Source organism: Mercurialis annua, linkage group LG2 (assembly GCF_937616625.2).
Source record: "Mercurialis annua linkage group LG2, ddMerAnnu1.2, whole genome shotgun sequence".
NCBI lineage: Eukaryota > Viridiplantae > Streptophyta > Magnoliopsida > Malpighiales > Euphorbiaceae > Mercurialis > Mercurialis annua.
The window spans coordinates 31,774,941-31,847,029 of record NC_065571.1 but is presented as its reverse complement, the minus strand read 5'-3'; the positions used below and the strand labels follow the sequence as shown (position 1 = coordinate 31,847,029).

The 72,089-nt window shown below is 34.3% G+C and overlaps 2 protein-coding genes and 1 long non-coding RNA gene across 3 annotated transcripts in view; 1 reads left to right on the top strand and 2 right to left on the bottom strand.

The window, feature by feature from the left end:
• Positions 1-7,287, bottom strand: part of LOC126668422 (disease resistance protein RPP2A-like) — a 7,488-nt gene extending 201 nt beyond the window's left edge. The window contains exons 1-2 of the mRNA XM_050361625.1: positions 6,110-7,287; positions 5,762-5,982 (exon numbers count right to left, since the gene is read on the bottom strand). Coding sequence (XP_050217582.1) covers positions 5,762-5,982; positions 6,110-6,682 — 794 coding nt within the window. The 5' untranslated portion in view covers positions 6,683-7,287. The remainder of the gene's footprint in view (positions 1-5,761; positions 5,983-6,109) is intronic.
• Positions 7,288-26,145: 18,858 nt separating this feature from the next.
• LOC126666909 (uncharacterized) lies at positions 26,146-26,906 on the top strand. The gene is made up of 2 exons (XR_007638010.1): positions 26,146-26,317; positions 26,782-26,906. It is a non-coding gene; the product is annotated as an uncharacterized LOC126666909 (long non-coding RNA).
• A 30,322-nt stretch (positions 26,907-57,228) lies between these two features.
• LOC126668421 (TMV resistance protein N-like) lies at positions 57,229-64,760 on the bottom strand. The gene is made up of 6 exons (XM_056104649.1): positions 64,408-64,760; positions 64,246-64,304; positions 64,069-64,125; positions 63,224-63,984; positions 62,876-63,096; positions 57,229-57,265 (listed from the first exon to the last, which is right to left on the bottom strand). The coding sequence occupies exons 1-6, from the start codon at positions 64,758-64,760 to the stop codon at positions 57,229-57,231; spliced, it is 1,488 nt and encodes a 495-aa protein (XP_055960624.1).
• Positions 64,761-72,089: the final 7,329 nt, after the last annotated feature.

Genomic DNA, 72,089 nt, shown 5'->3' with positions numbered 1-72,089 from the left:
CACATGACATCCTCATATTAACTTGAATAAAATACAATTAGGTGCCTACTAATTTATAACTCTTACAAATTAGTCCGTAATTGTATTTGTTTTTTCATCTTAGATTAATTTCCGAGATATGCTAGTATCTATATGGAATCGATCTCTCGTAAACTCAATCGGTTGACACCCTATTGTGTGTGACAAACTAGGTTCACATCTATATGGCAACGAGAGTTATAAGAAACGCCTTTCTTATATTAAATAATTGAATCCCATTAATTATTAATTCTCGTAGATCGTGAGTGACGTCTAGCAACATATCACGACCCCCAAATAGATATGTATGTTTCAATGCATTCTTTATGAACCAATGTTCATAATTACCGTATACTCAAAATTCCCTTCATCTAAGATTCCGATCTCGACTAGTGTCACGGTTAAGTCAAACACTGTTTATCTTGATGATATGACCTCATCTCAGTTCTTATTCTTGATAAGTATGACTTCCACTAGAAACAACTTTCTAAGTAAGTCATATACACACCTGCGCAGGTTTTATCATCCATCAAGAACAAATTGAGATAGCATATTAATCCTCTCTTGGTTAAACCCCTGTCTCCATATACAACTAACTAGAGCTAACACATCCCGCGACCCTAGCTCATGAAAGATCTAGGGATTAGGAGTATCAAACTCTAATCACCTATATACAAGATAGTGTCGCCGCAAGTCAAAGAACATATGTACAATCATGAAATAGATGACATTAAATTGACTTTGATGAAATACCCTGTATAAGTCATCTAGCGTCACTTGTTCGACTCACTCAAACCCTTTGAGTATCCATATGTTTATTCTGATCCCCATCAGGTAGTATGAGACTCACTGCTTCCTATAATTAGTAACTCTTTACTAATCAGAAGAATAAACAGAGGTGACAATCTTTCTGGAATAATGTGATGCCCTTATTCGTAGGACCCCATCGATTGTGAACGGTTATTTAAATCACTTGTATAATAGAATTTTGTCACTCATATTCTCAACACCTTAAGAATAGATTCTATCACAATGTGATAAGGACAATATGCAATAAATAAACACTTAGTTGATGAGGCACTTAGTTCAAATAAAACATATATATCATTGAAAATGGGATTTGTTTATACAAGTATAAATACAAAATGGCCCTACGGCACATACTACTAACAAAACGTTTACAAACATTACGAAACAAATCCAAACTTTTCACCTTTTTAGCGATTTAAGCCAAACGTTTACAAACGTTACGAAACAAAACCAAACGTTTAAAACGTTACGAAACAAATCCAAATGTTTCAAATTTTTAGCAATTTAAGCCAAACGTTTACAATCTACGAAACAAATCCAAACGTTTCCCCTTTCTAGCGATTTAAGCCAAATGTTTACAAACGTTACGAAACAAATTTAAACGTTTCATCTTTTAAGCGATTTAAGCCAAACGTGTACAAACGCTACGAAACAAATCCAAACGTCTCACCTTTATAGCGATTTAAGCCAAATGTTTATATAGGTTAAGAAAGAAATCCAAATGTTTCATCTTTTTAGTGATTTAAGCCGAACGTTTACAAACGTTACGAAACAAAACCAAACATTTCACCTTTTTAGCAATTTAAGTTAAACGTTTACAAACATTACGAAACAAATCCAAAGGTTTCCCCATTTTAGCGACTCAAGCCAAACGATTAAAATGTTACGAAACAAATCCAAACATTTCACCTTTTTAGCGATTTATGCAAAACGTTTACAAATGTTATGAAAAAAATTCAAACGTTTCACCGTTTTAGCGATTTAAGCCAAACGTTTACAAACATTGCGAAACAAATCCAAACGTTTCGCCTTTCTATCGATTTAAGCCAAAAGTTTATAAACATTACAAAACAAATCCAAATGTTTCACCTTTTTAGCGATTTAAGCCAAACGTTTACAAACGTTACAAAATCAAACCAAACGTTTAAAATGTTACGAAATAAATCCAAACGTTTCACATTTTTAGCGATTTAAGCCAAAAGTGTACAAACGTTATGAAACAAATCCAAGCGTTTCACCTTTTTTCAATTTAAGCCAAAAGTTTACAAACTTTACAAAACAAATCCAAGCGTTTCACTTTTGTAGCAATTTAAGCCAAATGTTTACAAACGTTACAAAACAAATCCAAACGTTCCACCTTTCTAGCGATTTAAGCAAAACATGTACAAACTTTACGAAATAAATCCAAACGTCTCACCTTTTTAGCAATATAAGCCAAATGTACACAAACATTTCGAAACAAATCCAAATGTTTCTCCTTTTTAGAATTTTAAGCCAAACATTTACAAACGTTACGAAATAAATCCAAGTGTTGCAACTTTTTAGCAATTTAAGCCAAACGTTTACAAATGTTACGAAACAAATCCAAACGTCTCACCTTTTTAGCACTTTAAGCCAAAAGTTAACAAACGTTTCGAAACAAATCCAAATGTTTCTTCTTTTTTGAATTTTAAGACAAACATTTACAAACGTTACGAAACAAATCCAAGCGTTTAACCTTTTTAGCAATTTAAGCCAAACCTTAGCAAACGTTACAAAACAAATCCAAACGTTTCTCCTTTTTAGCGATTTAAGCCAAACATTTACAAACATTACGAAACAAAACCAAACGTTTAAAATATTACGAAATAAATCCAAACGTTTCACATTTTTAGCAATTTAAGCCAAACGTTTACAAACATTACGAAACAAATCAAAATGTTTCACCTTTTTAGCAATTTAAGCCAGACGTTACGAAACAAATCCAAACGTTTCACCTTTTTGGCGATTTAAGTCAAATGTTTAACAACGTTACGAAACAAATCCAAACGTTTCACCTTTTTAGCGATATAAGCCAAACGTTTACAAACGTTACAAAACAAAACCAAACGTCTCACCTTTTTAGCAATTTAAGCCAAACGTTTATAAACATTGCGAAACAAATCCAAACTTTTCGCATTTCTATCGATTAAAGCCAAACGTTTATAAACATTACGAAACAAATCAAAATGTTTCATCTTTTTAGCGATTGAAGCGAAACGTTTACAAACGTTACAAAACAAAACCAAACGTTTAAAATGTTACGAAATAAATCCAAACGTTTCACATTTTCAGCGATTTAAGCCACACGTTTACAAACGTTATGAAACAAATCCAAGCGTTTCACCTTTTTTGCAATTTAACCCAAAAATTTACAAACGTTACGAAACAAATCCAAGCGTTTCACCTTTGTAGCAATTTAAGCCAAATGTTTACAAACGTTACAAAAGAAATCCAAAAATTTCACCTTTCTAGCGATTTAAGCAAAACGTGTACAAACGTTATGAAATAAATCCAAACGTCTCACCTTTTTAGCAATATAAGCCAAAAGTATACAAATATTTCGAAACAAATCCAAATGTTTCTCCTTTTTAGAATTTTAAGCCAAACATTTACAAACGTTACGAAACAAATCCAAGTGTTTCACCTTTTTAGCAATTTAAGCCAAACATTTACAAACGTTACGAAACAAATCCAAACGTCTCACCTTTTTAGCGATTTAAGCCAAAAGTTTACAAACGTTTCGAAACAAATCCAAATGTTTCTTCTTTTTTAGAATTTTAAGACAAACATTTACAAACGTTACGAAACAAATCCCAGCGTTTCACCTTTTTAGCAATTTAAGCCAAATGTTTACAAACGTTACAAAACAAATCCAAACGTGTCCCCATTTTAGCGATTTAAGCCAAACGTTCAAAAGGTTACTAAAGAAATCCAAACATTTCACCTTTTTTGTTATTCATGCAAAACGTTTACAAACGTTACGAAACAAATCCAAACACTTCCCCTTTTTATCCGAATCATATATTTCAATTCAAAATTGGAATTCCAACAATTCGGATCTAGAAATTGATCATATCAATAACAAATGGATCGTCGTATCATCTAGTAATTAAAGCACGCATCTAGAAACCGTAAGAAGAATACCTATGTCGATTCTCCAACGATTCTTGTAGTCCTGATAGTACGGCGACCTCAAGCTCGTCCACACGAGTATGCGTCCGATTGAATCCTCACCTTGAAGTAATCTGCAAGAGTTTCTCTTGCTGAGCAACCCTAGGCTCAAACGCTCGCCTTGATTACGTCTTTGCTGGGATGTATGAAAAACTTTCTCCAAGCTTTTCTGTGATTGATGACTACTTGAACTCCTTCAAATATGGTCTCTTAAGTGTGGTGTGGTTAGAATGAGCAAAGGCAACCTCTATTTATAGGGTAGAGCTTTGCTTAAGAATGCAACACCTCACATGCTAGGTGTCACACACCAAGCATAGGTGTTGCCACCATCTGACACATCACATGCTAGGTGTCACACATCAAGCATAGGTGTTGCCACCTTCTGACACGTCGGATACTAGGTGTCACACACAGAGACATACATGACATCATCACGTGACATCATCACATGACATCATCGTGACATCATCACATGACATCATCGTGACATTATCACATGACATCATCGTGACATCATCACATGACATCATCGTGACATCATCACATTAACTTGGATAAAATACAATTAGGTGCCTACTAATTTATAACTCTTACAAATTAGTCCCTAATTTATACTTGTTTTTCATCTTAGATTAATTTCCGAGATATGCTAGTATCTATATGAAATCGATCTCTCGTAAACTCAATCGGTTGCACACCCTATTGTGTGTGACAAACTAGGTTCACATCTATATGGCAACGAGAGTCATAAGAAACGCCTTTCTTATATTAAATAATTAAATCCCATTAATTATTAATTCTCGTAGATCGTGAGTGACGTCTAGCAACATATCACGACCCCCAAATAGATATGAATGTTTCGATGCATTCTTTATGAACCAATGTTCATAATTACCGTACACTCAAAATTCCCTTCATCTAAGATTCCGATCTCGACTAGCGTCACGGTTAAGTCAAACACTGTTTGTCTTAATCATATGACCTCATCTCAGTTATTATTCTTGATAAATATGACTTCCACTAGAAACAACTTTCTAAGTAAGTCATATACACCCGCGCAGGTTTTATCATCCATCAAGAATAATTTGAGATAGCATAGAATCTTTTCTCCGTTCATCCGGAGTGATAAATCCTCTCTTGGTTAAACCCCTATCTCCATATACAACTAACTAGAGCCAACACATTCCGCGACCCTAGCTCATGAAAGATCTAGGGATAAGGAGTATCAAACTCTAATCACCTATATACAAGATAGTGTCACCGCAAGTCAAAGGACATATGTACAATTATGAATTAGATGACATTAAATTGACTTTAATGAAATACCATGTATAAGTCATCTAGCGTCACTTGTTCGACCCACTCAACATCTTGAGTGTCCACATGTTTATCCTGATCTCCATCAAGTAGTATGAGACTCACTACTTCCTATAATTAGTAACTCCTTACTAATCAGGAGAATAAACAGAGGTGACAATCTTTCCGGGATAATACGATGCCCTTATTCGTAGGACCCCATCGATCATGAACTGTTATTTAGATCACATGTATAATAAAATCTGTAACTCATATTCTTAACACCTTAAGAATAGATTCTATCACAACGTGATAAGGACAATACGTTATAAATGAACACTTAGTTGATGAGACACTTAGTTCAATTGGAACATATATATCTTTGCCATTGGGATTAGTTCTACAAATATACATGATCAAATGGCCTAGGGCACATACTACTAACAAGAGTTTCCAACGGGTATCCGTGCTAGTACAAATATCGCAGCTCGTTGGGGAAGCTTTGCAGGCCTTGAGAAAGTGCACCTTATCACCTGTTTCTGTTTCAGACCCATAGAAAAATGACAGTAATTTTAGATGAGGTATTTCCTTAAAAACATCTGGATTTAAGTCAATAGCTTTAATTTTGGACAAGTCCAGGAATATTGCTTCAATTGCATCAGTTCCCTGCGAACGGAAAACATGCATAACGGAATGTCATATCATATTATTTAACATTTTGATAGTAATACTTCAACCAAATTTCAAAATGAATAATACTGTAAAGAATAGTTAAAATGCGCTTAAACCTTACTTGATTATTTGTGAGCACACTAACAATTTCTTCATGATCCCATAATCTACTCCTTTTGCATGGCTCTCTAGATTCTTGGAGAAAAATTTCCTTTCCCATTTCTTGCAGCAATTCATACATTTCTATCTTACCAGAAACAGCTATAAGAGATTTATCCATGAGAACACATAATCCAATATCTACATTCAAGCCGCAACAATTAAGAATTCTTGTCACCTCTTTTCTACTATGTCCTCTAAAAAAACAGGCAATGTAGAGAAAGATATCCTTTTCGTCGTCGTCGAAGCTATCAAAACTAATTTTCAAGACATCCTGAACACCTCTAATAGGAAGCCTTTCCAGGTCATCCAGAACACGTTTCCATTCTCTTTGGTTCTTGTCAGATAAAAAGGAGCCTAAGACTTTTAGAGCCAAGGGATTGTTTTTAGCAAATTTAAGAAACCGAGATAATAGATGCCGATAATCTTCTATTGGAGAGGTTTTCTTAAAGACATTCTGCCTTAAAAGTGTTCGGGCCTCAAAGAAATATAATTCATTAACTTCGTATATGTCATCGACATTGCTCAAAATCATCTGTTTGTCTCTAGTGGTTACAACGATTCTGCTTCCTTTGCCAAAGAAACAACGATTGTTTTCAAAAAATTTAAATTGTTGTGTTCTATTCACATCATCCACAACAATTAGAACCTTTTTATTGATCTTTCTTTTGACAGCAGGAGAGCGCAGAATATTAGAAAGGCTGATGCCAACACCTTTTTCCCCTGAAATTTGAGAAAGAAATTCCTTTAATATTTAATAATCGCCATCTCTTTGATAAGCATCCTTGACATTTTCAAGAAACCAACAGCTTTCAAATCGACATGCTATCCTCTTGAAAACAGCTTTGGCAAGGGTTGTTTTACCTATGCCACACATTCCCCAAATTCACAAAATGCGGACATATTTTGACTCATTGGACAATAGTTTTATGATTTCATCAATGCGAGAATTCATTCCCACCAAGCACTCTGAATCATATGGACACTGGCTCAGTTTTTTTATAATATCTTCTACAATATCATCAACAAGCCATAACTCTGACCTGCCGAATATAAGAGTAAGCACCCTTTAAAGCATGTATAATGCAGATAATCAACTTTCAATAACATGTATAGATAATGAACCAACAGGAAATTGTAATTCACAAGCCAAAATTTAAAAAGGAATTCACAAATACCGGCACGACTATCTGTCCATAAGTTTCACTACATTCAATTATCTTAACCACTTCATCCAAGCGTAATGTTGAAGAAGCAAAGTCTTTCGAGAAAACAATTACAACAATCTTTGACTCTTTAATCACTTCCAAATGCTCTAATGTTATCTCTTCTCCTCCTCCGTAAAGTTTGTCATCACCATAGGTATTTATCCATTTACAACGCAAAGAAGAATAAAGATGGCTGGTAAAATAATCGCTAGCGCCTTTACTTCTGAAGGTCAAGAAAACTTCATACTTCCATTGCTTGGCAGAGCGAGACGCAGAGGAAGAAGAAGCCATATGACTATAATTTAAGGCTGCTTGAAACAAAAATAGAAATGAATAAGTAAGACGAGGATATTAACTAGTTCATTTTCCAACTAAGTTTCATCCTTTACTTCCATCAAGAAATTGTTTTTAATAGGAAGAACATACATCTTTAAACTCCCGAAATCATCAACCGAGAAAAGGAGAAAACGATAAGAAAATATTAACAAGACATATTAAACTCCCAGATAAGATATAAACAAGAACTAGATAATCCAAACATTTCAGTTACTTGAAACAAGTACTGGAAAATGACCCCAATATTCAAATGATCAAAAACTATATATACAATGATTGCCCAATGTTGCCTAACATCTTTGCATCTCAAGATTTTTCTTACATTGACAAAGCCTCGTCAAGGTAGTAGCCAAACAAATGACGTTGAAATCTCCACTTACTTGTTTCCAATAACTTGTTTAGCCTGCTAAAACACAAGCATGAGAGTTGAATCCTGCCAACCGAGAAGATCATAAAGGAAGATAATGATGATGATGTTGCAGCAGTAACTAGCTGATCTTTACAATCACAAATGTTGCCTTACATCCTTATGTAATCTTTGTAATCACGCAACCGACTATTATTTACGATTACTCTTTATCCAAAGAACTGAAAGAAATATTTTTCAAGATTACTCCTACTAACAACAGAGATGGTTAAATTTAACCAAAAATGAAGGATATTGAGTCTAAAGAAGGGTGCTACTTTCATCAAAACCGGAATCCATCATGGTCAAACAAGCTTTATATCAAACATGGTGGCTACATTGGTATATGATATATCAATGACATAATTCTTTCTAGGTGTTTGTCATTTTCCTTTTAAAGAGACTCAAAAACACCAAAACAAAATAAATAAACTAACACAATCCTACCATTCAACAACACCATGACAAAAAGAGTTGAACTTTAACATCATAACAAAAAGAATGACCTTTAACAATGCAGTGAGGGCCTAGCCTCGGGCTAAGACGTCTCCAAGTGCATCATGAGATCGTCGATTCAAACCCCACTTCAATAACTAACATCTAACAAAATAATTGAGACTTTAGCAGTATGCAAATTCAGATAATTGCATTTCTTAGCTCATTCATTCGTTACGCTAACTAAAAGTCAACTAATACGAAATTGTACTCACACAATTGATACTAGTTCATACATAATTATTCTAATTTGACTAAATCACGCCTTCATTATTATAAATTAGGATTCTAGTTCTAATTTATATGGTTTTCTATTCTCTACAGCGGATCAAAATTATCTTTAATGGTTTGACAAGAGTTTTATTTTCATTGACAAAACTTTGATAAGTGAATATAAAAATTTAAACCACAGCATCACCACAAAATATATTTGTCAAAACAGTACCGTTTTCCACGTCAACTTTTGCATTGTTTGTACTTTGGCCATTGAAGATGCTGCTTGGGTTTAGAGATATTCCATTTCTTGATTTTCACAGAAGTTATCAGAGACGAAGTAATTGAAGATACCACTGAAGATGAGACTGGTATTCAGAACCCTGCTATACCCCAAGATGAGAGAAGCAGAAACACAAAGCCAAAGAGAAAACTAGTGAAGTAATCCAAAAAACAAGAGATAAATGAGGAGGTAATTTCAATAACTATTCTTTTAATATGAAAAAATTACGATAAGTTCCCCGAGGTATACCATAATTAACAGTTTGGTATTCATTCTTTCAAAAGTCCACTTAATGGTCCCTCAGTTTTAATTCTGTTAACTATTAGATCCCTCCGTTAATTTCGACACTTATTTTCAAACGATTTGGTACCCCACCTTTACTTTTAATTTTATTAAACGATTTGGTCCTTCACTTCTGAACGATTTAGTATCCGAGTTTCAATCTGTTAAACGATTTAGTCCCTCAAATTAATAGAAGGATCTTTCAGTTAACGGATTTAAAACTGAGGTACCATTAAGTAGACTTTTTAAACTAGGAGTACCAAACTGTTAATTATGCTATACCTCAGGGACCTCTAAATAATTTGCTCTTTTAATATTGATAAGATTCCTACTAAGAGGATGATAAAGCCTCTGATAAGAGGAAAATGATTTCTCTTAGCTGGAATATAAGGGGGCTGAATGACCCCTTAAAACAAGCAGAGGAGTATAAACTGCTTGGTAGTAAGAAGAAGAACAAATTACTTAGAGGCCTCTGAGGTATAGCATAATTAACAGTTTGGTACCTCTTGTTTTAAAAGTCTAATTAATGGTCCCTCATTTTTAATTTTGTTAACTGAGAGATCCTTCTGTTAATTTGAGAGTGCAAATCGTTTAACGGATTGAAACTCAGGTACTAAATCGTTTAAAAGTGAGGGACGAAATCGTTTAATAAAATTAAAAGGGACCGAATCGTTCACAAAACTAAAGGTGGGGTACCAAATCGTTTGAAAATAAGTGTCGAGATTAGGGACCTAATGGTTAATGAAATTAAAATTGAGGGACCATTAAGTAGACTTTTGAAACAAGGTATATCATACTGGTAATTATGATATAACTCAGGGATCTTAGAGTAATTTACTCTAAGAAGATTATAGTTGTTGGATTACTTGAGACTAGGATTAGAGCTTGCAATAAACATAAAGTCTAAAAAAATTTAAAGTTATATGGTTGGAGGTTAATTGATACCTACAATTATAGTGATAATGGTAGGATGTGGATTGTTCATAATGATGAAAAGGTGAAAGTTCATATTATTGATATTATGGACCAATTAATTCATTGTAGAATTGAGATGGGTGAGATTAATATGTCGTGGACTCTGATTTATGGAGCTAATGACATAAATGATAGAGTTAGGTTGTGGAATAAATTGATTGAGCTATTTAGAACAGTTGATAAACATTGGTTTATTCAAGGAGATTTTAATGTCATTATGAAGAATGAAGATAGAGTTGGGGGAAATTTGCTGGATGCTGATCATGCTGGAGAAGTGGTCAATTGTCTTTCTACCATTGGGATATCTGAAATGAGAAGTATAGGGTGTCTGTACACTTGGAACAACCATCAGATGGATAATAACAGAAAATGGAGTAGATTGGATAGAGTTTGTTAAGTGGAAAGTTTAATGACCATTTCCAGAATTCTTACTTTGAAGCTTTACCTTGTGGGATATCTGATCACAATCTCATTGTGATGTATATGCAAAATAGAAGAAATACTAGGAGGAAGACCTTTATGTTTTTCAACCTTTGGACGAAACATCCTGAATTTAGAGAAATTGTTGAGGAAGAATGGAGGAAAGATTATGAGGGATATGCTATGTACAAAATTATTAGAAAGTTGCAAGCCATAAAATTTAGGCTCAATGAGCTGAATAAGAAATGCTTTTCTGACATTTTCCTTAGAGTTTCAAATCAGAGAGATACAGCGGAAAAGCTTCAAAAAAATCTGCAGTTGGATCCTCTAAACCACTATTTAATCAGTGAGGAAAAAGCCATGACCATCCACCTGAGATTCCTGCTTAATAGTGAAGAGAGTTTCTTCAAGCAAAAGTCTAGAATTGACTGGATGGAATTGGGAGATTCTAATACTAGATATTTCTATAATTCTGTCAAGTAGAGGAGAGCTAATAACATTATAGCTGTTCTGAGACTGGAGAATGGAGAGCTAATAAACACTGAAGAGGAAATCCACAAAGAAATTACCAAATACATCAGTCACTTGTTCAACGACAATGAGGGGCAGAGAAAGCATATTAACTATGTGGTGTTAAGCAGGGGGATAATTTAACCAGGATTTTTACTGAAGAAGAAGTGAAAGAAGCAGTTTTTTCCATTGGCTTTGATAAATCTGCAGGACCAGATGGCTACAACAGTTTCTTCTTCAAAAGTACTTGAAGTGCCATTAAAAGTGACATTACAAAAGCCACCTAGGAGGCTTCTGCTAGTAAGATTCTTAAACAGACAAATGCTACTTCTACTACTATAGTGCCAAAAAAGATGAATGTTGATAGCCTTGTAGATTTTAGGCCTATAGCGTGTTGCAATGTGCTTTACAAGATAGCAACTAAGTTGATTTCTTCCAGATTTAGTCTTATTCTTATGCACTTGATTCCTACTAACCAGTCAGCCTTTGTCCCTAAAAGGTCTATTGCCCACAACATCATGCTAGGTCATGAATTTGTGAAAATTATCATAGTGTAATATCCCGTAATTTTAAATTATATTTTTTTCATTTATTTTAATTATAATTTTTGCATTCCGTCAAATTTTAGGTAATTTATTATTATTATTATTATTATTATTATTATATTTTTTATTTAAATTTATTTTAATCGCTCGTTGATTCATAATGATGAGCGATTTAAGCCAAACATTTACAAAGGTTACGAAACAAAACAAAACGTTTCACATTTTTAGCGATTTAAGCCAAACGTTTACAAAGATTACGAAGAAAATCCCAACGTTTCCCTTTTTTAGCAATTTAAGCCAAATGTTTACAAACGTTACGAAACTAATCCAAACGTTTCACCTTTTTAATGATTTAAGCAAAACATTTTCCTTTTTTAGCAATTTAAGCCAAACGGTTTAAAAACGTTACGATACAAATACAAACGTTTCACAATTTTAGCGATTTAAGCCGAACGTTTAAAAGGTTACGAAAGAAAATCAAACTTTTAAAATTATACGAAGCAAATCCAAACGTTTCACCTTTTTAGCGATCTAAGCCAAACGTTTACAAACGTTATGAAATCTCAAACGTTTCACCTTTTTAGCGAAACGTTTACAAATGTTACAAAACAAATCCAAACCTTTTACCTTTTTATCGATTTAAGCCAAACGTTTACAAACGTTACGAAACAAATCCAAACATTGTCACCTTTTTAGCAAATTAAGCAAAAAGTTTACAAACGTTACGAAACGGATCTAAACGTTTCACCTTTTTAGCGATTTAAGCCCAGCTTTTACAAAGGTTATTAAACAAAACGAAACATTTTACCTTTTTAGCGACTTCCGCGAAACTTCTACAAAGGTTAGGAAACAAATCCAAATGTGTCAGTTTTTTTAGCAATTTAAGCCAAACGTTTCAAAACAAATCCAAAAGTTGAAAATATTACGAAACAAATTCAAACGTTTCACCTTTTTAACGATTTAAGCCGAACGTTTACAAACGTTACGAAACAAAATCAAACGTTTAAAACGTTACGAAACAAATCAAACGTTTCACCTTTTTAGCAATTTAAGCTAAACATTTACAAACGTTACGAAACAAATCCAAGCGTTTCACCTTTTTAGCGATTTAAACCAAACGTTTACAAACTTACGAAAATTTAAACGTTTCACCTTTTTAGTGATATCAGCCAAACGTTTACAAACATTACGAAACAAATGCAAATGTTTCACCTTTTTAGCGATTTAAGCCAAACGTTTACAAACGTTACGAAACAAATCTAAACGTTTCACCTTTTTAGCGATTTAAGGCAAACGTTTACAAAAGTTACAAAACAAATCTAAATGTTTCGCCTTTTTAGCAATTTAAGCCAAACGTATACAAACGTTACGAAACAAATCCAAGCGCTTCACCTTTTTAGCAATTTAAGGCAAACGTTTACTAATGTTCCGAAACAAATTCAAGCGTTTCACCTTTTTAGTAATTGAAGCCAAACATTTACAAACGTTACGAAACAAATCCAAGCGTTTAACCTTTTTAGCAATTTAAGTCAAACGTTTACAAACGTTACGAAACAAATCCAACTGTTTCATCTTTTTAGCGATTTAAGCCGAACGTTTACAAACGTTACGAAACAAAACCAAACATTTCACCTTTTTAGAAAATTAAGCCAAACGTTTACAAATATTACGAAGCAAATCCAAGTGTTTCACCTTTTTAGCGATTTAAGCCAAACGTTTACAAACATTACAAATCAAAACCAAACGTTTCACCTTTTTAGCTATTTAAGCCAAACGTTTACAAACATTACGAAAAAAATTCAAACGTTTCACCTTTTTAGCGAATAAGCCAAACGATACAAAACAACACCAACCGTTTAAAATGTTGCGAAACAAACATTTCACATTTTTAGCGATTTAAGCAACACCCTTACAAACGTTTAGAAACAAAACCAAGCGTTTCACCTTTTTAGCAATTTAAGCTAAACATTTACAAACGTTACGAAACAAATCCAAGCGTTTCACCTTTTTAGCAATTTAAGGCAAACGTTAACTAATGTTCAGAAACAAATTCAAGCATTTCCCCTTTTTATTAATTTAAGCCAAACGTTTTCAAATGTTACGAAACAAATCCAAGAGTTTCACCTTTTTAGTAATTTAAGCCAAACATTTACAAACGTTACGAAACAAATCCAAACGTTTCATCTTTTTAGCGATATACGCCGAACGTTTACAAACTTTACAAAACAAAACCAAACATTTCACCTTTTTAGCAAATTAAACCAAACGTTTACAAGCATTTCCCCATTTTAGCCATTTAAGCCAAATGTATAAAACTTTACGAAACAAATCCAAACATTTAACCTTTTTAGCAAATTAAGCCAAACGTTTACAAACGTTTCCCCATTTTAGCGATTTAATCCGAACGTTTAAAACTTTACAAAACAAATCCAAACATTTCACTTTTTTATCGATTGAAGCCAAACGTTTTCAAACGTTACGAAAAAAATCCAATTTTTTTCACCTTTTTAGCAATTTAAGCAGAACTTGTACAACCTTTACGAAACAAATCCAAATGTTTCACCTTTTTCACATTTTAAACCAAATGTTTACAAAGGTTACGAAACAAATCCAAACATTTCACCTTTTTAGCGATTTAAGCCAAACGTTTACAAACATTACGAAACAAATCCAAAGGTCTAACCTTTTTAGCGATTTTAGCCAAACGTGTACAAAATGTTACGAAACAAATCCAAACGTTTCTCCTTTTTAGCAATTTAAGCAAAATGTTTACAAGCGTTACATAATTAATCCAAACGTTTCACCTTTTTAGCGATTTAAGCCAAACGTTTACAAACGTTACGAAATAAAACCAAACAATTAAAACATTACGAAACAAATCTAAACGTTTCACATTTTTAGCGATTTAAGCCAAACCTTTACAAGCGTTACAAAACAAAACCAAGTGTTTCACCTTTTTAGCAATTTATGCCAAACCTTTATAAACGTTAAGAAAGAAATCCAAGCGTTTCACCTTTTTAGCAATTTAAGCCAAACATTTATAAACATTACGAAACAAATCCAAATGTTTCATCTTTTTAGCGATTTAAGCTGAACGTTTACGAACATTACGAAACAAATTCAAATCTTTCCCTATTTTAGCAATTTAAGGCAAACGTTTAAAAACGTTACGAAATAAATCCCGACGTTTTGCCATTTTAGCAATTGAAACCAAACGATTACAAACGTTATGGAAAAAATCCAAACGTTTCATCTTTTTACCGATTTAAGCCAAATGTGTTCAAACGTTACGAAACAAATCCAAACGTTTTATCTTTTTAGCGATTTAAGCCAAACGTAACAAAGGATATGAAAAAAATCCAAATGTTTCACCTTTTTAACTATTTAAGCGAAACGTTTACAAAAATTACGAAACAAATCCAAGCGTTTCACCTTTATAGCCAAAAGTTTACAAACGTTACGAAACAAATCCAAGTGTTTCACCTTTTTAGCAATTTAAGCCGAACGTTTACAAACGTTACGAAACAAATCCAAACGCTTCACCTTTTTAGCGGTTTTAGCCAAACGTTTACAAACGTTACGAAACAAATCCAAACGTTTCACCTTATTATCGATTGAAGCCAAACGTTTACAAACGATACAAAAAAAATCCAAATGTTTCACCTTTTTAGAGATTTAAGCAAAACGTGTACAAACGTCACGAAACAAATCCAAATGTTTCACCTTTTTAGCTATTTAAGCCAAATGGTTACAAAGGTTATGAAATAAATCCAAACGTTTCACCTTTTTAGTAATTTAAGCCAAACGTTACGATACAAATCCAAGTGTTTCACCTTTTTAGCAATTTAAGCCAAACGTTTACAAACGTTACGAAACATATCCAAGCGTTTTAACTTTTTAGCAATTTAAGCCAAAAGTTTACAAACGTTACGAAACAAATCCAAACGTTTCACTTTTTTTAGCGATTTAAGCCAAATATTTACAAACGTTACAAAACATATTCAAACGTTTCACTTTTTTAGCGATTTAAGCCAAACATGTAGAAACATTGCGAAACAAATCCAAACGTCTCACCTTTTTAGCGATTAAAGCCAAACGTTTACAAATGTTACGAAACAAATCTAAACGTTTCTCCTTTTTAGCAATTTAAACCAAACGTTTACAAACGTTGCGAAATAAATCCAAGCATTTCACCTTTTTAGCAATTTAAGCGAAACGTTTACAAACGTTACGAAACAAATCCAAGAGTTTCACCTTTTTAGCAATTTAAGCCTAACGTTTACAAACGTTACGAAACAAATCCAAACTTTTCACCTTTTTCGCGATTTAAGCCAAACGTTCACAAACGTTATGAAAAAAATCCAAACGTTTCATTTTTAACGATTTAAGCCAAACGTTTACAAACATTACAAAACAAATCCAAACTATTCACCTTTTTAGTGATGTAAGCCAAACAGTAACTGTTAGTAGTATGCGCCCTAGGGCCATTTGATCATGTATATTTGTAGAACTAATCCCAATGATATATATGTTCTAATTGAACTAAGTGTCTCATCAACTAAGTGTTCATTTATTATGTATTGTCCTTATCACATTGTGATAGAATCTATTCTTAAGGTGTTAAGAATATGAGTTACAGATTTTATTATACATGTGATCTAAATAACAGTTCATGATCGATGGGGTCCTACGAATAAGGGCATCGTATTATCCCGGAAAGATTGTCACCTCTGTTTATTCTCCTGATTAGTAAGCAGTTACTAATTATAGGAAGTAGTGAGTCTCATACTACTTGATGGAGATCAGGATAAACATGTGGACACTCAAGATGTTGAGTGGGTCGAACAAGTGACACTAGATGACTTATACATGGTATTTCATCAAAGTCAATTTAATGTCATCTAGTTCATAATTGTACATATGTCCTTTGACTTGCGGTGACACTATCTTGTAAATAGGTGATTAGAGTTTGATACTCCTTAACCCTAGATCTTTAATGAGCTAGGGCTGCGGGATGTGTTGGCTCTAGTTAGTTGTATATGGAGATAGGGGTTTAACCTAGAAAGGATTCATCACTCTGGATGAACGGAGACAAGATTCTATGCTATCTCAAATTGTTCTTGATGGTTGATAAAACCTGCGCAGGTGTATATGACTTACACAGAAAGTTGTTTCTAGTGGAAATCATATTTATCAAGAATTAGAACTGAGAGATGAGGTCATATAATCAAGACATACAGTGTTTGACTTAACCGTGACACTAGTCGAGATTGGAATCTTAGATGAAGGGAATTTTGAGTGTACGGTAATTATGAACATTGGTTGATAAAGAATGCATCGAAACATTCATATCTATTTGGGGGTCGTGATATGTTGCTAGACATCACTCACGATCTACGAGAATTAATAATTAATGGGATTTAATTATTTAATATAAGGAAGGCGTTTCTTATGACTCTCGTTGCCATATAGATGTGAACCTAGTTAGTCACACACAATAGGGTGTGCAACCGATTGAGTTTACGAGAGATAGATTTCATATAGATACTAGCATATCTCGGAAATTAATCTAAGATGAAAAACAAGTATAAATTAGGGACTAATTTGTAAGAGTTATAAATTAGTAGGCACCTAATTGTATTTTATCCAAGTTAATGTGATGATGTCATGTGATGATGTCACGATGATGTCATGTGATGATGTCATGTGATGATGTCACGATGATGTCATGTGATGATGTCATGTATGTCTCTGTGTGTGACACCTAGCATCCGACATGTCAGAAGGTGGCAACACCTATGCTTGATGTGTGACACCTAGCATGTGATGTGTCAGATGGTGGCAACACCTATGCTTGGTATGTGACACCTAGCATGTGAGGTGTCGAATGGTGGCAACACCTTTGCTTGGTGTGTGACACCTAGCATGTGAGGTGTCGAATGGTGGCAACACCTTTGCTTGGTGTGTGACACCTAGCATGTGAGGTGTTGCATTCTTAAGCAAAGCTCTACCCTATAAATAGAGGTTGCCTTTGCTCATTCTAGCCACGCCACACTTAAGAGACCATATTTGAAGGAGTTCAAGTAGTCATCAATCACAGAAAAGCTTGGAGAAAGTTTTTCATACATCCCAGCAAAGACGTAATCGAGGCGAGAGTTTGAGCCTAGGGTTGCTCAGCAAGAGAAACTCTTGCAGATTACTTCAAGGCGAGGATTCGATCGGACGCATACTCGTGTGGACGAGCTTGAGGTCGCCGTACTATCGGGACTACAAGAATCGTTGGAGAATCGACATAGGTATTCTTTTTACGGTTTCTAGATGCGTGCTTTAATTACTAGATGATACGACGATCCATTTGTTATTGATATGATTAATTTCTAGATCCGAATTGTTGGAACTCCAATTTGGAATTGAAATATACTATTCGGACCCTCACGTCCCGCTGCACCAACAGTAACAATGTTACGAAACAAATCCAAACATTTCACCTTTTTAGCGATTTAAGTCAAACGTTTACAAAATGTTACGAAACACGTCCAAACATTTCGCCTTTTTAGGAATTTAAACCAAACGTTTACAAACGTTACGAATTAAATCCAAACCTTTTGCCTTTTTAGCGATTTAAGCCAAACGTTTGCAAACATTACGAAACTAAACCAAACGATTAGAAGGTTACGAAACAAATCCAAACGTTTCACATTTTTATTAAATTTAAGCCAAACCTTTACAAACGTTATGAAACAAAACCAAACATTTCACCTTTTTAGCAATTTAAGCCTAACGTTGACACACGTTACGAAACAAATCCAAACATTTCCGCAATTTAGCGAATTAAGCCAAACGTTTACAACGTTACGAAACAAACCCAAATATTTCACCGTTTTAGCGATTTATGCCAAACGTTTACAAGCGTTTTGAAACAAATCCAAACGTTTTCCCTTTTTATAAATTGAAGCCAAACGTTTACAAACGTTATGAAAAAAATCCAAAAGTTTCACCTTTTTAGCGATTTAAGCCAAACGTGTACAAACGTTACGAAATTAATCCAAACATTTCACGTTTTTAGCGATTTAAGCCAAATGTTTACAAAGGTTATGAAACAAATCCAAATGCTTCTTCACAAAGGTTACGAAACAAATCCAAACCTTTCACTTTTTTTAGCGATTTAAGCCAAACGTGTAAAACTTTACGAAACAAATCCAAACATTTCACCTTTTTAGCGATTAATGCCAAACGTTTACAAACGTTACGAATCAAATCCAAACGTTTCACCTTTTTATCGATTGGAGCCAAACGTTTTCAAACGTTACAAAAAATCCAAATGTTTCACCTTTATAGCGATTTAAGAAAATCGTGTACAAACGTTACGAAACAAATCGAAATGGTTCACATTTTTAGAGATTTAATCCAAACGTTTACAATGGTTAAGAAACAAATCCAAACGTTTCTCGTTTTTAACAATTTAAGCCAAACGTTTACAAATGTTACGAAACAAATCCAAACGTTTCCCCTTTTTAGCGATTTAAGCCAAACGTTTACAAAATGTTACAAAACAAATCGCAACGTTTCGCCTTTTTAGCAATTTAGGCCAAACCTTTACAAACGTTATGAAACAAATCCAAATGTTTGCCCTTTTTAGTGATTTAAACCAAACGTTTACAAACGTTATGAAACAAAGTTAAACAATTAAAGCATTACGAAACAAATTCAAACGTTTCACATTTTTAGCGATTTAAGCCAAACCTTTACAAATGTTACGAACAAAACCAAGCGTTTCACCTTTTTAGTAATTTAAGTTATATGTTAACAAATGCTACGAAACCAATCCAAGCTTTTCACCATTTTAGCAATTTAAGCTAAACGTTTACAAACGTTATGAAACAAATCCAAACGTTTCATCTTTTTATCGATTTAAGCCGAACGTTTACAAACGTTACGAAACAAAACCAAACATTTCATCTTTTTAGCAAATTAAGCCAAACGTTTACAAATATTACGAAGCAAATCCAAATGTTTCATTTTTTTAGCGATTTAAGCCAAACGTTTACAAACATTACAAATAAAAACCAAACGTTTCACCTTTTTAGCTATTTAAGCCAAACGTTACGAAACAAATTCAAACGTTTCACGTTTTTAGCGATATAAGCCAAACGATACAAAACAACACGAAACGTTTAAACGTTACGAAACAAATACAAACATTTCACATTTTTAGCGATTTAAGCCACACCCTTACAAAAGTTTAGAAACAAAACCGAACGTTTCACTTTTTTAGCAATTTAAGCCAAACGTTTACAAACGTTACGAAACAAATCCAAGCGTTTCACCTTTTTAGCAATTTAAATCAAACGTTAACTAATGTTCAGAAACAAATTCAAGCATTTCCCCTTTTTATTAATTTAAGACAAACGTTTTCAAACGTTATGAAACAAATCCAAGCGTTTCACCCTTTTAGAAATTTAAGCCAAACATATACAAATGTTACGAAACAAATCCAAACGTTTCATCTTTTTAGCGATATACACCGAACGTTTACAAACTTTACAAAACAAAACCAAACATTTCACCCTTTTAGCAAATTAAACCAAACGTTTACAAACGTTTCCCCATTTTAGCCATATAAGCTAAACGTTTAAAACTTTACGAAACAAATCCAAAAATTTCACCTTTTTAGCAAATTAAGCCAAACGTTTACAAACGTTTCCCCATTTTAGCGATTTAAGCCAAACGTTTAAAAGTTTACAAAACAATTCCAAACGTTTCCCCTTTTTATCGATTGAAGCCAAACTTTTTCAAACGTTACGAAAAAAATCCAAATGTTTCACCTTTTTAGCGATTTAAGAAGAACTTGTACAACCGTTACGAAACAAATCCAAATCTTTCACCTTTTTCGCATTTTAAACCAAATGTTTACAAAAGTTACGAAACAAATCCAAATGTTTCACCTTTTTAGAAATTTAAACCAAACGTTACGAAAAAAATCCAAGCGTTTCACCTTTTTAGAAATTGAAGGCAAACGTTTACAAAAACGAAACAAATCCAACCGTTTCACTTTTTTAGCGATTTAAGCCAAACATTTACAAATGTTACGAAACAAATCTAAACGTTTCACCTTTTTAGTGATTTAAGCCAAACGTGTACAAACGTTTGCGAAGCAAATCCAAACGTCTAACCTTTTTAGCGATTTAAGCCAAACGTTTACAAAATTTACGAAACAAATTCAAGCGTTTCACCTTTTTAGCAATTTAATCCAAACGCTTACAAACGTTACGAAACAAATCCAAACTTTTCACCTTTTTAGCGATTAAAGACAAACGTTTACAAACATTACGAAACAAATCCAAACGTTTCACCTTTTTAGCGATTTTAGCCAAACGTTTACAAAATATTACGAAACAAATCCAAACGTTTCTCCTTTTTAGAAATTTAAGCAAAATGTTTACAAGCGTTACATAATTAATCCAAACGTTTCACCTTTTTAGCGATTTAAGCCAAACGTTTACAAACGTTACGAAATAAAACAAAACAATTAAAACATTACGAAACAAATCTAAACGTTTCACATTTTTAGTGATTTAAGCCAAACCTTTACAAACGTTACAAAACAAAACCAAGTGTTTCACCTTTTTAGCAATTTAAGCCAAACGTTTACAAATATTACGAAACAAATCCAAATATTTCATCTTTTTAGCGATTTAAGCTGAACTTTTACGAATGTTACGAAACAAATTCAAATCTTTCCCCATTTTAGCGATTTAAGCCAAACGTTTAAAACGTTAAGAAACAAATCTAAACATTTCACAGTTTTAACTATTTATGCCAAACGTTTACAAACGTTACGAAATAAATCCCAACGTTTTGCCATTTTAGCAATTGAAACCAAACGTTACGGAAAAAATCAAAACGTTTCATCTTTTTACCGATTTAAGCCAAATGTGTTCAAACGTTACGAAACAAATCCAAACGTTTTACCTTTTTAGCTATTTAAGCCAAACGTTTACAAACGTTATGAAAAAAATCCAAAAGTTTAACCTTTTTAGCGATTTAAGCCAAACGTGTACAAACGTTACGAAACAAATCCAAAGGTTTCACGTTTTTAGCGATTTAAGCCAAACGTTTACAAAGGTTATGAAACAAATCCAAATGTTTCTTCACAAAGGTTACGAAAAAAATCCAAACCTTTTACTTTTTTTGCGATTAAAGCCAAACGTGTAAAACTTTACGAAACAAATCCAAACATTTCACCTTTTTAGCGATTTATGCCAAACGTTTACAAACGTTACGAATCAAATCCAAAAACGTTTTCCCTTTTTATCAATTGAAGCCAAACGTTTTCTAACGTTACACAAAATTCAAATGTTTCACCTTTTTAGAGATTTAAGCCAAACGTTTACAAAGGTTAAGAAACAAATCCAAACGTTTCCCCTTTTTAATAATTTAAGCCAAACGTTTACAAATGTTACGAAACAAATCCAAACGTGTCACCTTTTTAGCGATTTAAGCCAAACGTTTACAAACATTACAAATCAAAACCAAACGTTTCCCCTTTTTAGCGATTTAAGCCAAACGTTTATAAAATGTTACGAAACAAATCCAAACGTTTCGCCTTTTTAGCAATTTAGGCCAAACCTTTACAAACTTTACGAAACAAATCCAAACGTTTGTTCTTTTTAGTGATTTAAGCCAAACGTTTACAAACGTTATGAAACAAAGCTAAACAATTAAAGCATTACGAAACAAATCCAAACGTTTCACATTTTTAGCGATTTAAGCCAAACCTTTACAAACGTTACGAACAAAACCAAGCGTTTCACCTTTTTAGCAATTTAAGTTATATGTTAACAAATGCTACGAAACCAATCCAAGCTTTTCACCATTTTAGCAATTAAAGCTAAACGTTTACAAACGTTATGAAACAATCCAAGCTTTTCACCTTTTTAGCGATTTATGCCAAACGTTTCCAAACGTTACGAAACAAATCCAAACGTTTCACCTTTTTAGCAATTGAAGCCAAACGTTTACAAACAAACAAAATCCAAACGTTACACCTTTTTAGCGATTTAAGCCAAACCTGTACAAACATTACAAAACAAATCCAAACGTCTAACCTTTTTAGCGATTTAAGCCAAATGTTTACAAAGGTTATCAAACAAATCAAAATGTTTCACCTTTTTAGAAATTTAAGCCAAAAGTCTATTAACGTTACGAAACAAATCCAAGTGTTTCACCTTTTTAGCAATTTAAGCCGAACGTTTACAAATGTTACGAAACAAATCCAAACGCTTCACCTTTTTAGCGGTTTTAGCCAAACGTTAACAAACGTTACGAAACAAATCCAAACGTTTCACCTTATTATCGATTGAAGCCAAACGTTTACAAACGATACAAAAAAAAACCAAATGTTTCACATTTTTAGAGATTTAAGCAAAACGTGTACAAACGTTACGAAACAAATCCAAATGTTTCACCTTTTTAGCTATTTAAGCCAAATGGTTACAAAGGTTATGAAATAAATCCAAACGTTTCACCTTTTTAGAAATTTAAGCCAAACGTTACGATACAAATCCAAGCGTTTCCTGTTTTTAGCAATTTAAGCCAATTGTTTACAAACGTTACGAAACATATCCAAGCGTTTTAGCTTTTTAGCAATTTAAGCCAAAAGTTTACAAACGTTACGAAATAAATCCAAACGTTTCACTTTTTTAGCGATTTAAGCCAAATATTTACAAACGTTACAAAACATATTCAAACGTTTCACTTTTTAGCAATTTAAGCCAAACATGTAGAAACGTTGCGAAACAAATCCAAACGTCTCACCTTTTTAGCGATTAAAGCCAAACGTTTACAAATGTTACGAAACAAATCTAAACGTTTCTCTTTTTTAGCAATTTAAACCAAACGTTTACAAACGTTGCAAAATAAATCCAAGCGTTTCACCTTTTTAGCAATTTAAGCGAAACGTTTACAAACGTTACGAAACAAATCCAAGATTTTCACCTTTTTAGCAATTTAAGCCAAACGTTTACAAACGTTACGAAACAAATCCAAACTTTTCACCTTTTTCGCGATTGAAGCCAAACGTTCACAAACGTTATGAAAAAAATCCAAACGTTTCATTTTTAACGATTTAAGCCAAACGTTTACAAACATTACAAAATAAATCCAAACTATTCACCTTTTTAGTGATGTAAGCCAAACAGTCACAATGTTACGAAAAAAATCCAAACATTTCACCTTTTTAGCGATTAAGTCAAACGTTTACAAAATGTTACGAAACACGTCCAAACATTTCGCCTTTTTAGGAATTTAAACCAAACGTTTACAAACGTTACGAATTAAATCCAAACCTTTTGCCTTTTTAGCGATTTAAGCCTAACGTTTGCAAACATTACGAAACTAAACCAAACGATTAGAACATTACGAAACAAAACCAAACGTTTCACATTTTTATTAAATTTAAGCCAAATCTTTACAAACGTTATGAAACAAAACCAAACATTTCACCTTTTTAGCAATTTAAGCCTAACGTTGATGTAATATCCCGTAAAAAATTTAATTTATTTTTCGATAATTTTCCGTTGGTTTTCAGATCGTGTTTGGTATCGTGATTCGATTCATATTAAGTTGGTATTATTAAACCTTAAAAGAAAAAGAAAAAAAATAAAAAGCAAAAGCAAAATGAAGTTTAAATGAAATATGAACCATGCATGAAACCCATGCATTCACGTTGTCCCTCTTTTCCTTTTAAAACATAATTAGCCCATGTCCTTTTTAACATAAAAGGCCCATGAATATTATGCTTCAATTGTGAAGCAGAATCCTAAAAGAACAGTAGCAGATATAGCTACGTCTTTTGTTGGCCATTTTTCGTTTTCCTCCCTCACCCGTGTTAGATGTTGCTGCCATCACGTTTCTCTTTTTTTAACCTAATATTTTTCCTCATCATTTAACCAAACTCAGCCGCCATCACTCCTTGGACAAAGAACCGAAACTTCATCATCATCAACCTTCATTCGTTCCTGGTAAGTAGTCCTCTAAGCTTCTTCATTGTACGATATCGTAAATTTACGGTTCTTGATTCTAGCTCATTGTTTTAGCTTCTAATCCGAAAGTTCTTCGACGATTCACATCGACTCGACGTTCTCTTCGATCCCTACGTTTCGGAATCACATACAGTACGTAAAATTTCCCCCGTTTGTCGCCGTTTCGATGTCGGTTTGTTCTTGCGTTTACTGCCGTTCCTTTGGTTTTGATTTGGTTGCCTTAATCGATTTCTTGTAACCTATGATAAGTAGAATGATCATTCCATTAATAAGTTTAATTGTTCGTCGTATTCCTACCGTTTCGATTCCCCGTTTTATCGAAATGTTGATTACCGCCGTGAATAGTTTCTATCTTAGGTTCTTGTTTTGATCATGTTAAGATTTTGATGTTGCAAGTTTATGTGTATATGTGTTAAAGGAATCATGCTTCTAGGTTAATTGTTGGTTTCTTGGTGATTCATGGAGTGAATTTATAACTTGGGATTCATGGAATTATTAATGGCGGGGAAGGATTTCTATTTGAATGTAGAAGATGGTCTTTTGGCCAAAATAGTCACCAAATAAGTTATTTGAAATCAATTAAATCCCTAGCTAAGTTTTCATTCAATAATAACTTTTCTAATGTTTCAATTTAAGAATTACCACTTGAATACGATAATTATTTTAATAATCTAAATTTATATAATTACTCGGGTAATTATATTTAATTTCGATTAAAATGTCAATTTTGGCTAAATTACAATTTAGCCCCTAAAAGTTTCTAAAAGCTTATTTAAGTTAAGTTTTATCTTTTAGACTTCTAATTGATTTATAATTTAACAAATTAAGAATGGGAAGTTAATTTGATTTTTTTAATATCTAATTGGCTAAAGTACAATTTAGTCCCTAAGTGGCTAAAGTATAATTTAGTCCCTAAGTGGCTAAAATACAATTTAGTCCCTAAACTTTATAAGACTTATTTGATCAAGTTTTCGGGTTGTAACTTAGGTTACTTAATTTTTGAGATATTGAATTCCACTTTAAAATGGATAATTATTTTATTAAAGTATTTTAAGTTATAAACTTGGGTTTATAAATTTAATAAGTTTTATTTGGGTTAGACTGTGGTCGCCCGACAAGTGGGAAGAAGCTTGGTAGTTTTAAATAACTCGGCTGACTCACTAATATGGATTTTAACTCGGATTTATTTAATTATTTTATGTACCATTTTAAATATGTTTATATGATTTGTACTTTATAACTTGGGTTATATTTGGAATGCATATAATATAAGTGTTTATTAAATGTGACTTGGTTTTGCGTTGTGCTAGTCCTATGTGGTGTCTAGTACTCTTTAGAGTTAGGGTCTGATTTTAATTATGATTTTAATATTTTATTTAGACCCGTCGACTGTTCGTACTTCAGAGGCGAACCAGAGTTAGGTGCTTGTCAGGATCACGTGGATTTAGCAAGCAGTGAGTTTATATCTCTATTTACCTCTTTATTAAGCAATTATTATATTTTGTATATATATATATATATATATATATATATATGTATAAACAGCTTTTAAACTGTTTTCGGCATTGTGGATTTGATTTGGAACGTGCTACTCGATGGGCATCATCGGTACTGCGTGCTCACCGGAAATGATTATGGTATTGAGGTAGGTTTGAGATACGTCTCACCTTAGTGAGGGCACCGGTGGAAGATACATCTCCTGGGCTCACTATTTATTAAGTGATAGTCGGGGGTCGGTTATTGAGATACGTCTCACCGACACGACAATGGATTTAGAATTATGGTTTAGGGTTTCATTGATAATCCATAATAAAAATGTTTTATGAAACGTTTTAAAGGTTTTAAACTTAATAAATGTAAATGGTTATATAAACTCTACTCAGTAAATCTGACCCCGTTGTTTTCCCAAATTTTCCAGGTTTGTGATTTGAGCATTTGGTCGATCTCCGTTTCTTCATTCTCGGAGGTTCTTTATTTATTTCAGAAATAAAGTGTCGAACTATTTTAAACTCTTAGACCGCAGTAGTAGTTTCATATTATTCATGTCTTAGTCTTACGTTTATAGTTTTGACTATTGTTTGTTTGATTGATCCAGCTATTACTTTATCGCTTTTGGCATGATTACAGTGTTTATGGTATTTATATTATATTGCCATACTGTTGGAGATTATTCTGAGATAAGTGTACTTTAAATATATATATTGCTTATTGTACTGCTAGACTAGGCTGAAGTCTTGGTTGCCCCCGAGCATGTGGTTTTATGCAGGTACATTGTTTTAAACGTTATAATTTGGTTATCCGCAAGGCTAGCTACGGGTTTTGGTACAACCATACCCATACCCTAGCGCCGGTCACGATTCATGAAATTGGGTCGTGACAGTTGACAAACGTTACGAAACAAATCCAAACATTTCTGCAATTTAGCGATTTAAGCCAAACGTTTACAACGTTACGAAACAAATCCAAATATTTCACCGTTTTAGCGATTTATGCAAAACGTTTACAAGCGTTTTAAAACAAATCCAAACGTTTTTCATTTTTAGAAATTGAAGCCAAACGTTTATAAACGTTATGAAAAAATCCAAAAGTTTCACCTTTTTAGCGATTTAAGCCAAACGTATACAAACGTTACGAAATTAATCCAAACGTTTCACGTTTTTAGCGATTTAAGCCAAATGTTTACAAAGGTTATGAAACAAATCCAAATGCTTCTTCACAAAGGTTACGAAACAAATCCAAACCTTTCACCTTTTTAGCGATTTATGCCAAACGTTTACAAACGTTACGAATCAAATCCAAACGTTTCCCCTTTTTATCGACTGAAGCCAAACGTTTTCAAACGTTAAAAAAAATCCAAATGTTTCACCATTTTAGCGATTTAAGAAAATCGTGTACAAACGTTACGAAACAAATCGAAATGGTTCACCTTTTTAGAGATTTAATCCAAACGTTTACAATGGTTAAGAAACAAATCCAAACGTTTCCCCTTTTTAACAATTTAAGCCAAACGTTTAAAAATGTTACGAAACAAATCCAAACGTTTCACCTTTTTAGCGATTTAAGCCAAACGTTTACAAAATGTTACGAAACAAATCGAAACGTTTTGCCTTTTTAGCAATTTACGCCAAACCTTTACAAACGTTACGAAACAAATCCAAACGTTTGGCCTTTTTAGTTATTTAAACCAAACGTTTACAAACGTTATGAAAGAAAGATAAACAATTAAAGCATTACGAAACAAATCCAAACGTTTCACATTTTTAGCGATTTAAGCCAAACCATTACAAACGTTACGAACAAAACCAAGCGTTTCACTTTTTTTAGCAATTTAAGTTATATGTTAACAAATGCTACGAAACAAATCCAAGCTTTTCACCATTTTAGCAATTTAAGCTAAACGTTTACAAACGTTATGAAACAAATCCAAACGTTTCATCTTTTTATCGATTTAAGCCGAAAGTTTACAAACGTTACGAAACAAAATCAAACATTTCATCTTTTTAGCAAATTAAGCCAAATGTTTACAAATATTACGAAGCAAATCCAACTGTTTCACCTTTTTAGTGATTTAAGCCAAATGTTTACAAACATTACAAATCAAAACCAAACGTTTCACCTTTTTAGCTATTTAAGCCAAACGTTTACAAACGTTACGAAACAAATTCAAACGTTTCACGTTTTTAGCGATATAAGCCAAACGATACAATACAACACGAAACGTTTAAAACGTTACGAAACAAATACAAACATTTCACATTTTTAGCGATTTAAGCCACACCCTTACAAACGTTTAGAAACAAAACCAAACGTTTCACCTTTTTAGCAATATAAGCCAAACATTTACAAACGTTACGATACAAATCCAAGCGTTTCACCTTTTTAGCAATTTAAGGCAAACGTTAACTAATGTTCAGAAACAAATTCAAGCATTTCCCCTTTTTATTAATTTAAGCCAAACGTTTTCAAACGTTACGAAACAAATCCAAGCGTTTCACCTTTTTAGCAATTTAATCCAAACATATACAAACGTTACGAAACAAATCCAAACGTTTCATCTTTTTAGCGATATACGCCGAACGTTTACAAACTTTACAAAACAAAACCAAACATTTCACCTTTTTAGCAAATTAAACCAAACGTTTACAAACGTTTCCCCATTTTAGCCATATAAGCCAAACGTTTAAAACTTTACGAAAAAAATCCAAAAATTTCACCTTTTTAGCAAATTAAGCCAAACGTTTACAAACGTTTTCCCATTTTAGCGATTTAAGCCAAACGTTTAAGAGTTTACAAAACAAATCTAAACGTTTCACCTTTTTATCGATTGAAGCCAAACGTTTTCAAACGTTACGAAAAAAATCCAAATGTTTCACCTTTTTAGCGATTTAAGCAGAACTTGTACAACCGTTACGAAACAAATCCAAATGTTTCACCTTTTTCGCATTTGAAACCAAATGTTTACAAAGGTTACGAAACAAATCCAAATGTTTCACCTTTTTAGAAGTTTAAACCAAACTTTACGAAAAAAATCTAAGCGTTTCACCTTTTTAGAAATTTTAGTCAAACGTTTACAAACGTTACGAAACAAATCCAACCGTTTCACTTTTTTAGCGATTTAAGCCAAACATTTACAAATGTTACGAAACAAATCTAAATTTTTCACCTTTTTAGTGATTTAAGCCAAACGTGTACAAACGTTGCGAAGCAAATCCAAACGTCTAACCTTTTTAGCGATTTAAGCCAAACGTTTACAAAATTTACGAAACAAATTCAAGCGTTTCACCTTTTTAGCAATTTAATCCAAACGCTTACAGACGTTACGAAACAAATCCAAACTTTTCACCTTTTTAGCGATTAAAGCCAAACTTTTACAAACATTACAAACAAATCCAAAAGTTTCTCTTTTTTAGCAATTTAAGCAAAATGTTTACAAGCGTTACATAATTAATCCAAACGTTTCACCTTTTTAGCGATTTAAGCCAAACGTTTATAAACGTTACAAAATAAAACCAAACAATTAAAACATTACGAAACAAATCTAAATGTTTCACATTTTTAGCGATTTAAGTCAAACCTTTACAAACGTTACAAAACAAAACCAAGTGTTTCACCTTTTTAGCAATTTACGCCAAACCTTTACAAACGCTAAGAAAGAAATACAAGTGTTTCACCTTTTTAGCAATTTAAGCCAAACGTTTACAAACATTACGAAACAAATCCAAATATTTCATCTTTTTAGCGATTTAAGCTGAACGTTTACGAACGTTACGAAACAAATTCAAATCTTTCCCCATTTTAGCGATTTAAGCCAAACGTTTAAAATGTTAAGAAAAAAATCTAAAAATTTCACCATTTTAGCTATTTATGCCAAACATTTACAAACGTTACGAAATAAATCCCAACGTTTCGCCATTTTAGCAATTGAAACCAAACGTTTACAAACGTTACGGAAAAAATCAAAACGTTTCATCTTTTTACCGATTTAAGCCAAATGTGTTCAATGGTTACGAAACAAATCCAAACGTTTTACCTTTTTAGCTATTTAAGCCAAACGTTTACAAACGTTATGAAAAAAATCCAAAAGTTTCACCTTTTTAGCGATTTAAGCCAAACGTGTACAAATGTTACGAAATTAATCCAAACATTTCACGTTTTTAGCGATTTAAGCCAAACGTTTACAAAGGTTATGAAACAAATCCAAATGCTTCTTCACAAAGGTTACGACTTAAATCCAAACCTTTCACTTTTTTAGCGATTTAAGCCAAACGTGTAAAACTTTACGAAACAAATCCAAACATTTCACCTTTTTAGCGATTTATGCCAAACGTTTAAAAACGTTACGAATCAAATCCAAATGTTTTCCCTTTTTATCGATTGAAGCCAAACGTTTTCAAACGTTACAAAAAATCCAAATGTTTCACCTTTTTAGCGATTTAAGAAAATCGTGTACAAACATTACGAAACAAATCGAAATGGTTCACCTTTTTAGAGATTTAATCCAAACGTTTACAATGGCTAAGAAACAAATCCAAACGTTTCCCCTTTTTAACAATTTAAGGCAAATGTTTACGAACGTTACGATACAAATACAAACGTTTCACAATTCTAGCGATTTAAGCCGAACGTTTAAAAGGTTACGAAAGAAAATCAAACGATTAAAATTATACGAAACAAATCCAAACGTTTCACCTTTTTAGCAATTTAAGCCAAACTTTTACAAACGTTACGAAACAAATGCAAGCGTTTCACCTTTTTAGCGATTTAAGCCAAACGTTTACAAACGTTATGAAACAAATCCAAACGTGTCACCTTTTTAGCAATTCAAGCAAAAAGTTTACAAACGTTACGAAACGGATCTAAACGTTTCACCTTTTTAGCGATTTAAGCCAAGCTTTTACAAAGGTTATAAAACAAACCTAAATGTTTTACCTTTTTTAGCGATTTAAGCGAAACTTTTACAAAGGTTAGGAAACAAATCCAAATGTGTCAGTCTTTTTAGCAATTTAAGCCAAACGTTTCGAAACAAATCCAAAAGTTGAAAACGTTACGAAACAAATCCAAACGATTCACCTTTTTAGCGATTTAAGAAAACATTTGGATTTAAGAAAACCTTTTTAGCGAGTTAAAAAAACGTTACGAAACAAAATCAAACGTTTAAAACGTTACGAAACAAATCAAACGTTTCACCTTTTTAGCAATTTTGTTGGCGCAGCGGGAGGCGCGGGTCCGAATCGTATATTTCAATTCAAAATCGAAATTCCAACAATCCGGATCCTAAAGTTGATCATATCAACAACAAATGGATCGTCGTATCATTTATTAATTAAAGCACGCATCTAGGAATCGTAAGAAGAATACCTATGTCGATTCTCCAACGATTCTTGTAGTCCCGAAAGTACGGCGACCTCAAGCTCGTCCACACGAGTATGCGTCCGATTGAATCCTCGCCTTGAAGTAATCCTGCAAGAGTTCCTCTTGCCGAGCAACCCTAAGCTCAAACTCTCGCCGCGATCACTACCTTGCTCGGATGTATGAAAAACGTCGCCAAGTTTTTCCCGTGATTGATGAATACTTGAACTCCTTCAAGTGCTTTCTCTCTCTACAACTTTGTAGTGAGATGTGTGTTGTGTGGTCTAGTGAAATGAGCAAGGACATGCTCTATTTATAGGCTAGAGCATGTCATAAGAATGCAACACCTTGCATGCTAGGTGTCACACACCAAGCAAAGGTGTTGCCACCACATGACACCTTTCATGTGGTGACATCACATAGGTGACATCATATAAGTGATGTCATCATATGACATCACACATATGACATAGGCTTATCTCATTGCATCATCACCATGACATCATCATTCCATTAGCTTATGATTAATGATTTAAGTATCATTAATTACACTAATTAATTACTTAAACCTTTTAATCATAAAACTTGGTTAAAATATAATTAGGTTCCTACTAATTTATAACTCTTATAAATTAGTCCCTAATTAACTTGGACATAGTACAATTAGGTTCTTACTAATTTATAACTCTTACAAATTAGTCCTTAATTTGTACTTGTTTTTCATCTTAGATTAATTTCCGAGATATGCTAGTATCTATATGAAATCGATCTTTCGTAAACTCAATCGGTTGCACACTCTATTGTGTGTGACTAACTAGGTTCAGATCTATATGGCAACGAGAGTCATAAGAAACGCCTTTCTTATATTAAATAATTAAATCCCATTTAATTATTAATTCTAGTAGATCGAGAGTGACGTCTAGCAACATATCACGACCCCCAAAATAGAGATGAATGTTTCGATGCATTCTTTTTGAACCAATGTTCATAATTACCGTACACTCAAAATTCCCTTCATCTTAGATTCCAATCTCGACTAGTGTCACGGTTAAGTCAAACACTGTTTGTCTTGATCATATGACCTCATCTCTCAGTTCTAGTTCTTGATAAATATGACTTCCACTAGAAACAACTTTCTAAGTAAGTCATATACACCTGCGCAGGTTTTATCATCCATCAAGAACAATTCGAGATAGCATAGAATCTTGTCTCCGTTCATCCAGAGTGATGAATCCTTTCTAGGTTAAACCCCTATCTCCATATACAACTAATTAGAGCCAACACATCCCGCGGCCCTAGCTCATGAAAGATCTAGGGTTAAGGAGTATCAAACTCTAATCACCTATATACAAGATAGTGTCACCGCAAGTCAAAGGACATATGTACAATTATGAACTAGATGACATTAAATTGACTTTGATGAATTACCATGTATAAGTCATCTAGCGTCACTTGTTCGACTCACTCAACACCTTGAGTGTCCACATGTTTATTCTGATCCCCATCAAGTAGTATGAGACTCACTACTTCCTATAATTAGTAACTCTTTACTAATCATGAGAATAAACAGAGGTGACGATCTTTCCGGGATAATGCGATGCCCTTATTCGTAGGACCCCATCGATCGTGAACGATTATTTAGATCACTTGTATAATAGAATCTGTCACTCATATTCTTAACACCTTAAGAATAGATTCTATCACAATGTGATTAGGACAATACGTAATAAATGAACACTTAGTTGATGAGACACTTAGTTCAAATAGAACATATATATTTTTGCCATTGGGATTAGTTCTACAAATATACACGATTAAATGGCCCTAGGGCACATACTACTAACAATCTCCCACTTGCACTAGTGCCATTGACAACTATATCTAAGCCTCATCTTCACAAATGTAAATCTTAACGACTCTAAGTCATTTAAAACTTAATGACTCTAAGTCATGGGCTTTGTCAGTGGGTCAGCCGTGTTATTGGCTAATGCTATCTTTTAGAGAAATAATTTTCTCTTTCCAACAATTTCTTTAGATAATATGATAATGCCTTTCTTTATGTTCGGATAATTTGTGAGACCCGGTTTCTTTTGCTAGGGCAGTAGCACCATTGTGGTCGCAGAAAAGAGGAACTTTCGACTTAATGGAAGAAAACCGTACTTAGTTCAGTTATAAACTAATTTATCCAAATACCTTCTATTACGACATCTCATGTCATAATATACTCGGCTTCTATAATGGAGTATGAGTTGATTCTTACTTAGAACACTGCTAGCTCACTACTCCTTCATTATAGATAAATATGAATCTGGAGATAGACTCTCTATTATCCATATCTGATTATTAATCAGAATCTGTAAAACGGTCTACTTAAAAATCTCGTACTCCATTTGTTAATACCATATCTTTAGTTCTATAAAAGTACTTAAAGATGCCTTTAACAACCATCCAATGTTCTCAACATAGATTGGATTAAAACCGATTAGTCCCACTAACCGCATAGACATTTTATAGCTTTGTATGTGGCAACACATACCTCAGACTACCAATTGCTGAAGCTTATGGCATCTTTGCTAGATTGTTTCTTTCTTCATAAGTTTCAGAAGACATTCCCTTTGAAAGAAGAATTTTATGCCTAACTAGTATCAATCCTTCTTAGAACTTCCATATTGAACTACTTCAATATCTTTTCTAAGAAGAGCCTTCTGGAGAAACCATTTATTCTCTTAGATCTATCTCTATAGAGTCTAATACTGAGAATTTAGGCTACCTCTCCAAGGTCTTTGATGGAGTACGTATTAGATAAACCAAAGTTTTACAAAAGTAATCATTCCGATATTATTATTTAGTAGTAATAAGTTATCTACATGAAAGATCATGAAAGTGAGTCTTCTCCCACTAACCTTCTTGTAACCATTGGGTTTATCATTGTTTTTAATAAATTCGTAACTTCTTACGGATTTATCAAGACGATGAAACTCGAAGCTTTCTTTTCATCCACTAGGGATCATTTTAGCTTACACGTCTTGGAACCTTCTTCGGATTCAAAATCCTCGACTTGTTCCATATAGATATACTCCTTAATTTAACCATTAAGGAATGTGGTTCTTATATTCATATGTCTAACCATAAAATCTAAATGTGTAGCCTTGGTAAGAAAAATCTTGATGAACTTAAGCATGGCTACCCGCAATAAAGTGTATTCACAATACAACTTCTTGCCTCTAGCAAAACTCTTTTGCAACAAGCTTAGCTTTAAAGGTCTCCACCTTTCCATTAGTACCAATTTTACACTTGAAGATCCATTTAAACCTTATTGGTATAATACCTTTGGATGGATCGACTAGCTCCTAAAATTTGGTTTCTTTATATGGAATCCATTTCAGATTTTATTCCTTCAAACCAATTTTGAAGAATCTATATCACATATAGTTTCCTCATAAGTAGAGGGATCAACATTTGATCTTTTATTCCATGACTAAACAACTCTTGTTTATCATGTGGGAAAAACATATCTCTCCAGTGGACGAGATACTCTACTTAATCTTCGAGTTGTTAATGTAGATACATCTTTTACTAACTCCGGCTTTTAGTGGGTTTGATCAATCTTCATTGATTCATTATTTTGTTGGTAACTAGATGACTCCTCATCTAATTCTATATTCCTTTCTTAGTGTCCCTCTTGAATAAACGCTTTATTAAGAAAGACTACCACCGATAAACAACGATTGTTTGTTCGGTTCGAATATAGAAACAATATCCTAAACTGTCTTTAGGATATCCAACATAATCTTTCCATGATTGATTTTGATTCCAAATTTATCGGATATCAGTTACATGATATATTCCGAACACCCTCAAATCTTAACATCCTTAAGACTTTATTCCATACCATATCTCATAAGATATGTATGGAGCGGATTTAGTTGGAATTTAATTTAGAATTTTATTTGCGGTAAGAAGTGCTTGACCCTATAACGAGATGGATAAGTCAGTATATAGCTCATTCTTGATCGTATCATTTCCCACAATGTACGATACGTCCTTCTTGACAGACGCACCATTCAACCATGGTGTTCTCAAGGAGTAAGTTGAAAAATAATACCACATTCCTTTTAGGAACATACCGAATTCTGTACTCAAGTATTCTTCCCTTTTCGATCACATCGTAAAGTATGAATACCTTTTCCAATTTGGTTTTCTACTTGATTCTTGAAGTCATTTGAACATTTCAAAATCTTCATGTTTGTTCTTCATAAGACAAACTTAACTATATCGTGATAAATCATCGATGTAGAAAATGAAGTATAAGTATCTACCTTGGTCCGTTTCTTTAAACGTACCATATACATCACTATGTATGATCTCTTAAACGGCTTTAGCTCTACCTCTTTGTCCCACAAAGAATAATCAGGCCATGTTGCCTTTAAGATACGACTCACAAATCGGAAGAGATGCAAAATCTTGATTGCTCAAGATTCCCATCCTATCTAACTTGTTATGTCTATCTTTTGCAATATGTCCTAATTATAAATTCCAAAGTTGTTTAGAAATTTGATAACTTATGGTATTAATTTCCAAAACATCTTTTGCATTAAACATCTTTATTCAAGTCATAAAGAACATTTTGTACATATCCATAGCCAACTCCGTATTATCAAACATAATACTACAAACATCCTTTGTAAATAGAAAATCAACTACCAAATTTGTCATATAAATTCGGATATGATATTTCTATATATATTGGGTAAGTACAAAAAAACTTGTTTAAGTACAACTTATGTTTATTTAAGAAAATTGAAGTTGATCCTATAGCTCTTGTCGCAACGCTTGCGTCATTCCCGAGATTTAAGATTACTTCATCTTTTTCCTTTATTTCTCACTTTTACTAAATCCGTAAAAGATAAACAAATGTGAGAATTAACATCGGTATCCAATACCTAAGCTTTTAAATGAGCAATTGACATTGGAACATGAGATAGACACATTCTTAATGGAATTGTCGTTCCTCTCATCATTGCCCTTTAAGTATTCACAATACTTAATACAATTTCCATTTTAATGTCTTTTGTTTTGACAAAAGAAACAATTTCTTTTATTGACCAAACCGCCTTTTAAATATTCTAAATATTTCCGGCTATGACTTATACTGTCCTACATCTTAACAAACGAAAACACTTTTCTTTGTTAACCAATGTGCATTTCTTTTTCGCAATAGCCTTGGAGGCATCTAAATATCTTAATCAATAAAAAAAAATGGTTTTAAACCACTAGCCGATTACTATCGTGAATGTCACTTAAAAGGATTCTATTTAATCTTATTATCCCTTAGATAGCAAAGATCTCTAATTATTATTCGTGTTATTTTGTATATTTAACCATAATGATTTGGTCTTTATCAAAATGGTCTCCCACTATCTTTTTCGAATCCTACACTTCCAAAATAGGAAACGTGAATCTTTGTTGGAAAAGATTTCAAGCGGGTGATTGAGTTCTTATAGTCATTGATCTTTCCCTCAAGTACTTAATGCTATTCTTGGGATCAAAATGATATATAAGTGAACAATTACTTGTTCATCATATCTCATATGAGGTTCAATCATTTCCGGCTCCTAATGCTTTCACCCTCAAGTACTTAATGCTATTCTTAGGTTTCCACATTAGTTAAGTTTAACCCATTGAATCAACTAAGATGTATCGATTTGAATAATATACGACTCAGGTACGCCTAATTGCCTTTCTCGCCGTATATTATATCGACTACACCCGTAACATCTCATGCTTAACAATAAACTCAACAATATCTCTTGACGATATCATCTCACCCCTATGTATCCATAGCCGACAAGATGATAACTCAAAGCGTGTTAGTTTATTGCTCCAATGGAGAGCCATTGATAAACAATTTAATGATTAATCAATATAAACTTAATCTTTTAACTTTTAGGAAGATTTCTTAGGGTTTTAAGTTATTCAGGTCTCACTAAACACACAATACATTTTAGCATGCATCTCATACATATTAAAGCTAAAATTAATCATGCAATCACACATGTATGATCATGGACTTTCTAGGTCTCATTCTTTAGCCACAAAAGAATGAGCAAACTATTACATATCTCGGAAATGATTCTCTAATCATTCATTATGTAATATCTGCTTTCTTTAGGTATAGAGGAATCGTCCTAGAACCTCCGAAAGCCTCAACCGATCGCTGATCCTCGAAATAAAAATTTATTTTTATTTTACGTTTTTTTTTTTTTTTTTTTTTTTTTCGAGTCGGAAACTTTTTCCCGGGTGTAAAACCCCTTTTTCAGCATTTCGGTTTTTACAGAAAAAAAATATTTTTTTTTTCTTTTCGGGTTTTTTTTTTTTTCGGGTTTCGCTTTTTCCGCATATTCCGTTGATGACAACATAATGCACAAGCGAATCACGTATTGTGTTAAATGATCACATTAGAAAAATTCCCAGGATAGATTGGAGGGTCACGAGCGGACCACTTAAGTACCAATCTCCTAGACAGAATTTATTCAAATGTAATTAATATCACAATAGCGTTTGTTCATCTTGAAAAAAAAATCCCTCGGAATTATAAATTACATGCCCAATAATAATTCCTAAGTCCATGATTATTTATACATTTATTCAATCGTAAAGCGTTAATACTCGATGATACGGTGGCTCTGATACCACTGTTGGCTCCCAGCCAATAGTGAGGTTGTGGACCAATATGGACTCGATCCTATCTCATAGGGTGACATCCATATGTACCTATCAAAGCACGCATCTCATACGCTCTAGGGTGGAGAGCCTCACTTCGTCACACGATCATGAGTGAGAGTTCCCTAGAATCGGATAATCGACACATCTCCATGTGTTGCATCTCCATGCACATTATCCTTTGCTCCGATACCACTGTTGGCGCAGCGGGAGGCGCGGGTCCGAATCGTATATTTCAATTCAAAATCGAAATTCCAACAATCCGGATCCTAAAGTTGATCATATCAACAACAAATGGATCGTCGTATCATTTATTAATTAAAGCACGCATCTAGGAATCGTAAGAAGAATACCTATGTCGATTCTCCAACGATTCTTGTAGTCCCGAAAGTACGGCGACCTCAAGCTCGTCCACACGAGTATGCGTCCGATTGAATCCTCGCCTTGAAGTAATCCTGCAAGAGTTCCTCTTGCCGAGCAACCCTAAGCTCAAACTCTCGCCGCGATCACTACCTTGCTCGGATGTATGAAAAACGTCGCCAAGTTTTTCCCGTGATTGATGAATACTTGAACTCTTTCAAGTGCTTTCTCTCTCTACAACTTTGTAGTGAGATGTGTGTTGTGTGGTCTAGTGAAATGAGCAAGGACATGCTCTATTTATAGGCTAGAGCATGTCATAAGAATGCAACACCTTGCATGCTAGGTGTCACACACCAAGCAAAGGTGTTGCCACCACATGACACCTTTCATGTGGTGACATCACATAGGTGACATCATATAAGTGATGTCATCATATGACATCACACATATGACATAGGCTTATCTCATTGCATCATCACCATGACATCATCATTCCATTAGCTTATGATTAATGATTTAAGTATCATTAATTACACTAATTAATTACTTAAACCTTTTAATCATAAAACTTGGTTAAAATATAATTAGGTTCCTACTAATTTATAACTCTTATAAATTAGTCCCTAATTAACTTGGACATAGTACAATTAGGTTCTTACTAATTTATAACTCTTACAAATTAGTCCTTAATTTGTACTTGTTTTTCATCTTAGATTAATTTCCGAGATATGCTAGTATCTATATGAAATCGATCTTTCGTAAACTCAATCGGTTGCACACTCTATTGTGTGTGACTAACTAGGTTCAGATCTATATGGCAACGAGAGTCATAAGAAACGCCTTTCTTATATTAAATAATTAAATCCCATTTAATTATTAATTCTAGTAGATCGAGAGTGACGTCTAGCAACATATCACGACCCCCAAAATAGAGATGAATGTTTCGATGCATTCTTTTTGAACCAATGTTCATAATTACCGTACACTCAAAATTCCCTTCATCTTAGATTCCAATCTCGACTAGTGTCACGGTTAAGTCAAACACTGTTTGTCTTGATCATATGACCTCATCTCTCAGTTCTAGTTCTTGATAAATATGACTTCCACTAGAAACAACTTTCTAAGTAAGTCATATACACCTGCGCAGGTTTTATCATCCATCAAGAACAATTCGAGATAGCATAGAATCTTGTCTCCGTTCATCCAGAGTGATGAATCCTTTCTAGGTTAAACCCCTATCTCCATATACAACTAATTATAGCCAACACATCCCGCGGCCCTAGCTCATGAAAGATCTAGGGTTAAGGAGTATCAAACTCTAATCACCTATATACAAGATAGTGTCACCGCAAGTCAAAGGACATATGTACAATTATGAACTAGATGACATTAAATTGACTTTGATGAATTACCATGTATAAGTCATCTAGCGTCACTTGTTCGACTCACTCAACACCTTGAGTGTCCACATGTTTATTCTGATCCCCATCAAGTAGTATGAGACTCACTACTTCCTATAATTAGTAACTCTTTACTAATCATGAGAATAAACAGAGGTGACGATCTTTCCGGGATAATGCGATGCCCTTATTCGTAGGACCCCATCGATCGTGAACGATTATTTAGATCACTTGTATAATAGAATCTGTCACTCATATTCTTAACACCTTAAGAATAGATTCTATCACAATGTGATTAGGACAATACGTAATAAATGAACACTTAGTTGATGAGACACTTAGTTCAAATAGAACATATATATTTTTGCCATTGGGATTAGTTCTACAAATATACACGATTAAATGGCCCTAGGGCACATACTACTAACAAATTTAAGCTAAACATTTACAAGCGTTACGAAACAAATCCAAGCGTTTCACCTTTTAGCGATTTAAACCAAACGTTTACAAACGTTACGAAAATTTAAATGTTTCACCTTTTTACCGATATCAGCCAACGTTACGAAACAAATGCAAAGTTTCACCTTTTTAGCGATTTAAGCCAAACGTTTACAAACGTGACGAAACAAATTTAAACGTTTCCCCTTTTTAGCGAATTAAGGCAAACATTTACAAACGTTACGAAACAAATCTAAACGTTTTGCCTTTTTAGCAATTTAAGCCAAACGTATACAAACGTTACGAAACAAATCCAAGTGCTTCACCTTTTTAGGAATTTAAGACAAACATTTACTAATGTTCCGAAACAAATTCAAGTGTTTCACCTTTTTAGTAATTGAAGCCAAACATTTACAAACGTTGCGAAACAAATCCAAGCATTTCACCTTTTTAGCAACAAACGTTACGAAACAAATCCAAACGTTTCATCTTTTTAGCGATTTAAGACGAACGTTTACAAACGTTACGAAACAAAACCAAACATTTCACCTTTTTAGCAAATTAAGCCAAACGTTTACAAACATTAAGAAGCAAATCCAAATGTTTCACCTTTTTAAAGATTTAAGCCAAACGTTTACAAACATTACAAATCAAAACCAAACGTTTCCCCTTTTTAGAGATTTAAGCCAAACGTTTACAAAATGTTACGAAACAATTCCAAACGTTTCGCCTTTTTAGCAATTTAGGCCAAACCTTTACAAACGTTACGAAACAAATCCAAACGTTTGCCCTTTTTAGTGATTTAAGCCAAACGTTTTCAAACGTTATGAAACAAAGCTAAACAATTAAAGCATTACGAAACAAATCCAAACGTTTCACATTTTTAGCGATTTAAGCCAAACCTTTACAAACGTTACGAAACAAATCCAAACGTCTAACCTTTTTAGCGATTTAAGCCAAATGTTTACAAAGGCTATTAAACAAATCAAAATGTTTCACCTTTTTAGAAAATTAAGCCAAAAGTAAATTAACTTTACGAAACAAATCCAAGTGTTTCACCTTTTTGGCAATTTACGCCAAAGTTTACATACATTACGAAACAAATCCAAGTGTTTCACCTTTTTAGCAATTTAAGCCATACGTTTAGAAACGTTCCGAAACAAATTCAAATGTTTCACCTTTTTAGCGATTTAAGCCAAACGTTTATAAATGTTACGAAACAAATCCAAATGTTTCACCTTTTTAGCAATTGAAGCCAAACGTTTACAAACAAACAAAATCCAAACGTTACATCTTTTTAGCGATTTAAGCCAAACCTGTACAAACGTTACAAAACAAATCCAAACGTCTAACCTTTTTAGCGATTTAAGCCAAATGTTTACAAAGGTTATTAAACAAATTAAAATGTTTCACCTTTTTAGAAAATTAAGCCAAAAGTAAATTAACTTTACGAAACAAATCCAAGTGTTTCACCTTTTTGGCAATTTACGCCAAAGTTTACATACATTACGAAACAAATCCAAGTGTTTCACCTTTTTAGCAATTTAAGCCATACGTTTAGAAACGTTCCGAAACAAATTCAAACGTTTCACCTTTTTAGCGATTTAAGCCAAACTTTAACAAATGTTACGAAACAAATCCAAATGTTTCACCTTTTTAGCGATTTAAGCCAAACGTTTACAAAAGTTATGAAACAAATCCAAGCGTTTCACCTTTTTAGAAATTTAAGGCAAACGTTTACAAACGTTACGAAACAAAACCAAATGTTTCACTTTTTTAGCGATTTAAGCCAAACGTTTACAAGCGTTAGAAAAACAAAACCAAACTTTTAAAACGTTACGAAACAAATCCAAACATTTACAAACGTTACAAAACAACACCAAACATTTCCCCATTTTAGCGATTTAAGCCAAACATATATAAACATTACGAAACAAAACCAAACGTTTATAAACATTTTGAAACAAATCCAAACATTTTCCATTTTTTTTGATTTAAGTCACACTTGTACAAACTTTACAAAACAAATCCAAATGTTTCACCTTTTAGTGATTGAAGCCAAACGTTTACAAACTTTACGAAACAAATCCAAACGTTTTGAAACAAATCCAAACGTTCAAAACGTTACGAAACAAACCCAACCATTTCATCTTTTTAGCGATTATAGCCGAACGTTTAAAAAGTTACGAAACAAAACCAAACGTTTCACCTTTTAAGCAATTTAAGCCAAACGTTTACAAACGTTACGAAACAAATTTAAACGTTTCACCTTTTTAGCGATTTAAGCCAAACGTTTAAAAACGTTACGAAACAAATCCAAGCGTTTCAACTTTTTAGCAATTTAAGCCAAACGTTTACAAACATTACGAAACAAATCCAAGCCTTTCACCTTTTTAGCAATTTAAACCAAACGTTTAAAATACTACGAAACAAATTCAACTATTTCACATTTATAGCAATTTAAGCCAAACGTTTACAAATATTACGAAACAAATCTAAACGTTTCACTATTTTAGTGATTTAAGCCAAACGTTTACAAACGTTAAAAAACAAATCCTAACGTTTCACCTTTTTAGTGATTTAAGCCGAACATTTGCAAACTTTACGAAACAAAACCAAACGTTTCACCTTTTTTGCAATTTAAGCCAAACATCTTCAAACGTTACGGAACAAATCCAAACGTTTAACCTTTTAAGCGATTTAAGCCACACGTTTACAAACGTTATGAAACAAATCCAAACGTTTCATCTTTTTATCGATTTAAGCCGAACGTTCACAAACGTTACGAAACAAAACCAAACATTTCACCTTTTTAGCAAATTAAGCCAAACATTTACAATGATTACGAAGCAAATCCAAATGTTTCCCCTATTTAGCGATTTAAGCCAAACGTTTACAAACATTAGAAATCAAAACCAAACGTTTCACCTTTTTATCTATTTAAGCCAAACGTTTACAAACGTTACGAAACAAATTCAAACGTTGCACCTTTTTAGCGATATAAGCCAAACGATACAAAACAACACGAAACGTTTAAAACGTTACGAAACAAATACAAACATTTCACAGTTTTAGCGATTTAAGCCACACCCTTTCAAACGTTTAGAAACAAAACCAAACGTTTCACCTTTTTAGCAATTTAAGCCAAACGTTTACAAACGTTACAAAACAAATCCAAGCGTTTCACCTTTTTAGCAATTTAAGGCCAAACGTTTACAAAATGTTACGAAACAAATCGAAACGTTTCGCCTTTTTAGCAATTTAGGCCAAACCTTTACAAACGTTACGAAACAAATACAAACGTTTGCCCTTTTTAGTGATTTAAGCCAAACGTTTACAAACGTTATGAAACAAAGCTAAACAATTAAAGCACTACGAAACAAATCCAAACGTTTCACATTTTTAGCGATTTAAGCCAAACCTTTAAAAACGTTACAAACAAAACCAAGCGTTTCACCTTTTTAGCAATTTAAGTTATGTGTTAACAAATGCTACGAAACCAATCCAAGCTTTTCACCATTTTAGCAATTTAAGCTAAACGTTTACAAACGTTATGAAACAATCCAAGCTTTTCACTTTTTTAGCGATTTATGCCAAACGTTTCCAAATGTTACGAAACAAATCCAAACGTTTCACCTTTTTAGCAATTGAAGCCAAACGTTTACAAACAAACAAAATCCAAACGTTACACCTTTTTAGCGATTTAAGCCAAACCAGTACAAACGTTACAAAACAAATCCAAACGTCTAACCTTTTTAGCGATATAAGTCAAATTTTTACAAAGGTTATTAAACAAATCAAAATGTTTCCCCTTTTTAGAAATTTAAGCCAAAAGTCTATTAATGTTACGAAACAAATCCAAGTGTTTCACCTTTTTAGCAATTTAAGCCAAAGTTTACATACATTACGAAACAAATCCAAGTGTTTCACCTTTTTAGCAATTTAAGCCAAACGTTTAGAAAAGTTACGAAACAAATTCAAACGTTTCACCTTTTTAGCGATTTAAGCCAAACGTTTACAAATGTTACGAAACAAGTCCAAATGTTTCACCTTTTTAGCGATTTAAGCCAAACATTTACAAAAGTTATGAAACAAATCCAAGAATTTCACCTTTTTAGCAATTTAAGCCAAACGTTTACAAACGTTACGAAACAAAACCAAATGTTTCACTTTTTTAGCGATTTAAGCCAAACGTTTACAAGCGTTACGAAAACAACACCAAACATTTCCCCATTTTAGCGATTTAAGCCAAATATATATAAACATTACGAAACAAAACCAAACGTTTATAAACATTTTGAAACAAATCCAAACATTTTCCATTTTTATTGATTTAAGTCAAACTTGTACAAACATTACAAAACAAATCCAAACGTTTCACCTTTTAGTGATTGAAGCCAAACGTTTACAAACTTTACGAAACAAATCCAAAAGTTTTGAAACAAATCCAAACGTTCAAAACGTTACGAAACAAACCCAACCATTTCATCTTTTTAGCGATTATAGCCGAACGTTTAAAAAGTTACGAAACAAAACCAAACGTTTCACCTTTTAAGCAATTTAAGCCAAACGTTTACAAACGTTGCGAAACAAATTTAAACATTTCACCTTTTTAGCGATTTAAGCCAAACGTTTAAAAACGTTACGAAACAAATCCAAGTGTTTCAACTTTTTAGCAATTTAAGCCAAACGTTTACAAACATTACGAAACAAATCCAAGCCTTTCACCTTTTTAGCAATTTAAACCAAACGTTTAAAATACTACGAAACAAATTCAACTGTTTCACGTTTATAGCAATTTAAGCCAAACGTTTACAAACGTTACGAAACAAATCTAAACGTTTCACTATTTTAGTGATTTAAGCCAAACATTTACAAACGTTACAAAACAAATCCTAACGTTTCACCTTTTTAGTGATTTAAGCCGAACGTTTGCAAACGTTACGAAACAAAACCAAACGTTTCACCTTTTTTGCAATTTAAGCCAAACGTCTTCAAACGTTACGGAACAAATCCAAACGTTTCACCTTTTAAGCGATTTAAGCCACACGTTTACAAATGTTAAGAAACAAATCCAAACATTTCACATTTTTAGCGATTTAAGCCAAAAGTTCACAAACGTTACGAAACAAATCCAAATGTTTCACCTTTTTAGCGATTTAAGCCAAACGTTTACAAAGGTTACGAAACAAATTCAAACGTGTCACCTTTTTAGAAATTTAATCAAAACATTTACAAACGTTACGAAACAGACCCAAACGTTTCACCTTTTGAGCGATTTAAGCCAAACATTTACAAAGGTTATGAAACAAAACCAAAAGTTTCACCTTTTTAGAGATTTAAGCCAAATGTTTACAAAGGTTACGAAGAAAATCACAACGTTTCACTTTTTTTTAGCAATTTAAGCCAAATGTTTACAAACTTTACGAAACAAATCCAAACGTTTCACCTTTTTAACGATTTAAGCAAAACATTTCCCTTTTTTAGCAATTTAAGTCAAACGTTTACAAACGTTACGATACAAATACAAACGTTTCACAATTTTAGCGATTTAAGCCGATCGTTTAAAAGGTTACGAAAGAAAATCAAACGTTTAAAATTATACGAAACAAATCCAAACGTTTCACCTTTTTATCAATTTAAGCCAAACGTTTACAAATGTTACGAAACAAATGCAAGCGTTTCACCTTTTTAGCGATTTAAGCCAAACGTTATGAAATTTCAAACGTTTCACCTTTTTAGCGATTTATGCCAAACGTTTACAAATGTTTCAAAACAAATCCAAACTTTTTACCTTTTTTTATCAATTTAAGCCAAACGTTTACAAACGTTACGAAACAAATCCAAATATAAATGTTTCACCTTTTTAGCGATTTAAGCAAAAAGTTTAAAAAACGTTACGAAACAAATCTAAACGTTTCACCTTTTTAGCGAATTAAGGCAAACATTTAAAAACGTTACGAAACAAATCTAAACGTTTCGCCTTTTTAGCAATTTAAGCCCAAACGTACACAAACGTTACGAAACAAATCCAAGCGCTTCACCTTTTTAGCAATTTAAGACAAACGTTTACTAATGTTCCGAAACAAATTCAAGCGTTACACCTTTTTAGTAATTGAAGCCAAACATTTACAAACGTTACGAAACAAATCCAAGCATTTCACCTTTTTAGCAACAAACGTTTACAAACGTTACGAAACAAAACCAATCATTTCACCTTTTTAGCAAATTAAGCCAAACGTTTACAAACATTAAGAAGAAAATCCAAATGTTTCGCCTTTTTAGAGATTTAAGCCAAACGTTTACAAACATTACAAATCAAAACCAAACGTTTCACCTTTTTAGCGATTTAAGCCAAACGTTTACAAACGTTACGAAACAAATCCAAACGTTTCACCTTTTTAGCGATTTAAGCTAAACGATACTAAACAACACCAAACGTTTAAAACGTTACGAAACAAATCCAAACATTTTATATTTTTAGCGATTTCAGCCACACCCTTACAAACGTTTAGAAATAAAACCAAGCGTTTCACCTTTTTAGCAATTTAAGCAAAAGTTTACAAACGTTACGAAACAAATCCAAGAGTTTCACCTATTTAGCAATTTAAGCCAAACATTTACAAACGTTACGAAACAAATCAAAACGTTTTATCTTTTTAGCGATATACGCCGAACGTTTACAAACTTTACAAAACAAAACCAAACATTTCACCTTTTTAGCAAATTAATCCAAACGTTTACAAACGTTTCCCCATTTTAGCCATTTAAGCCAAACATTTAAGACTTTACGAAACAAATCCAAACATTTCACCTTTTTAGCAAATTAAGCCAAACGTTTACAAACGTTTCCCCATTTTAGCGATTTAAGACAAACGTTTAAAACTTTACAGAACAAATCCAAACGTTTCACCTTTTTATCGATTGAAGCCAAACGTTTTCAAACGTTACGAAAAGAATCCAAATGTTTCATTTTTTTAGCGATTTAAGCAGAACTTGTACAACTGTTACGAAAGAAATCCAAACGTTTCACCCTTTTCGCAATTTATGCTAAACGTTTACAAAGGTTAAGAAACAAATCCAAATGTTTCACCTTTTTAGCAATTTAAACCAAACGTTTACAAATGTTACGAAACAAATTCAAGCATTTCACCTTTTTAGAAATTTAAGACAAATGTTTACAAACTTTACGAAACAAATCCAAGCGTTTCACTTTTTTAGCAATTTATGCCAAACGTTTACAAACGTTACGAAACAAATCCAACCGTTTCACTTTTTCAGCGATTTAAGCCAAACATTTACAAATGTTACAAAACAAATCCAAACATTTCACCTTTTTAGTGATTTAAGTCAAACGTGTACAAACTTTGCGAAGCAAATCCAAACGTTTAACCTTTTTAGTGATTTAAGCCAAACGTTTACAAAGGTTATGAAACAAATTCAAGCGTTTCACCTTTTTAGCAATTTAATCCAAACGCTTACAGACGTTACGAAACAAATCCAAACTTTTCACTTTTTAGCGATTTAAGCCAAACGTTTACAAATATTACGAAACAAATCCAAACATTTCACCTTTTTAGCGATTTTAGCCAAACGTTTACAAAATGTTACGAAACAAATCCAAACGTTTCTCCTTTTTAGCAATTTAAGCAAAATGTTTACAAGCGTTACATAATTAATCCAAACGTTTCACCTTTTTAGCGATTTAAGCCAAACGTTTACAAACGTTACGAAATAAAACCAACCGATTAAAACATTACGAAACAAATCTAAACGTTTCACATTTTTAGCGATTTAAGCCAAACCTTTACAAACGTTATAAAATAAAACCAAGTGTTTCACCTTTTTAGTAATTTATAACAAACCTTTACAAATGCTAAGAAAGAAATCCAAGCGTTTCACCTTTTTAGCAATTTAAGCCAAACGTTTACAAACATTACGAAACAAATCCAAATGTTTCATCTTTTTAGCGATTTAAGCCGAACGTTTTCGAACGTTACAAAACAAATTCAAATCTTTCCCCATTTTAGGGATTTAAGCCAAACGTTTAAAACGTTACGAAACAAATCTAAACATTTCACCGTTTTAGCTATTTATGCCAAACGTTTACAAACGTTACGAAATAAATCCCAACGTTTCGCCAGTTTAGCAATTGAAACTACGAAAAAATTCAAAACGTTTCATCTTTTTAGCGATTTAAGACAAATGTGTTCAAACGTTATGAAACAAATCCAAACGTTTTACCTTTTTAGCGATTTCAGCCAAACGTAACAAAGGATATGAAACAAATCCAAATGTTTCACCTTTTTAACGATTTATGCGAAACGTTTACAAAAATTACGAAACAAATCCAAGCGTTTCACCTTTATAGCAAATTAAGCCAAACGTTTACAAATGTTACGAAACAAAACCAAGCGTTTCACCTTTTTAGCAATTTAAGCCGAACGTTTACAAACGTTACGAAAAAAAATCCAAACGCTTCACCCTTTTAGCGGTTTTAGCCAAACGTTTACAAATGTTACGAAACAAATTCAAACGTTTCACCTTATTATCAATTGAAGCCAAACGTTTACAAACGATACGAAAAAAATACAAATGTTTTACCTTTTTAGAGAATTAAGCAAAACGTGTACAAACATTACAAAACAAATCCAAACGTTTCACCTTTTTAGCTATTTAAGCCAAATGGTTACTAAGGTTATGAAACAAATCCAAAAGTTTCACCTTTTTAGCAATTTAAGCCAAACGTTACGATACAAATCCAAGCGTTTCACCTTTTTAGCAATTTAAGTCAAACGTTTACAAACGTTACGAAACAAATCCAAGTGTTTTAACTTTTTAGCAATTTAAGCCAAAAGTTTACTAACGTTACGAAACAAATCCAAACGTTTCACTTTTTTAGCGATTTAAGCCAAATATTTACAAAGGTTTGAAAACATATTCAAACGTTTCACCTTTTTAGCGATTTAAGCCAAACATGTAGAAACGTTACGAAACACATACAAACGTCTCACCTTTTTAGCGATTAAAGCCAAACGTTTACAAATGTTACGAAACAAATCTAAACATTCCTCCTTTTTAGCAATTTAAACCAAACGTTTACAAACGTTGCGAAACAAATCCAAGCGTTTCACCTTTTTAGCAATTTAAGTTAAACGTTTACAAACGTTACGAAACAAATCTAAGAGTTTCACCTTTTTAGCAATTTAAGCCAAACGTTTACAAACGTTACGAAACAAATCCAAACTTTTCACCTTTTTCGCGATTTAAGCTAAACGTTCCCAAACATTACAAAAAAATCCAAACGTTTCATTTTTAACGATTTAACCCAAACGTTTACAAACATTCCAAAATAAATCCAAACTTTTCACCTTTTTAGCGATGTAAGCCAAACATTAACAATGTTACGAAACAAATCCAAACATTTCACATTTTTAGCGATTTAAGTCAAACGTTTACAAAATGTTATGAAACACGTCCAAACATGTCGCCTTTTCAGGAATTTAAGACAAACGTTTACAAACGTAACGAATTAAATCCAAACCTTTTGCCTTTTTAGCGATTTAAGCCAAACGTTTACAAACATTATGAAACTAAACCAAACGATTAGAACGTTACGAAACAAATCCAAACGTTTCACATTTTTGTTAAATTTAAGCCAAACCTTTACAAACGTTACGAAACCAATCCAAATATTTCACCGTTTTAGCGATTTATGCAAAACGTTTTCCCTTTTTAGAATTGAAGCCAAACGTTTACAAACGCTATGAAAAAAATCCAAAAGTTTCACCTTTTTAGCGATTTAAGCCAAACGTGTGCAAATGTTACGAAACAAATCCAAACGTTTCACGTTTTTAGCGATTTAAGCCAAACGTTTACAAAGGTTATGAAACAAATCCAAATGTTTCTTCACAAAGGTAACGAAACAAATTCAAACCTTTCACTTTTTTAGCGATTTAAGGCAAACGTGTACAAACGTTTCGAAACAAATCCAATGTTTCTCCTTATTAGAATTTTGAGCCAAACATTTACAAACGTTACAAAACAAAACCAAAAGTTTCATCTTTTTAGCGATTTAAGCCGAACGTTTACAAACGTTACGAAACAAAACCAAACATTTCACGTTTTTAGCAATTTAAGCCGAACGTTTACAAACGTTACGAAACAAATCCAAACGTTTCCCCATTTTAGCAATTTAGCCAAACGTTTAAAACATTACGAAACAAATCCAAACATTTCACCTTTTTAGCAATTTATGCAAACCGTTTACAAACGTTACGAAACAAATCCAAACGTTTCACCTGTTTAGCAATTTAAGCCAAATGTTTACAAACATTACGAACAAATCCAAACGTTTCATCTTTTTAGCGATTTAAGCCAAATGTTTACAAACATTACAAAACAAACCAAACGTTTAAAACGTTACAAAACAAACCAAACGTTTCTCATTTTAGCAATTTAAGCCAAACGTTAACAAACATTACGAAACAAATCCAAACGTTTCATCTTTTTTGCAATTTAAGCCAAACGTTACGAAACAAATTCAAATGTTTCACCTTTCTAGCAATTTAAGCCAAGCGTTTACAAACCTTACGAAACAAAACAAAACGTTTAAAACATTACGAAACAAATCTAAGCGTTTCACCTTTTAGCAATTTAAGGCTAACGTTTACATATGTTACGAAACAAATCCAAATGTTTGACCTTTCTTGCGATTTAAGCCAAACGTTTACAAACGTTACGAAACAAATCCAAACGTTTCGCTTTTTTAGCAATTTAAGCCAAACGTTTACAAACGTTACGAAACAAAACCAAACGTTTAAAACGTCACGAAACAAATCGAAACGTTTCCCATTATTAGGAATTTAAGTCAAATGTTTACAATCGTTACGAAACAAATCCAAACGCTTCACCTTTCTAGTGATTTAAGCCAAACGTTTACAAACGTTACAAAAAAATCTAAACGTTTCACCTTTTTAGCGATTTAAGCCAAACGTGTACAAACGCTACGAAACAAATCCAAACATCTGACCTTTTTAGCGATTTAAGCCAAACGTTTATTAAGGTTCCAAAAAAAATCCAAACGTTTTATCTTTTTAGCGTTTTAAGCCGAACGTTTACAAACGTTACGAAATAAAACCAAACATTTCACCTTTTTAGCAAATTAAGCTAAACGATTACAAATGTTACGAATTAAATCCAAACGTTACGAATCAAATCCAAACGTTTCCCTATTTTAGCGATTTTAAGCCAAATGATTTAAACGTTACTAAACAAATCCTAACATTTCACCTTTTTAGCGAGTTGGCAAAACGTTTACAAATGTTATGAAAACAAAATTCAAACGTTTCACCTTTTTAGCGAGTTAAGCCAAACATTTACAAAGGTTACGAAACAAATCAAAGCGTTTCACCTTTTTAGCAATTTAAGCCAAAGGTTTACAAAAGTTACGAAACGAATAAAAGCGTTTCACCATTTTAGCAATTTAAACCAAACGTTTACAAATGTTATGAAACGAATCCCAATGTTTCCCCTTTCTAGCGATTTAAGCCAAACGTTATAAAAAAAATCCAAACGTTTCCCCTTTTTAGCGATTTAAGCCAAACGTTTACAAACGATACGAAACAAATCCAAACGTCTCACCTTTTTAGCAATTTAAGTCAAAAGTTTACAAACGTTTCAAAATAAATAAAAATGTTTCTTCTTTTTAGAATATTAAGCCAAACATCTATAAACATTACGAAACAAATCCAAGCGTTTCACCATTTTAGCAATTTAAGCCAAATATTTACAAACGTTACGAAACAGATCCAAAAGTTTCACCTTTTTAGCGATTTAAGCCAAATGTTTACAAAATGTTATGAAACAAATCCAAACATTTCGCCTTTTTTGGAATTTAAGCCAACAATTTACAAACTTTGCGAAACAAATCCAAACGTTTCGCCTTTTTAGCGATTTAAGCCAAACGTTTACAAACATTACGAAACAAAACCAAACGATTAAAACGTTACGAAACCAATCCAAACGTTTGATATTTTTATTGATTCAAGCCAAACCTTTACAAACATTACGAAACAAACCAATCGTTTCATCTTTTTAGCAATTAAAGCCAAACGTTTACAAACGTTACGAAACAAATCTAGTCGTTTCACCTTTTTAGCAATTTAAGCCAAAAGTTTACAAACGTTACGAAACAAACCCAAATGTTTCATCTTTTTAGCGATTTTAGCCGAACCTTTACAAACGTTACGAAACAAAACCAAACATTTCACCTTTTTAGCAATTTAAGCCTAACGTTTACAAATGTTACAAAAAATCCAAACGCTTCTCCATTTTAGCGATATAAGCCAAACGTTTAAAACGTTACGAAACAAATCCAAATATTTCACCGTTTTAGCGATTTATGCAAAGCGTTTACAAACGTTACGAAACAAATCCAAATGTTTCCCCTTTTTAGCAATTGAAGCCAAACGTTTACAAACGTTATGAAAAAAATCCCAAAGTTTCATCTTTTTAGCGATTTAAGCCAAACGTGTACAAACATTTCGAAACAAATCCAAATGTTTCTCCTTTTTAGAATTTTAAGCCAAACATTTAGAAACGTTACGAAACAAAACCAAACGTTTCATCCTTTTATTGATTTAAACCGAACGTTTATAAACGTTATGAAACAAAACCAAACATTTCACGTTTTTAGCAATTTAAGCCAAACGTTTACAAACGTTACGAAACAAATCCAAACGTTTCCCCTATTTAGTGATTTAAGCCAAACATTTCCCCTATTTAGCGATTTAAGCCAAACGTTTAAAATGTTTCAAAACAGATCCAAACATTTCCCCTATTTAGCAATTTAAGCCAAACGTTTAAAATGATTCAAAACAGATCCAAACGTTTCACCTTTTTAGCAATTTAAGCCAAACGTTTACAAATGTTACGAAACAAATCCAAACGTTTCCCCTTTTTAGCAATTTAAGCCAAACGTTTACAAAATGTTACCAAACAAATCCAAACGTTTCACCTTTTTAGCGATTTAAGCCAAACGTTTACAAAATGTTACGAAACAAATCCAAACATTTCGCCTTTTTTGGAATTTAAGCCAAAAATTTACAAACGTTGCGAAACAAATCCAAACGTTTCGCCTTTTTAGCGATTTAAGCCAAACGTTTACAAACATTACGAAACAAAACCAAACGATTAAAACGTTACGAAACAAATCCAAACGTTTGACATTTTTATTGATTTAAGCCAAACCTTTACAAACGTTACGAAACAAAACCAATTGTTTCATCTTTTTAGCAATTAAAGCCAAACGTTTACAAACGTTACGAAACAAATCCAATCGTTTGACCTTTTTAGCAATTTAAGCCAAAAGTTTACAAACGTTACGAAACAAACCCAAATGTTTCATCTTTTTTGCGATTTCAGCCGAACCTTTACAAACGTTACGAAACAAAACCAAACATTTCACCTTTTTAGCAATTTAAGCCTAACGTTTACAATCGTTACGACACAAATCCAAACGTTTCACCTTTTCAGCAATTTAAGCCAAACGTTTACAAAGGTTACGACACAAATCCAAGTGTTTCACCTTTTTAACAATTTAAGCCAAACGTTTACAAACGTTACGAAACAAATCCAAACGTTTCACCTTTTTACCAATATAAGCCAAACATTTACACACGTTTCGAAACAAATCTAAACGTGTTACCCTATTAGCGATTTAAGCCAAACGTGTTTTTAGCAATTTAAGCCAAACGTTTACAAATGTTTCCCCATTTTAGGGATTTAAGCCAAACATTTACAAACGTTATGAAAAAAATCCAAAAGTTTCACCTTTTTAGCGATTTAAGCCAAACGTGTACAAACATTTCGAAACAAATCCAAATGTTTCTCCTTTTTAGAATTTTAAGCCAAATATTTAGAAACGTTACGAAACAAAACCAAACGTTTCATCCTTTTATTGATTTAAACCGAACGTTTACAAACGTTATGAAACAAAACCAAACATTTCACGTTTTTAGCAATTTTAGCCAAACGTTTACAAACATTACGAAACAAATCCAAACGTTTCCCCTATTTAGTGATTTAAGCCAAATGTTTCCCCTATTTAGCGATTTAAGCCAAACGTTTAAAATGTTTCAAAACAGATCCAAACATTTCCCCTATTTAGCAATTTAAGCCAAACGTTTAAAATGATTCAAAACAGATCCAAACGTTTCACCTTTTTAGCAATTTAAGCCAAACGTTTACAAATGTTACGAAACAAATCCAAACGTTTCACCTTTTTAGCAATTTAAGCCAAACGTTTACAGAATGTTACCAAACAAATCCAAACGTTTCACCTTTTTAGCGATTTAAGCCAAATGTTTACAAAATGTTACAAAACAAATCCAAACATTTCGCCTTTTTTGGAATTTAAGCCAAAAATTTAAACGTTGCGAAACAAATCCAAACGTTTCGCCTTTTTAGCGATTTAAGCCAAACATTTACAAACATTACGAAACAAAACCAAACGATTAAAACGTTACGAAACAAATCCAAACGTTTCACATTTTTATTGATTTAAGCTAAACCTTTACAAACGTTACGAAACAAAACCAATTGTTTCATCTTTTTAGCAATTAAAGCCAAACGTTTACAAACGTTACGAAACAAATCCAATCGTTTCACCTTTTTAGCAATTTAAGCCAAAAGTTTACAAACGTTACGAAACAAACCCAAATGTTTCATCTTTTTTGCGATTTCAGCCGAACCTTTACAAACGTTACGAAACAAAACCAAACATTTCACCTTTTTAGCAATTTAAGCCTAACGTTTACAAATGTTACGAAAAATCCAAATGCTTCTCCATTTTAGCGATTTAAGCCAAACGTTTAAAACGTTACGAAACAAATCCAAACATTTCACCGTTTTAGCGATTTATGCAAAGCGTTTACAAACGTTACGAAACAAATCCAAATGTTTCCCCTTTTTAGTATTTGAAGCCAAACGTTTACAAACGTTATGAAAAAAATCCATAAGTTTCACCTTTTTAGCGATTTAAGCCAAACGTGTACAAACATTTCGAAACAAATCCAAATGTTTCTCCTTTTTAGAATTTTAAGCCAAACATTTAGAAACGTTACGAAACAAAACCAAATGCTTCATCCTTTTATTGATTTAAACCGAACGTTTACAAACGCTATGAAACAAAACCAAACATTTCATGTTTTTAGCAATTTAAGCCAAACGTTTACAAACGTTACGAAACAAATCCAAACGTTTCCCCTATTTAGCGATTTAAGCCAAACGTTTAAAATGTTTCAAAACAGATCCAAACATTTCCCCTATTTAGCAATTTAAGCCAAACGTTTAAAATGATTCAAAACAGATCCAAACGTTTCACCTTTTTAGCAATTTAAGCCAAACGTTTACAAATGTTACGAAACAAATCCAAACGTTTCACCTTTTTAGCAATTTAAGCCAAACGTTTACAAACGTTATGAAACAAATCCAAACGTTTCCCCTTTCTAGCTATTTAAGCCAAACGTTTACAAACGTTACCAAACAGATCCAAACGTTTCACCTTTTTAGCGATTTAAGCCAAACGTTTACAAACGTTACAAAACAAACCAAATGTTTTGAACGTTCCAAAACAAATCGAAACGTTTCTCATTTTTAGAAATTTAAGCCAAAACGTTTACTAACGTTACGAAACAAATCCAAACGTTTTACCTTTTTTGCAATTTAAGCCAAACATTACAAATGTTACGAAACAAATCCAAACGTTTCACCTTTCTAGGGATTTAAGCCAAACGTTTACAAACGTTACGAAACAAATCCAAACGTTTCCCATTTTTAGCGATTTAAGCCAAACGTTTACAAACGTTATGATACAAAACCAAACGTTTAAAACTTTACGAAACAAATCCAAGCGTTTCTCCTTTTTAGCAATTTAAGCCAAACGTTTACAAATGTTACGAAACAAATCCAAGCGTTTCACCTTTTTAGCAATTTAAGCCAAACATTTACAAATGTTACGAAGCAAATCCAAATGTTTCACCTTTCTTGAGATTTAAGCCAAACGTGTTGGTGCAACGGGACGTGATGGTCCGAATCGTATATTTCAATTCAAAATTGGAATTCCAACAGTTTGGATCCAGAAATTGATCATATCAATAACAAATGGATCGTCGTATCATCTAGTAATTAAAGCATGCATCTAGACACCGTAAGAAGAATACCTATGTCGATTCTCCAAACGTTCTTGTAGTCCTGATAGTACGACGACCTCAAGCTCGTCCACACGAGTATGCGTCCGATTGAATCCTTGCCTTAAAGTAATATGCAAGAGTTTCTCTTACCGAGCAACCCTAAGCTCAAACTCTCGCCTCGATTACGTCTTTGCTGGGATGTATGAAAAGCTTTCTCCAAGCTTTTCTGTGATTGATTACTACTTGAACTACTTCAGATATGCTCTCTTAAGTGTGGTGTGTGTAAAATGAGCAAAGGCAACCTCTATTTATAGGGTAGAGCTTTGCTTAAGAATGCAACACCTCACATGCTAGGTGTCACTCACCAAGCAAAGGTGTTTCCACCATTCGACACCTCACATGCTAGGTATCATATACCAAGAATAGGTGTTGCAACCATCTGACACATCACATGCTAGGTGTCACACATCAAGCATAGGTGTTGCCATCATTCTGACACGTCGGATGCTAGGTGTCACACACAGAGACATACATGACATCATCACGTGACATTATCAAATGACATCATCGTGACATCATCGCATGACATCATCGTGACATCATCACATGACATCCTCATATTAACTTGAATAAAATACAATTAGGTGCCTACTAATTTATAACTCTTACAAATTAGTCCGTAATTGTATTTGTTTTTTCATCTTAGATTAATTTCCGAGATATGCTAGTATCTATATGGAATCGATCTCTCGTAAAATCAATCGGTTGACACCCTATTGTGTGTGACAAACTAGGTTCACATCTATATGGCAACGAGAGTTATAAGAAACGCCTTTCTAATATTAAATAATTAAATCCCATTAATTATTAATTCTCGTAGATCGTGAGTGACGTCTAGCAACATATCACGACCCCCAAATAGATATGTATGTCTCAATGCATTCTTTATGAACCAATGTTCATAATTACCGTAAACTCAAAATTCCCTTCATCTAAGATTCCGATCTCGACTAGTGTCACGGTTAAGTCAAACACTGTTTATCTTGATGATATGACCTCATCTCAGTTCTTATTCTTGATAAGTATGACTTCCACTAGAAACAACTTTCTAAGTAAGTCATATACACACCTGCGCAGGTTTTATCATCCATCAAGAACAAATTGAGATAGCATATAAATCCTCTCTTGGTTAAACCCCTATCTCCATATACAACTAACTAGAGCCAACACATCCCGCAACCCTAGCTCATGAAAGATCTAGGGATTAGGAGTATCAAACTCTAATCACCTATATACAAGATAGTGTCGCCGCAAGTCAAAGAACATATGTACAATCATGAAATAGATAAACACTTAGTTGATGAGGCACTTAGTTCAAATAAAACGTATATATCATTGAAAATGGGATTTGTTTATACAAGTATAAATACAAAATGGCCCTACGGCACATACTACAAACAAAACGTTTACAAACATTACGAAACAAATCCAAACTTTTCACCTTTTTAGCGATTTAAGCCAAACGTTTACAAACGTTACGAAACAAAACCAAACGTTTAAAACGTTACGAAACAAATCCAAATGTTTCAAATTTTTAGCAATTTAAGCCAAACGTTTACAATCGTTACGAAACAAATCCAAACGTTTCCCCTTTCTAGCGATTTAAGCCAAATGTTTACAAACGTTACGAAACAAATTTAAACGTTTCATCTTTTAAGCGATTTAAGCCAAACGTGTACAAACTCTACGAAACAAATCCAAACGTCTCACCTTTATAGCGATTTAAGCCAAATGTTTATATAGGTTAAGAAAGAAATCCAAATGTTTCATCTTTTTAGTGATTTATGCCGAACGTTTACAAACGTTACGAAACAAAACCAAACATTTCACCTTTTTAGCAATTTAAGTTAAACGTTTACAAACATTACGAAACAAATCCAAAGGTTTCCCCATTTTAGCGACTCAAGCCAAACGATTAAAATGTTACGAAACAAATCCAAACATTTCACCTTTTTAGCGATTTATGCAAAACGTTTACAAATGTTATGAAAAAAATTCAAACGTTTCACCGTTTTAGCGATTTAAGCCAAACGTTTACAAACATTGCGAAACAAATCCAAACGTTTCGCCTTTCTATCGATTAAAGCCAAAAGTTTATAAACATTACAAAACAAATCCAAATGTTTCACCTTTTTAGCGATTTAAGCCAAACGTTTACAAACGTTACAAAATCAAACCAAACGTTTAAAATGTTACGAAATAAATCCAAACGTTTCACATTTTTAGCGATTTAAGCCAAACGTGTACAAACGTTATGAAACAAATCCAAGCGTTTCACCTTTTTTCAATTTAAGCCAAAAGTTTACAAACTTTACAAAACAAATCCAAGCGTTTCACTTTTGTAGCAATTTAAGCCAAATGTTTACAAACGTTACAAAACAAATCCAAACGTTCCACCTTTCTAGCGATTTAAGCAAAACATGTACAAACTTTACGAAATAAATCCAAACGTCTCACCTTTTTAGCAATATAAGCCAAATGTACACAAACGTTTCGAAACAAATCCAAATGTTTCTCCTTTTTAGAATTTTAAGCCAAACATTTACAAACGTTACGAAATAAATCCAAGTGTTTCAACTTTTTAGCAATTTAAGCCAAACGTTTACAAATGTTACGAAACAAATCCAAACGTCTCACCTTTTTAGCACTTTAAGCCAAAAGTTAACAAACGTTTCGAAACAAATCCAAATGTTTCTTCTTTTTTGAATTTTAAGACAAACATTTACAAACGTTACGAAACAAATCCAAGCGTTTAACCTTTTTAGCAATTTAAGACAAACCTTAACAAACGTTACAAAACAAATCCAAACGTTTCTCCTTTTTAGCGATTTAAGCCAAACATTTACAAACATTACGAAACAAAACCAAACGTTTAAAATATTACGAAATAAATCCAAACGTTTCACATTTTTAGCAATTTAAGCCAAACGTTTACAAACATTACGAAACAAATCCAAATGTTTCACCTTTTTAGCAATTTAAGCCAGACGTTACGAAACAAATCCAAACGTTTCACCTTTTTAGCGATATAAGCCAAACGTTTACAAACGTTACAAAACAAAACCAAACGTCTCACCTTTTTAGCAATTTAAGCCAAACGTTTATAAACATTGCGAAACAAATCCAAACTTTTCGCATTTCTATCGATTAAAGCCAAACGTTTATAAACATTACGAAACAAATCCAAATGTTTCATCTTTTTAGCGATTTAAGCCAAACGTTTACAAACGTTACAAAACAAAACCAAACGTTTAAAATGTTACGAAATAAATCCAAACGTTTCACATTTTCAGCGATTTAAGCCACACGTTTACAAACGTTATGAAACAAATCCAAGCGTTTCACCTTTTTTGCAATTTAACCCAAAAGTTTACAAACGTTACGAAACAAATCCAAGCGTTTCACCTTTGTAGCAATTTAAGCCAAATGTTTACAAACGTTACAAAAGAAATCCAAACATTTCACCTTTCTAGCGATTTAAGCAAAACGTGTACAAACGTTATGAAATAAATCCAAACGTCTCACCTTTTTAGCAATATAAGCCAAAAGTATACAAATGTTTCGAAACAAATCCAAATGTTTCTCCTTTTTAGAATTTTAAGCCAAACATTTACAAACGTTACGAAACAAATCCAAGTGTTTCACCTTTTTAGCAATTTAAGCCAAACATTTACAAACGTTACGAAACAAATCCAAACGTCTCACCTTTTTAGCGATTTAAGCCAAAAGTTTACAAACGTTTCGAAACAAATCCAAATGTTTCTTCTTTTTTAGAATTTTAAGACAAACATTTACAAACGTTACGAAACAAATCCCGGCGTTTCACCTTTTTAGCAATTTAAGCCAAATGTTTACAATCGTTACGAAACAAATCCAAACGTGTCCCCATTTTAGCGATTTAAGCCAAACGTTCAAAAGGTTACTAAAGAAATCCAAACATTTCACCTTTTTTGTTATTTATGCAAAACGTTTACAAACGTTACGAAACAAATCCAAACACTTCCCCTTTTTATCCGAATCATATATTTCAATTCAAAATTGGAATTCCAACAATTCGGATCTAGAAATTGATCATATCAATAACAAATGGATCGTCGTATCATCTAGTAATTAAAGCACGCATCTAAAAACCGTAAGAAGAATACCTATGTCGATTCTCCAACGATTCTTGTAGTCCTGATAGTACGGCGACCTCAAGCTCGTCCACACGAGTATGCGTCCGATTGAATCCTCACCTTGAAGTAATCTGCAAGAGTTTCTCTTGCTGAGCAACCCTAGGCTCAAACGCTCGCCTTGATTACGTCTTTGCTGGGATGTATGAAAAACTTTCTCCAAGCTTTTCTGTGATTGATGACTACTTGAACTCCTTCAAATATGGTCTCTTAAGTGTGGTGTGGTTAGAATGAGCAAAGGCAACCTCTATTTATAGGGTAGAGCTTTGCTTAAGAATGCAACACCTTACATGCTAGGTGTCACACACCAAGTAAAGGTGTTGCCACCATTCGACACCTCACATGCTAGGTGTCACACACCAAGCATAGGTGTTGCCACCATCTGACACATCACATGCTAGGTGTCACACATCAAGCATAGGTGTTGCCACCTTCTGACACGTCGGATACTAGGTGTCACACACAGAGACATACATGACATTATCACGTGACATCATCATATGACATCATCGTGACATCATCACATGACATCATCGTGACATCATCACATGACATCATCGTGACATTATCACATGACATCATCGTGACATCATCACATGACATCATCGTGACATCATCACATTAACTTGGATAAAATACAATTAGGTGCCTACTAATTTATAACTCTTACAAATTAGTCCCTAATTTATACTTGTTTTTCATCTTAGATTAATTTCCGAGATATGCCAGTATCTATATGAAATCGATCTCTCGTAAACTCAATCGGTTGCACACCCTATTGTGTGTGACAAACTAGGTTCACATCTATATGGCAACGAGAGTCATAAGAAACGCCTTTCTTATATTAAATAATTAAATCCCATTAATTATTAATTCTCGTAGATCGTGAGTGACGTCTAGCAACATATCACGACCCCCAAATAGATATGAATGTTTCGATGCATTCTTTATGAACCAATGTTCATAATTACCGTACACTCAAAATTCCCTTCATCTAAGATTCCGATCTCGACTAGTGTCACGGTTAAGTCAAACACTGTTTGTCTTAATCATATGACCTCATCTCAGTTATTATTCTTGATAAATATGACTTCCACTAGAAACAACTTTCTAAGTAAGTCATATACACCCGCGCAGGTTTTATCATCCATCAAGAATAATTTGAGATAGCATAGAATCTTTTCTCCGTTCATCCGGAGTGATAAATCCTCTCTTGGTTAAACCCCTATCTCCATATACAACTAACTAGAGGCAACACATTCCGCGACCCTAGCTCATGAAAGATCTAGGGATAAGGAGTATCAAACTCTAATCACCTATATACAAGATAGTGTCACCGCAAGTCAAAGGACATATGTACAATTATGAATTAGATGACATTAAATTGACTTTGATGAAATACCATGTATAAGTCATCTAGCGTCACTTGTTCGACCCACTCAACATCTTGAGTGTCCACATGTTTATCCTGATCTCCATCAAGTAGTATGAGACTCACTACTTCCTATAATTAGTAACTCCTTACTAATCAGGAGAATAAACAGAGGTGACAATCTTTCCGGGATAATACGATGCCCTTATTCGTAGGACCCCATCGATCATGAACTGTTATTTAGATCACATGTATAATAAAATCTGTAACTCATATTCTTAACACCTTAAGAATAGATTCTATCACAATGTGATAAGGACAATACGTTATAAATGAACACTTAGTTGATGAGACACTTAGTTCAATTGGAACATATATATCTTTGCCATTGGGGTTAGTTCTACAAATATACATGATCAAATGGCCTAGGGCACATACTACTAACAAGAGTTTCCAACGGGTATCCGTGCTAGTACAAATATCGCAGCTCGTTGGGGAAGCTTTGCAGGCCTTGAGAAAGTGCACCTTATCACATGTTTCTGTTTCAGACCCATAGAAAAATGACAGTAATTTTAGATGAGGTATTTCCTTAAAAACATCTGGATTTAAGTCAATAGCTTTAATTTTGGACAAGTCCAGGAATATTGCTTCAATTGCATCAGTTCCCTGCGAACGGAAAACATGCATAACAGAATGTCATATCATATTATTTAACATTTTGATAGTAATACTTCAACCAAATTTCAAAATGAATAATACTGTAAAGAATAGTTAAAATGCGCTTAAACCTTACTTGATTATTTGTGAGCACACTAACAATTTCTTCATGATCCCATAATCTACTCCTTTTGCATGGCTCTCTAGATTCTTGGAGAAAAATTTGCTTTCCCATTTCTTGCAGCAATTCATACATTTCTATCTTACCAGAAACAGCTATAAGAGATTTATCCATGAGAACACATAATCCAATATCTACATTCAAGCCGCAACAATTAAGAATTCTTGTCACCTCTTTTCTACTATGTCCTCTAAAAAAACAGGCAATGTAGAGAAAGATATCCTTTTTGTCGTCGTCGAAGCTATCAAAACTAATTTTCAAGACATCCTGAACACCTCTAATATGAAGCCTTTCCAGGTCATCCAGAACACGTTTCCATTCTCTTTGGTTCTTGTCAGATAAAAAGGAGCCTAAGACTTTTAGAGCCAAGGGATTGTTTTTAGCAAATTTAAGAAACCGAGATAATAGATGCCGATAATCTTCTATTGGAGAGGTTTTCTTAAAGACATTCTGCCTTAAAAGTGTTCGGGCCTCAAAGAAATATAATTCATTAACTTCGTATATGTCATCGACATTGCTCAAAATCATCTGTTTGTCTCTAGTGGTTACAACGATTCTGCTTCCTTTGCCAAAGAAACAACGATTGTTTTCAAAAAATTTAAATTGTTGTGTTCTATTCACATCATCCACAACAATTAGAACCTTTTTATTGATCTTTCTTTTGACAGCAGGAGAGCGCAGAATATTAGAAAGGCTGGTGCCAACACCTTTTTCCCCTGAAATTTGAGAAAGAAATTCCTTTAATATTTAATAATCGCCATCTCTTTGATAAGCATCCTTGACATTTTCAAGAAACCAACAGCTTTCAAATCGACATGCTATCCTCTTGAAAACAGCTTTGGCAAGGGTTGTTTTACCTATGCCACACATTCCCCAAATTCACAAAATGCGGACATATTTTGACTCATTGGACAATAGTTTTATGATTTCATCAATGCGAGAATTCATTCCCACCAAGCACTCTGAATCATATGGACACTGGCTCAGTTTTTTTATAATATCTTCTACAATATCATCAACAAGCCATAACTCTGACCTGCCGAATATAAGAGTAAGCACCCTTTAAAGCATGTATAATGCAGATAATCAACTTTCAATAACATGTATAGATAATGAACCAACAGGAAATTGTAATTCACAAGCCAAAATTTAAAAAGGAATTCACAAATACCGGCACGACTATCTGTCCATAAGTTTCACTACATTCAATTATCTTAACCACTTCATCCAAGCGTAATGTTGAAGAAGCAAAGTCTTTCGAGAAAACAATTACAACAATCTTTGACTCTTTAATCACTTCCAAATGCTCTAATGTTATCTCTTCTCCTCCTCCGTAAAGTTTGTCATCACCATAGGTATTTATCCATTTACAACGCAAAGAAGAATAAAGATGGCTGGTAAAATAATCGCTAGCGCCTTTACTTCTGAAGGTCAAGAAAACTTCATACTTCCATTGCTTGGCAGAGCGAGACGCAGAGGAAGAAGAAGCCATATGACTATAATTTAAGGCTGCTTGAAACAAAAATAGAAATGAATAAGTAAGACGAGGATATTAACTAGTTCATTTTCCAACTAAGTTTCATCCTTTACTTCCATCAAGAAATTGTTTTTAATAGGAAGAACATGCATCTTTAAACTCCCGAAATCATCAACCGAGAAAAGGAGAAAACGATAAGAAAACATTAACAAGACATATTAAACTCCCAGATAAGATATAAACAAGAACTAGATAATCCAAACATTTCAGTTACTTGAAACAAGTACTGGAAAATGACCCCAATATTCAAATGATCAAAAACTATATATACAATGATTGCCCAATGTTGCCTAACATCTTTGCATCTCAAGATTTTTCTTACATTGACAAAGCCTCGTCAAGGTAGTATCCAAACAAATGACGTTGAAATCTCCACTTACTTGTTTCCAACAACTTGTTTAGCCTGCTAAAACACAAGCATGAGAGTTGAATCCTGCCAACCGAGAAGATCATAAAGGAAGATAATGATGATGATGTTGCAGCAGTAACTAGCTGATCTTTACAATCACAAATGTTGCCTTACATCCTTAGGTAATCTTTGTAATCACGAAACCGACTATTATTTACGATTACTCTTTATCCAAAGAACTGAAAGAAATATTTTTCAAGTTTACTCCTACTAACAACAGAGATGGTTAAATTTAACCGACTATTATATTTGGAATGCATTTAATATAAGTGTTTATTAAATGTGACTTGGTTTTGCGTTGTGCTAGTCCTATGTGGTGTCTAGTACTCTTTAGAGTTAGGGCCTGATTTTAATTATGATTTTAATATTTTATTTAGACCCGTCGATTGTTCGTACTTCAGAGGCGAACCAGAGTTAGGTGCTTGTCAGGATCACGTGGATTTAGCAAGCAGTGAGTTTATATCTCTATTTACCTCTTTATTAAGCAAATGTTATATTTTGTATATATATATATATATATATATATGTATAAACAGCTTTTGAACTGTTTTCGGCATTGTGGATTTGATTTGGAACGTGCTACTCGATGGGCATCATCGGGACTGCGTGCGCACCGGTAATGATTATGGTATTGAGGTAGGTTTGAGATACGTCTCACCTTAGTGAGGGCACCGGTGGAAGATACGTCTCCTGGGCTCACTATTTATTAAGTGATAGTCGGGGGTCGGTTATTGAGATACGTCTCACCGACACGATAATGGATTTAGAATTGTGGTTTAGGGTTTCATTGATAATCCATAATGAAAATGTTTTATTAAACATTTTAAAGGTTTTTAACTTAATAAATGTAAATGGTTATATAAACTCTACTCAGTAAATCTGACCCCGTTGTTTTCCCAAATTTTCCAGGTTTATGATTTGAGCTTTGGTCGATCTCCATTTCTTCTTTCTCGGAGGTTTTTATTTTATTTTCAGAATAAAAGAGTCGAACTATTTTAAACTCTTAGACCGCAGTAGTAGTTTCATATTATTCTTGTCTTAGTCTTACGTTTATAGTTTTGACTATTGTTTGTTGGATTGGTCCAACTATTACTTTATCGCTTTTGGCATGATTACAGTGTTTATGGTATTTATATTATATTGCCATATTGTTGGAGATTATTCTGAGATAAGCGTACTTTAAATATATATATTACTTTATGTACTGCTAGACTAGGCTGAAGTCTCGGTTGCCCCTGAGCATGTGGTTTTATGCAGGTACATTGTTTTAAATGTTATAAATTGGTTATCCGCAAGGCTAGCTACGGGTTTTGGTACAACCATACCCATACCCTAGCGCCGGTCGCGATTCATGAAAATGGGTCGTGACAAACTTGGTATCAGAGCTTTGGTTTCAAACCAAGGCCTTTAAATTGTTAGGTGTTTAATTGTTTGGCATGTTAAGTGACTAAATTGTCCTAGGAACTACTGCGGAATTAGGATTCGAGTCTTGTCTTTGAAACGTCATCTTTTATTTTCAAAACTTTCTGCCTACTCCTATAGGAATGTCGTGAGTCAGTCGTGTGAATTTAATTGCTTATTGCTTATTATGTGGCTGTTTTCACTTGGGTGAATAAATTTTTTATCGTTGTTGATTTCTCGGGAAATTTTAATTGGTGGTTGTTCTATTTCATGCTTGGGTATGAAATTTGCTGTGTTATTTAAAATTGTTCTTGTTTCATTCTTAGGAATGAATACTCGTACTCGTGCTGCGGCTCAGCAAAATGCTGAGGCTGATGACGCGATCTCTATGGAGGTGGATCAAAATGAACCAGAGGTTCATGCTGGTAGAGGACTAGCAGGCAGAGGCCCAGCTGGTCGGGGTCGAGCTGGTCGAGGTCGTGGTGGCCGAGGCCAAGCTGGTAGAGGTAGAGGCAGAGGCGTAGGACGCGGTGCTGCAGGAGGTGCTCAAGCACCAGGTGGGGCACAACCTGAGTTGGAGGACTTTGACTTCAACACATTTTTGGCTGGAGTTGCTGCTCTACAACTCAACCAAGTTCAGCTGCAGGCGGGACAAGTCGCTATGCAGGATCAGTATGCGGTTCTGGGTCAGATTGTTCAGCAGCAGCAACCACAGGCTGGTGGTGCAGCAGTTGGTGGTGTCGGAACCACTGACAGGGACATGGTTTTGGCTTACATGAGGCTGAAGCCAACAGAGTTTGACGGTTCTGGAGACGCACTAGATTTTCTCGAGGAGGTTGAGCAGAATGCTCGGCGATTGCAGGCTACTGAGCGTCAGACCTTCGTTCTAGTCGAGATGTCAATGAAGGGTTCAGCTGGGGACTGGTTTCGTAGCTCTGTTCATGCTGACATGGCTACCATCTCTTGGGCTCAGTTTGTGGCGAGATTTAGAGCTTTCTTCTTGCCGTTTTCCGTGACAGAGGGTCACAGAGACAGATTACTGTCACTCACTAGGGATGATAGGTCTGTATCCGAGTACACGACAGAGTTCGTGAGGTTGGGTAGGTTCGCGCCAGACTTGCAGACAGATCAAGAAAGGGTGAACAACAGATACGTAAAAGGCTTGGGGCGCGATTTTGTTAGTTTGCTGACTGAGACACGCAGAGATTTTACAGACGTAGTGGACAGTGCTCGGCGTTTGGAGAGTTCGTTATTACAGTTTGGGGAGATTTCTGGTCCTTCTCAGACCAAGAAGTCTTCTTGCCCTGGACAGCAGAGTGGTGGTGGTAGCTACCAATCGGCACCTTCTCAGTACAAGAACAAGAAGAGGGGTGTTAAGAAGAGTTATCAGCCGTACACCTATAGTTCAGGCAACAGCGGTAGCAGCCGCAGTTTTGGGCGCGGTAACAGCGGAGGTGCTATTTTTCCCTTCTGCCAGAATTGCAGACGTCGACATCCGGGCGAGTGTCGTCTAGCACCAGGGGGCTGTTTTACTTGTGGCCAGCCGGGTCACTTTGCCAGAGAGTGTCAGGCATCTGGGCAGCAGATGTCGGCAGCTAGTGTCGCTCAGCCATCTTATCAGAGTCAGAGACCAGCGTTCTCTGCACCAGCAGGGTTTTCTCAACCTGCTGCTTCTTTTGGTGGCCAGCGGGGCCGAGGTTCTGGAGGGCGCGGTTTTGGAGGCTGTGGCAACGGCGGTAGAGGTTCTAGCAGCTATGGTACCGGGCAGAGCTCTCAGCAGCAGAGTCAGGGTCAGGCCAGAGTCTTCGCCTTGACTCCTCAGGATGCTCATGCATCTAACGCAGTTGTGCAAGGTACTATTCAGATCTCTTTCGTAGATGCACTTGTTTTATTTGATGCGGGTGCAACCCATTCTTTTGTGTCTACGTGTTTTGCTGCTAAGTTGGGTGTAACACCAACAAATCTGAGTGAACCTTTATCTGTTTCTACTCCCTTGTCTGACTGTGTGGTGGTGGATGTCGTGTATCCATCGTGTTCCGTGGTTATCCATGGAAGGGACTTGCGTGCTGACTTAGTTGTTCTGGATGTTCTTTCATTTGACGTGATTTTGGGGATGGATTGGCTGGCACGCCATTATGCTTCGATCGACTGTCGAGGGAAGTCGGTTGAGTTTCGGATTCCAGGTGATCTACCCTTTTCTTTTCAAGGGGAAAAGGCAGAGACACCGAAGAATCTAATTTCTGCGATCAAGGCAAAGCGGATGATGAGTAAGGGTTGTCAAGCCTTCTTAGTTGTGGTTCGAGACATGGACGCTGAGGTGGGCGGTATGAACACTGTCCCTATAGTGAATGAGTTCACTGATGTTTTTCCAGAGGAGTTGCCTAGATTACCACCTGATCGGGATATCGAGTTCTGCATTGACGTTGTTCCTGGAACTGGTCCTATTTCGATACCGCCGTATCGGATGGCTCCTGCTGAGCTGAAGGAGTTAAAGGAGCAGTTACAAGTACTGTTGGACAGTGGCTTCATCAGACCGAGTACTTCTCCGTGGGGTGCTCCAGTTCTGTTTGTTAAGAAGAAGGATGGTTCCTTTCGACTTTGTATCGACTACAGACAGTTGAATAAGGCTACCATCAAGAACAAATATCCTCTTCCTCGCATCGACGACTTATTTGATCAGTTGCAGGGTGCGAAGTGCTTTTCCAAGATTGACCTGAGATCCGGGTATCATCAACTTCAAATTCGGGATGTCGATGTGCCTAAGACTGCTTTCAGAACGCGTTATGGGCATTTCGGGTTCCTGGTCATGTCGTTTGGGTTGACTAACGCACCAGCAGCGTTTATGGACATGATGAATCGGGTTTTCAAGCCGTTTTTGGATCAGTTTGTTATCGTCTTCATTGATGACATCCTGATTTATTCTCGGAGTGAGGAGGAGCATGCTTATCACTTGAGGACTATACTACAGACCTTGCGAGAGCATCAGTTGTATGCTAAGTTCTCAAAGTGCGAGTTTTGGCTGGAACAGGTTACCTTCTTAGGACACATGGTGTCGAAGGATGGGATCAAGGTTGATCCGAAGAAGATTGAGGCGGTTATGGATTGGCAGAGGCCGAGGTCAGTTACCGAGATTAGGAGTTTTCTTGGGTTAGCTGGCTACTACCGTCGGTTCGTGCAGGATTTCTCTCGAATATCTGCACCTTTGACTAAGCTGACACAGAAGGGTGTTAAGTTTGAGTGGACCGACATATGTGAGGCAAGTTTCGAGAAGCTGAAGGAGATTCTGACTAAAGCTCCTGTTTTGGCGTTGCCTTCTTGCATAGAGGGTTTTACTGTGTACTGCGATGCTTCTCGGATTGGCTTAGGTTGCGTGTTGATGCAACATGGACAGGTGATCGCCTATGCTTCTCGTCAGCTGAAGAAGCATGAGGTGAATTACCCTACTCATGACTTGGAGTTAGCTGCGGTGGTTTTTGCTCTGAAGATCTGGAGGCACTACTTGTACGGTGCGACTTGCGAGATCTTCACTGATCACAAGAGTCTGAAGTACATCTTTGATCAGCGTGAGTTGAATCTAAGACAGAGGAGGTGGCTAGAATTGCTGAAAGACTACGACTGTACTATTCAGTACCATCCTGGTAAGGCTAATGTGGTAGCCGATGCGTTGAGTCGCAAGTCTTCGGGCAGTTTGGCCCATATTTCTGAGGTTGGACGTAGACCCATGGTTAGGGAATGGCACGGTTTGATAGCTTTGGGCTACGATTTTCAGGTTTCTCAGAACGGGAGTTTGTTGGCACATCTGCAAGTGCAGCCGGTTTTGATTGATAGGATTAAAGCTTTACAAGCTGAGGATCCACAATTGAAACGGATTATGGACGAGATCCATCTGGACGGGAATTCCGAGTTTGTTTTTGTTGACGGAATTCTTAGGTTTGGTTCGAGACTGTGCGTTCCGGATTCAGATGGTTTGAGAGACCAGATTCTGGAGGAAGCGCATAGATCGGCTTACAGTGTTCATCCGGGATCTACCAAGATGTATCATGACCTCAAGGGTACGTATTGGTGGAGCGGAATGAAGAAGGATGTTGCAGAGTATGTTTCCAAGTGTCTGACTTGCCAGTAGGTGAAGCTGGAACATCAGAGACCTTTTGGCTATCTGCAGCCACTACCTATTCCAGAGTGGAAGTGGGAGCGGATTGCCATGGACTTTGTTGTTGGTTTACCACGTACTCGACAAGGGTACGATTCCATCTGGGTGATAGTTGACCGTATGACCAAGTCAGCTCATTTCCTTCCGATCAAGGTTTCGTATCCTGCTTCGAAGTTGGCTCAACTGTACATCGACAGGATTGTAAGTTTGCATGGTGTACCGGTTTCGATTGTTTCTGACAGAGGTTCTGTTTTCACTTCGAGGTTCTGGAAAGCGTTACAAGAGTCCTTGGGTTCTCGTTTGGACTTCAGTACAGCTTTTCATCCTCAGACTGACGGTCAGTCTGAGAGGACTATTCAGACGTTGGAGGATATGCTCAGGATGTGCATTCTTGATTTTCATGGTAGCTGGGATACTCATTTGCCGTTGATTGAGTTTTCCTACAACAACAGTTACCATGCGAGCATTGAGATGGCACCTTATGAGGCTCTGTACGGACGCAAGTGTCGATCTCCTATCTGCTGGGAAGAGGTCGGCGAGCGGAGGTTGTCTGGTGCTGAGATTATTCAGACTACCTCAGAGAAGGTACCGTTGATAAAACGGAGGTTGGAGACAGCTTTTAGTCGGCATAAGAGTTATGCAGATCCGAAGAGGAAAGACATCGAGTTTTAGGTGGGAGACTTTGTGTTTCTTCGGGTTTCTCCTATGAAAGGCGTGGTTCGTTTTGGTGTCAAGGGAAAGTTGGCTCCGAGGTACATTGGTCCCTATGAGATTTCAGAGAGGATTGGAGCTGTGGCTTATCGTCTGGTTCTGCCGCCAGACATGTCGTTAGTACATCCTGTTTTTCATGTTTCTATGCTGAGGAAGTGCATCTCAGATCCTTCACATGTGATTGTGCCTCAGAGCGTTGAGATTGACCAGGAGCTGTCCTATGAGGAACAGCCAATTGAGGTTGTTGATACGCAAGTGCGTAGGTTACGGAATAAGGAGATTCCGATGGTCAAAGTTCTGTGGCGAAATCATTCTGTTGAGGAGTGCACTTGGGAGATGGAGTCCGATATGCGGAAACGTTATCCTTTCCTTTTTTCTTGAGGTACGTGTAACGTTACCTTTCTGTTTTAGTTGATTGTTTCGGTGCTTGTTGTGTTGATATGTTTATTTTTTTTTGTGTTCTAAATTCGAGGACGAATTTTCAATAAGTTGGGGAGAATGTAATATGCCGTAATTTTAAATTATATTTTTTTCATTTATTTTAATTATAATTTTTGCATTCCGTCAAATTTTAGGTAATTTATTATTATTATTATTATTATTATTATTATTA

Coding starts and splice junctions, on each gene's coding strand:
- LOC126668421 (XM_056104649.1), bottom strand. CDS start 64,760: ATGGCTTCTTCTTCCTCTGCGTCTCGCTCTGCCAAGCAATGGAAGTAT. Junction 63,097..63,223: donor GTGTGCTCACAAATAATCAA/GTAAGGTTTAAG, acceptor TTCCGTTCGCAG/GGAACTGATGCAATTGAAGC. Junction 57,266..62,875: donor GATACCCGTTGGAAACTCTT/GTTAGTAGTATG, acceptor GTGATGTGTCAG/ATGGTTGCAACACCTATTCT.